Below are 72089 nucleotides of genomic sequence, written 5' to 3' on the forward strand. Positions count from 1 at the left end.
ACTAAATATCTTTATAAGCATAACTGTTATTGGCCAAGTCATTTCTGAAAACCAAGAAGTTTACAGTGCCTAAATCTCTGTATAATTGACTTAGAAATTTCATAGACTCAGAATCCCCGCCTGGCAATAATAATTTCCAGAGGTTACATACCATATCACCAGAATTAAAAAAACAGACTTGTACTTCTACTAGTCCTTTTTTTTTTTTTTTTATTATGCAACGTTTCTTGGGAGACAAAAGAAAACCCAAAGATACACACACCACCTCTAAACAATTCTCTGATACTCTCAGGTTTTCCATTAAAATAAATCTTGACTTTTTAAATATAAAAAAGTATTATCCCTTACATTTACTGAAAAACTTTACCTAGAATGATAGCTGAAAGAATAGACTCCCCTATTTAAAGAGCAATTTTAATAAAAATAGCAGAAATGGTTTATAATAGAAGGGAAAATGGTCTAATTTGAACTGTGGAAAATGAAAGCAGTTTTAATGCTAGAAGATTTTTTTTTTTTACAGTTGAATTTATTTTTTTAAAAAAAGGTTTTAATTGCTTTTAACTGTTACTGAAGTAAATGAGATTATACGGTCACTAAAGAACACATTATATGAAAAAAAGTTGGGGTATAGGGTAGCTTGTATAGTATCTTTTGGCTACCTTTTACTAAAAATATTGACATCCTCATTTAGAAGATAGGATTTTAAACACCATACATATGTGTTCATTTGTCCAGCCCTGCAGCATATAAAGATTCACATCTCTTTACATCCGTAGGTATAGATGCATGTGCTTCTGTATTCTCATGCATGCATTTATGTATGTGCAGGTTTGGATTTTTTTTGTTTGTTTTGTTTTATAGATCCACACCAATGTAGTTAAGTTTTCAAGGAGCTTTCCCAGCTTGGACTCTATTAAATGAGGCCAAGGGAAAATGAACAAATGCACAACTTACTCTTTTGCCAGGTCCTGGCTTGCCCATGGAGTGCCACTACATCTGCTCTCTGGCTCAGGACTGAGCCACTCAGCTGTATCTGAAATGTTTGCAGCAACACTAACATCTACATTTGGTGGTGGGGAACTTGATATTCCTTGAGAAAGCCCAGCATCTTACAGAATCGGGCCTTAAGATGACTGAAAGTAACTTGGTCACTTGAGAAACAAGACGACTGGTTCATTGCCCAGTTTCCCTTTTCCAGCTACTCTGCTTGAGCTGCTCTGCACTTTATTGTTGTACTTGGTAATAATGTTATTCCTGGAAACTAACATGTAGGAAAGCAGAAGGATTATTTGTATCTGTTAGCTTGGCTAGAGAAAAATACGCCCCTGTGGGCTTTCCCCTCCTTCCTACTGCATTCTTCATAAAGCAAACGAAGTACATTAGTACTTCAGAGACATCTCATACAAAGGCCATTTCATTTGAGGTGATTAAAACATGGGCAGAGGAGCCCATGTGTTCACTCGTGCCTCCCCTCCTGCCACACTAAACAAAGCAGCTTTCCTTGCAGGGGGAGAGGAAAGGAAAGAAAGGAGAAAAGAGAATTGCTTTGCCAGTATTTCACTGCAAAAGATAAAGCAATGTAAAGGGAACACAGCTAATGAGTCCATCGTTACACATCTCATCATGCAGAAACACTCTCAAGTAATCACAGATCATGCAAACAGCCAGCATGAGGCAAAAGGGCTGTTGTCAACTACAGTTGAGGAAGAATTGCACTTACACTAATTTTGATATAAATGGCCTTATAAAATTGATCAGAGTTCTAGCTATTGTCTGATCTCACATATTCTTCTTTCTGTGAGAGCAATATCATTCCAAGATTGCTTTCTCTTCACCAAATGCTACTTCTCTTAAAGTCTTCCAAAAGAAGTGGTGAAGCACCATATGCAAACTGTCATTTATTCTTCCTTTTTTGTCCCCTCCTTCCATCAAAAAAATAACCAGCTACCTATTTTACGATGCACTGCCTGGAAAAACAGCACGTGTTGCATGTGTAACCTCACCTCTACTTTGCTATGGTTTATTACCTCATACTATGAGTCTTTGATTTTAATCTGTTAAAAGGATCTCCATGCAGAAACTCCAGGATGACTGCAGAAGGGTATAGGGGGAAAAGAGATTCAGCTGCACAATTAACTGTCTTGAGTTAATTCTTATCAACAGCACTGCAGTAAATAATTATTTTTTTTTTTTTTCTTAACTGTGGGATTGATTCAACTCCTGTCAGAAACTTTCAAGTCTGACAGGAAATTCTGCATACTCTTGAGAAGCTCTGTCAAGGCAATATGTCACACAGACACAAGCAGGATGCAGAAAGCCTCCCTTGGTTCAGCTTCTCCACTTCTTACCATTAGAATGACTGTGACTGAAATTTTTTCAGCCTCACACTGAGACCAAGCAGCATAAGTGAAATGGACAGGATTTGAGTCTTCAGTATTGTTCCCAATCAGGAAAGGACAGAAGACTTTAGAAAAACCAGAGAGAAAATTAATATGAAAAAGAATATTTGTGATCCTTTTAAAGTCATTTCCCTAATTTTCTTCCTTGTATACAGGGTTGATTAAATATTTAACCTTTTTAGACACAAAATCAGACCTCTCTCTATTTAGCTTTGGAGAGCATGCTCCAATTTCTACAAACAGGAAACACCAATCAATCTTTCATGCAGTTTTGGCATTTTCTTTTGAGCAATTGGAATTTTTAAAAATTTTTTTGGAAGAATCAGCAGAAGGTGTGCCTTATGTTTAACTATTTTTGTTTTTTCTTGTCTACGTACTTTTTCTTTGTCACAGTGGCAACAGTGTTTAACCTCAGCATATGATAATCCTCCTTATGGCATGAACAGGTATATGCTGCATTTCTAACATCTCAGACAAATATAGAGCACCTAAGTCCTAGCAGCTTTCTAAAACCCTTGGAGATTCAAGCTACTATTTTTCCATGCTTCAGCTAGAGTTATGCTAGAGTATGTTGGGTCTACGTAGCCAGCCTTATGAGATGGAGGTGAAAGAGGTGCACGAAAATGACATTTATTGTTGATACATATATTGTTGGAAAAGTATTGATAAGCCTAAAAGTTACAGTAAAAGGACAGGAGATTGGGGGATGGAGCTTAATGAGGAGAGTTTTATTTTTCCTTACCTCATAGCAGCTTCTCAACTGGTATAAATTAACGTAACACCACTGAAATCAATAGACATATATCAATTCATATAATTTCAGAATTTGGCCAGTTCTTTATGGTTGTTGTAAATGAGCCTGTAAAATAAATCAGGCATGTTGGTCTCATACTTTCCCTCTATCCTGTCCCAGTATCTGTAGAGCTACATGTTCAGCTACTTTACCTCTACTTTATATAGTCCAGCACTAGTGTAAAAGTGATGAATTAAAGGGTTCCAGAGAAAACCACAAATAAATGTAGGGAGTTTGAAACATCTACAGCAGAAACCAGGTGTGCACGTGGATCTTAGTTTGTGGGATAACAGGTGTCTTGAGCTGCAGAAGTAAACTGTGACTGCCAGGTTCTTGTGCAGAGAATGAGGCACTGTGATTGTTGTCAGTGTTTCCTGTGCAGGGCGGTCTTTTCCAAATAAAAAAATTAGCAAAACATGAATGTTTAAAAAAAAAATTATAAGAAGAAAAGAAGGAAGAAAGAAAGCCTAGGGGAGCAAGAGGAAGAAGAAATTGCATTGTCCATCAGATGAAATATTCCCGTTTGCACTCGCTCACTGTGTTCTGCAAGTCAATGTCAGCTTTAAAAGAGCTCTCGAGGTTTTCTGGGTATTCCTTCTCCTTTGTCTGGTTGCTTCGATGTGCTTGTTTGTGCTGATAGAGGAATCTGCTCATGATAGCAATGATGCAAAAGATGATGAATATCACAACTGCTATTACACCTGAAAAGGGGTAAAAAAGGAAGGACAGAAAGAGTAAAAAGCAAAACCAAACTAAGAAGCCCAATTGCCCCAACAATACATTACCAATGTACAACAGCTAGTGGATATGATAGGCCAGTTCATGTCAGTCTGCACATAAACATCTGCCTTGTGTTTTTTATTTCTATTTTGCTACCTTAAGTAAACTTCAAAGTTGCAAGCACTGATGTAACTGGCCTTCTAACTTCAGTAAAATTCTACTTTCACTGGGAGTAAAGTTGGGTTAGTGTGTTTGTTTTTTAAAAAAAACTCAATCTGTATGTTCATTCAAATTCTTGCTCTGTCGTATTTTCTTCTGTGCTATCTCTGGAAACCTTGCATGAGCCTTCTACGCTTTGGTTTATAGCTTCTAGATATTATCAAAGGCAGCTCCCTACAGGGCATCCTATAAAATAAACAGAGATAAATTGCCTTCCAGATTGCTAAAGGAAGATGAAAACCATACACGAAGCTATGAGGACAACTTTCCCAAGTATGTAAACGCTGCCATATGACCTATGGAGTTCTACTACACCACCAGCTTGCAAAGAAGGAGCTCAGGAAATACAGGATATCCGAATAATGTGTTGAGGCTCTCGCCAGAGTGGTGTGTAAAACAGTTACTAATTCACTGTGTCTCAGATCACAGAATCACACAATCAGAGAACAGCTGAGGTTGGAAACGACTCCTGGAGGTCGTCTTGTCCAAATCCCCTGCTGAAGCAGGCACATAGACTTTGGTTATATTTTAGAAGATTTGACAATCCATAATGCCTTTTGTCAGGTGGTATTCAACATCATGTGCCACTACTATTGGCTTCATCCATAATGCATGTGCCTATTTAGGTAGGTTGATACAGATATTTGCTAACAAATACAGCAAATACTAGACCTGCATTAGATTACAAAAATCTTGAACTGGATTTTATGGGCCCCAGATTTAAAGTACCCTAGATGTACGCCTTGACAGAATTATTCCTGAACTGTAATCTTTAAAAATGAAGTTACCTCCAATCACAGCTGAATCACTTCTGACTGCATTGGTGAGACGCTCTCTTTCATCTGTCTTCCCAAATGGATCTGCAGTTGGTTAAACAAAAGAGAACTTATTTTCTGTATCAACTGTATTAATTTTCTCTGTGGCTTAGACACAAGCGTCCTTTTACCCTCATGAATTCTAATCTGTTTTCAAAAGATCTGATTTGGGGGATTGGAGAATCGAACCAGAAAGCTGTCTGAAAAATAAAGTGAGCTTGCAGGACAATTTTTTTCTACATTTTCAGGAGCAAAGACTGTTAAGTATATAGTTAAAAGGAAACAAAAAGGCTCACGCTAACATCTGAAATTTTTGCCTCAGTTTATTGGTAGAAGAATCAGAAACACATTTGAATGAAATAGCCCAATGGAACCTTTCTCAGAGCTTTTTATTTTTTTTTAATACCTATGTAAGAAGCAGTATCAGAAAGAAGCAAGAAGAAAGGAAGGCTAGGCAGATTTACACCCGACCTATGTTTTTAAGTGCAGTTATACAAGTTGAATTCAATCTCATAAAATGAAGCTGTCTCTGCTTTGGATGGCTTCTCAGAAGGGATGGCTTTTTCTCTCCATTGTAGAAATTTAGCGGTCCAATTAATTTGTATATTAAATGTTGCTTGATGTCAGAGCTCTATTGTATCCTATCTATAAATGACTACTGTTGAAATACTGGGCTAAGAAGTCTACATGTTGGCAGTTTCAAATTCAGATCCAAATCTGAGAGGTCAAGCTCTCCTTGAAGGCAAGAGTTAAGGCTTTAGCCCTACATGTTTAAGAAAACGCTGTGTTTTCTGCTGCTAGCTGAATCCAGCTTTTCTGCACCTTCACTTTTTGTTTTCCTCTCAGCTTACCCTCTCCTTTGAGATTCTTATCTGTGTTTCTCTCCTTTACAAGCCTCTAAGCTATCATACAGAGGACGAACGTGGGAGTTACGGATGATTGTCTCTGCCATATGTTATAATGCTTTGCCAAACTGTTCTTTCTGATGCAAGAGGTAGAAGCCTAGCTGAGAAATTTGGTGTTGCACGGTTTACTGTAGTTGAACATCCTTGCCTTACTGGCTGACTCAGCTGTGTTTTGGTATCTCACTGCCCAAGAAAGTGTCTTCTATTGAAACAAGCAACAATTTTGTATTTGTCTATCAAGAGGTGTTGAGTTTGTGATGATGGTGGCTTTGAGCTTTTTAGGTTCTTAAAGGGGGCACTTTTTCCTTATTCTCTACATCACTGATTACCAGCCCCAAAGATGTGCAGAGGGCATCAGCCTCAGGGAGGCTTTTGTATTTCAAAAGATGCAACTCTGTTGTTAGTTTTAGGGATGGAACAATTTCTCATCAAACACACACATACTGAAAAGTCGGGGTTCCCCATATCTGCAATTCACCGACTGAGCTATAGGCACAGAAGGGACTTCTGGGGCCAACTGAACAACTCCAGTACATGCATTATCAACATGAATGGTGATTGCTAATGACAGATTTAAACACTCAGGTTGAGACATTCACAAGAGACCCCCTGCTTAGATCCTGAGTAGCTATAACGATTTTGCCAAAAAAACGAGTCATGGCAAGGCTTCATCTCACTTGCTACATTTGTGGGACTGGAATGGGGATAAAAGCTGCTGTTTTACACATAAATACAGAAAGCATTATAGAAAAGGTTAAGTTGGAAAGGAAATCTGGAGGATTTTTAGCTTAATCTCAACCCTTTAAGCCTAAGTTCAAAGCGGGGCCAAATTTAAACTTAGATCAAGGTTGCTCATAATTTTGTACATCATGGGTACGTGTATTAGCTATACAAATGAAAACTAGTAATTTAGTCTATTTTCATTTAGTCAAGTGGAGGAAAAGAACCTGCAGATACTTTGCACCCTAAGAATGCTGTCAAAAATGGACAGTCCAATTTGCCTATTTCTTTCCATAAACTAGAAGATGGGAGTAATCGTTATTTTAGACTCAAGGTAATTTAATTTTCAGATCCTGGAAGTTTGGTGAGATATTTTCTATCTCAGCCTACAGCTGGTGCCAGTGAAGTCAGCTACAATAAAAACTCACATCTGTTAAACATCAGTCCTCCTGTACTAGATAAAAATCTCCAGCTGGTATCTGGTGCATGGTATGAGTCAGAGTCATGAAAGACAATTAATTGTGTATGAAAAAAGCATCAAATCAAATTTCTACCTTAAAAATTATATAAGACATTATTCACGCCTAAAAGATTATGTAAGATCTGACATGAAATGCTATTAAAGCTCCACTCTTTTTTTTTTTGCGATTGTTACCAGGATTTGAACACTGAGAGTAAACCAGAAGAAATGTTGGAGATCAGTTTCAGAATGGAGACCAACAGACTTAAGAGTTATGTTTTGCCTTGGAGATAAAATCAGGATACAAGGAGAGGAGGGTTTGTTACAGCAGAGCAGATGGCATGTGACAGCAGAATCGTCTCCAGTGGGAATACAATGAACTCTGAAGCCAAGGAAAAGCTATACTGTGTCTCATACGAGACCTTAACAGGACATCTTCCTCATTTTAGATAAAACTGATGACACTACTGTGAATCACCGAGAGGAAGCACTACTGAGGTCATCTAGTCTAACCCTTACTGAAATCGGGGTCTATCATGAGAAGTTTCTCAAGGCTGTATCTGCTTGGGTTTTGAGTATGTTCAAGGTTGAAGACTTCACAACCTCTCTGGGACTCCTGCCAATTTTACTAAATTGGTGGCTCATGAGGATAGACCAATCTCGGTCTTGGAGAAGGTGATCCTGGCACCAGCACTCCTGGACCCCTCTTCTCAACAGGGCTGTATCTCGTGGGATTCTTCCAAGCAGATACATGACCAGGTTGGAGGTTGTTCTGAAATCTAGGGTTGCTGTCATGCTTTCTTCTTTATTTCCCTCCTCTCAGGATCCTGAACCCCACCATCCCATAGTTACTGCAGTCAAAGCTGTCCTGGCACATCTCTGGCCAGTTCCTCCTTGTTTGGAAATATCAGGACCAGTACAACTATCACAGTGAGGCAGGGACTCACACTGTTTAAGCTGCCTTTAAGAATAATTTTTTTTCCTGTGTTGTTTCTGACTTACAAAAGTGTTTGGCATTTTTTCTTTTAAAGGCATGAAGACCTGCTCTTCAGCTGGGCTAGACAGACAGCTCAAGTCTCCACCATTCACAAAGCTGAATCGGTTCTGACATTTACAGTATTTTAATATAAAAAAATACATAGTAGAAGTCCATTATCTCTATGCCATCAGCATAGAGTTCATAATATCAAAACCTCTGCATGTGCCTCAGCAAGGAGGAAGGTGATTTGCAGATCTTTGTTAAGTATCAAAATCACAGTAAGTCACTTTTTATTTTGTGTTTCCTAATCAGAAAGTGTGTATGGATAACTGAGTTGTGAGTGAATGGATTTTATTCCATATCTGTCTGCTAGGAAGCTTTCTTGAAGACAAGTAATCCTCTCTGAAAGACCTTCAATTGTTTTCACGTTATAAATATAGAAAGCTTTTTTCACACATTTAAAGAGATTTCCTAGAGGGCTTTTTTGTTGTATCTGTACATTAGAAAATTGACAGAGACATGTACAGTCAACTTTGAAGTTCTATTTTTCTTCTCAGACACTCAATAATGAGAAATTGGGAAGTGATGAATTGAGATATGAGCAGTAAATATGAAAGTTAATTCTTAACTCTGTCTTCTTTTTATTTCTTAAAATGTGTCCTTTCCATGTATAAATGTAATTCTCAAAAACATCTATATAAAGTATAATTTGATACAAATGGGATTTTTTTCTTTTCAAACAAGAATCTACTGCCCAGTTCTCTTACTATAGCATATAGACATGAAGTCTTCAGAACTAACTTGTTCTAAAGATCTTATTCAGGCTTTAATCAAATCCAGCATGAATAGTGAGGCAGTGATGTCAGTTAATTCATCGCATTGAGAGGAAATCATATTTTAAAGCACAGAGTGGCAAAGACAGGGATGAGCTTTTATAATAATTCTGCATTTCTGATGTAACAGCGCTTAACCTTGACAATAGAGTGCAACCGATTGTAAGCTTTAAATATTTAAATCCAAAGATGCTACATTCTGCTTATTGTTCTGTCCTGCAGTTCTGAGCCTCAGGTTTTACTGCTTTTCACACTCTTTAGAAAAATTACATCATTGAGGTGACAGATCATAGGGCAAGAAGTTCATATTTTCAGTAACATTGCCCATTCGGTATTTACAAGACGCTTCTATGCGTCAGTGCAGATACCTCAGACAGCGCTGGGTAGTGAGAAAAAAGTTGAGGGGTGGGGAGAAGCACGCACACATTTGCAGCAGCTCTCCACAGAGTAATCAGCAGCCTTTTTCCCCATGCAGAATGCTAATAGCATCATTTGTGTTCTGCTGAACATCTTAGTCAGTAGCTGCAGGAAATGGAGATTTGATGCAAGCACAAATGTCAAAAGAAACATATTATGATCTAAAAGAGAGTTTTATTAGTTATCAGAAAAGAGAATGTGGCTTCATGGGTGAAGGGGCAAAAAACAGCCCTTAATTTGGACACCCTTCTGATCATTAAGAATTCTGCCACATCTACTGGTGACTAAAGCAGCAACTTGATTGCCCCTGTTCCTGGTGACAACACTTCCAGCTGCTCTGAGTTTCCTTTTCTGCATACAAATTCACATATGCAGAATACTTAAGATTCCCAAAGGACAGTTTCAGGATTGCAAAAGATAAAGTAACTATTGGGATTATCTATTGGGTACTGCTCAAGTAGTGTTCCTTCTCTTCAGCCTGAGAGAGTAAAGTACAAGCATTCAATGCAAAGCATGCACACATGTCGAGGGGTTTGTACAAGGAGTTTTTGTTCATTCCTGAGAGGGTGGGAACAAATTTGACTTGGTGGTTGTATGACTCCTATTGCTTCATCACCACTGGGATATAGAATCTGTGTAACATTTATATTCTCCTTTGAGATCTGCAGCACTGGAGCGATCTAGAGTAGACATGAATGGCAAATCAAGTGCACAACTCTACTTCTAGTGCTGTTTCTGCTGCGGCTTTGGGACTTTTTTGCTTATTCTAGGCATGTTTCAGACAATCCAGAAACTTTGGTTTAGTACAATGACTTTTAAAGGAGCCTAATGTCCATCCTCGATATTTATAATATAACAATTGGATTACAGAAAAAGAAGGAAGGAAACCTCACACTACAGTATCCTTTAAATTCCCCATTCCCCTCTTGGCAGAACATACCTGACGAGGAATATATTGTAGTTACTGTGTTAACATCAGCTTCCATTATGGATGCACAGCTGGATTCAGTCAAGGAGCCTTTGACAGCCACAGGAGCAATGCTGGGATGGCGTAAGGCAGCTTTCAGGGGAGCAACATGATTGTACTGAACAGAGGACAGGCAGCCAGTGAAACCGTAGACATTTGCCTTTGAGACTTCAGGGTCCAGTGACAAAGTATCTGCAATACACGACAAAACCACTCCAGGAATTATCTGCTTTAGGAAGGCATTAAAAACAAACAAATCCTTTTTTGCCCTACCTACCTCTTTCACTTCTCTTCATGCAATCTCAACTGTTCAGGTTCTCTTTCTGCAGCCTACAAGTTGTTGCTGGCCTAGCCATGAGTTTCCTAACCCCAGTCCTTCCTTTATGTTGCTGCTTACATTGAATTAAGTTAGCTCAAACATAAAAGCCAACTTGATTTAATTGTGTTTCTTTCACCATCCATTTTCTCTACTGTCTGGACAACATCTAATACATCATCATAGGTGCTAACCATGGCAATAACAATAACAATAATAAACAGTAAAAATAGCAACGCTGAATATCACAGGATCCTGGGTGTGATGACCTTGAACATTTTTTGTATCTGTTAACAACATCAATTTCATAGATTTGGACCATATCTGCAAGGCCTCCTCCATTCTTTTAATGAAGGAAGCTGCTCTTATATTGTCTATTAAGCAATGTTTTGTGTGGCCTAATATTGAATGACTTGCTAATATAGGTTTCCATTCTTCTTCACGAGTTTATTTTTCAACTTTTCTGAAGCATTTAATTATTTTACTACATTTTTATAAGAAGAGTTCCTAGGAATCCTTCCAGTTATGAGCTGGGCTCTTACCCTGCTAGATCCATTCCACAAATAAAATAAAACCCAAAACTATACTCTTCTTCTCTAAGTTGATACCAGCATTTCCACGCTCTTTTCCAGCTTCAAGATGAGACAGCATAACTAATTTATCTGTTGGTTTGTGTTCATTTAAATTTCATAAAGAAAAAGCCAATTCAATGGTAAATGTTTTTATTTAGTTAGTTAGTTATCTGCAGAAGTTTTAATATCAAAGATTGTTTGGGAAGGTCAGTGAAGGACAGTGAAGCTGCCTCTTTTCTCCAAGCTCTCATTTATTTACTTTGCAGAAATTGAAATTCGTGCTGTTCAGAGGTCTGTCTGTAACACAGTGTGACTTACATCGAGGTCAATCAAACAAGAAAAAAAACCAAACAGAAATACACACATATATAGCATCAAAACTAACTCAAATTCTTAAAAATTACCTGCTAATGAACAAAACTTACAGCATTGAAAGTTTTGGAAATACTTCCAATGATGTTGGAAAAGAATTCCCAGCTTTTCAAGCTTATTTTCAAAGCTTTCACTGGTACCTGAATTACACAAACTTCTTTTACATATAAAAAAACCACAAAGAAATCTCAAAACTAGCCCATATCATACAGCAAATCAAGGTATGGTGTGAGCTTGCTCTCCGAAGGGTATTACAGGGGACATGCTCAATCTGCAGTGCTGCCATGGGGACAGCCTGTGGGCTATGAGTAACTGCAAGAAAGAGAGATGGGAAGAGAAACTGTGAGGCTTTAGATGGGAAGAGAAACCGTGAGGTTTTGCCACTGGAAAAACTAGCCTTACAGAGGTTCACATTTGCTCTTTCAGTGTGTAGGAATTGGCTGCATTCAGGTTTTTAATGAGATTTTGGCAGGGGTGTGATAAAACAGAAAAGCAATTGTTTCCAAGTTCCTGCAAAAAGGCTTATGTAAAACTAAAAGACTGTTTTACAGTATTTGTCGTCTTTGTTGAATTTAGAAAACTCTTTCTACTACTAACCATTCCTCCTCTCAGCCTTTCCTGTTTTCTTAGCTCTGGCACAAAAGGTGGATTTGTTGGTATCTTTTAGACATTGGGCAATCTAAATTGCTCTGTTCTGCCCCAATGTGCAAAAGGTAAAGCCTAAGAAAGAATGAATTCCTTTTCATGGTACAGTAGTTTGAAAAGTCTAAGACACAGTACTTTTGAAGGCTTTTTTTTAAAAAGTCAAATTAAGGGCCGGTTGCAGGAATCTTTTGTCAAAGTAAGCTTTGCATGAATGAGAACCAGGAGATTTGTTGTTGAAAAGCTTTTCAATTTGAAAATAAATAAAAAAAAGAAAGAATTCAGAGAACAGACTAAAAACAACCTCAGAGCATCTGGTAAAAATCCCACATGCACAGATACAGTTTGCATTATTATACAGTTTTAGGTGCATGCCTTATGTCTCTCAGAAAGTGGGGCCTTCACTGTTCTCAGCAAGAGAACTGTACAGCTCGGATGTGAACGATTGGTGCTGCCCTCTGAATTCTTGAGTGGATAACCTAAATCTGTGATTATGACATAGTCGCTTTTGTAAAAGGCTTATTAAAGGCCACTCTGTCACTTGAAGTCTTTAAATCCTGATAAAATGTTTTTCCAAAAGATATTTCCACTGCAGGACACGGTGCTCATTAAGGGAAGCAACTCAGTGAAGTTCCAAGGTTTGTGCTGAAGCAAGGTCATATGAAATGTCAGTGGCTTTCCTCTGACCTGGTTACGCTGTGAATCTTTCCATGCATTTGACTGGTCTGGAAAATCACACTGAGCTGCTGCTGATAGCTTGCTTTGATCTTCTGACATTTTACTATTGGGTTTCTGTTCTCAGTACTGGAGACTGAGGTACTTTTGGATGATTTCTACATGGGGAGTGAGAAAGAAATCTTTTTTGGCTTTTGCGTATCTTAACTGTTCAGTCCCCACAGCTTAAGTTTACCCATATTTTTTTGGAAGTAATTTTTAAGCTTTGTCTACTGAGTTGTCCATGAGTAGTTCTGGCTTCTTGCTGGGTCCCCTAGTTGCCTCCAGAAGGTGCCTGCAATGCCACAGCTCAGTGAGTTTTGTGTTGGTCGTGGTTTCCCATTTCCCATGATTTCCATGATAATGAGGACTAAGTCTAACAAGCAGTTGTATTTTTTAAACTTTACTGATTGTATCAACACAATTTCTTTGCTGATGCATTCCTATTCACCAAACCGACACTCTCTTCCACAGCTGTTTCTTTGTGTACCTCTGCTACATCCAACATGCTTGTTTTAAGATCTTAAATAAAGCAATTTTAAGCCTTAATATCTTAATGGGGAATTAATTTTCATCATAAATAGAATTTGACTAGAGTTAAGCTTCTCAGTAATATATCAGAAAATAACTGTTATTTGCGTGCAGGGAGAGTGTCTCAAAAAGACCTTCTTTCTAAAGATATCACTGTGGAAAATGGGATAACAAATCCAATATATTTTTGTTCATTCTTTATAAATATTAATTTCATGTCACTCAGAAACTTCAATCAGCTTCTCAATAATATATCAGAAAATTGACATAATAAATGATAACTAATAGGACAGGTAATTGGAAATAAAGAGAAATCAAAACTGTTATTTGCGTGCAGGGAGAGTGTCTCAAAAAGACCTTCTTTCTAAAGATATCACTGTGGAAAATGGGATAACAAATCCAATATCTTTTTGTTCATTCTTTATAAATATTAATTTCATGTCACTCAGAAACTTCAATCTAAGCCCAAAGTTTACTTATGTGCTCACCTACATCCAGGAAGGCCCATCACAGATTTCCTTAATCAAAATTTATTTTTAACATCAGTGAGAGCAGACATAGCCTGTTTTAAATATGTATGCCCTAATTAATTAATCTAAGTGAATCGCTGGTAGAAACGCAAGTGGCAATTTACTGTGCATGCTGAAGTACTGGTTGGCCTTTTTTTGTGTGTGTCTGAGAAACAGAAAGATGATTTTTGCAGCAGTTAGAGTGTATGTATCGTCTCATTTTGCCAAGGTGCTGAACAGCACTGGCAAGATGGCTTCTTGGACATTGCAACTAGAATTGATTCCATGACCTTGAAGTAAAAAACTCTTGTGGTCTCCACACTGCACCTGTCTCGGAAGAGTTGACTAGCAGGCATTTTGTGGTTACTTCCAAAAATACGCTGCTGTATCCTTCAACAACATTCGCAATCATTGCTGATACTAATAATTGAATCAGAAAGGGCAGAAAACATGTCTTGGATTAGACTGGAGCTCACAAAAAGGCATCTTTAGAATAATCTAATTTCCTGTTGTGAGCCTGCCACAAAAGCAGCAGAGTGAACCACACTACAATTTTTCCTAGTTAGAACTATTGATCTCAATCAGTTTGGCTCTTGCTTAAGAAAAGGGTGAGTTTGAAGAGGAGACAGGCTCCAGGCATTCTATATTCCTTCAAGATACTTCTGAAGAAGTGAAGGATAGCAAGAAAAAAGTAAAGGTACTTTTTTCTCACAAGTTTTCCCAGCAATGAGTGGAACATGCCAGGGTTTGCTTGCTGGCAATTGAACATTTCAGGCCATGTGGAACATTTTTTGGAAACAATTTTTGTTTCATTAGAGTTAGTGGAGACAATTTCAGGCATGCATTTACTATGTTTTCTTAAAGGCAGTTTGCTGTTGAAAATGAAGCACTGCTTGGAGTTGCTATGTGAAATTTGTTACACGTCACAGTTTTTGACATTTGAATTCTAATCTGTCACAACATAGCCAGCACTATGTGATTTTGCATGGGTTCAAAATATAGTCTATAAAAAGAAGAAAATATGCAACAAGAAGGAGAGATGATATACAAAATACATGCTTTTCTCAGGAGAAGTCAGATAAAATCAACTTCAGTATCAAGTACTCAGACTAAAAATAAAATTTCTAGATAGAAGCAGATGACCTTGGATGCTTATTTAGGCAGTATTATCAGCAAGAAAATGGAGATTTAAGCATGGTGTTATGATCATATGGTAAATGCTATTGTTGGGGGAAAAGCCTGTATAGATTTGGTCTCTTTTTGGTATAGACATGATGGCTTTACTAGCTTAGACCTTGAATTGTTTGAAGTGCCTGGGGTAGCCAAACTTTGCGTATTTTAACTGTTGCCATCTTGGTCTCAAATGTCTCTCCTCTTTTACCCTAAGTAGTCACTCCATTTTCCTTAATGCTTTACTAGGCTACTAGGAGGAAAAAAATGACTTTTAAAGGTGCCTTATAAAGCACTCAAGGGATCTTTTTCTGAGGTATTGTTTTTATAAGAAATAGGTATTAAGGGCAAGAAGAGTCTGCAGTAAAGATCTTTGCAGTGACCAGAAAAGTCCAGCCAATATCTCTTGCAAACACTGTTGTATTGTTTAAAATGCGAGCGCACAATATGCCAAGGCTGTGACTTTAAATTTCTCAAACAAATTGTGATCTTGTGAGCTTAAGAAAGGGAATGAGTTTCTGCCAAAAAAAAAAGAGAGACATAAGTCTGTTCCATAGAAACTCTTTGAAAGGATATACTTCTTTAGGGAAGATTTTGTATCTCAGAACTAATGCCAACTTGCCCCTTCTGATTTAATTATCCTGTTATCATCTCACCCAATATAATATCACTCTTGGATGAATTGCTCTGTGATCTCCATTTTTGGCCATTTTCTTCTTGTGAACTTTTAATAACAAAAGCTATTGCAGAAATCATAAGAATTGTACTGCCCCTACATAATGATTTTGATCAAATTACTGTCTAGATAAACTTTCTTCTTTGTATACTTCATATCAACGCTGAATGATTAAGTGGAGAGACTCCTACAACTTGAGTGGAATTTAGCTCAGACTTTTATAGATAAAAGATATCATGACTACCCAGTTCTTTACATTTCTAGTGTGGGAAGATCTGCTAATTGATCACTCTGAAGACACAAGTAGATTAAGTCAACATTAATAGGTGTGAAAGAAATCTTGGCAAACTTTTTCTTCAGAATACTCTCAATGCTACCCTTATACCTTAATATCACTACATAGCTTGTATTTTAAATTGCTCAGAAGTAAATATGCAGACAATGAGATTCACTTCTCTTCAGTGATTATTTTTCAGGGACCATAATGGTGAAAGATTTAGACAAGTTGGGACACAGGAAGAAGTTTTCAAAGATTCATTAAGGTCAACCCCAAAACAAATAAATTATATTTTCCATTGGGATAGCAGCTTTTACTAGAAAAGACCTAAACATATGCTAACGTGTCTCCGATCAGAGAATTACAGAATAATTTAAGTTGAAAGACACCTCTGAAGGTCATGCAGTTCAGTCCCTTGTTCAAAGTGAAGCCAGCTTCACGGTTAAGTCAGATTGCCAACAGAGCTCTTGTGGGTAAATACAGCAGTATGATGTCTGCAAGGAGTACTTAAAGTAAATGAACTGGGACTCTGGTTAAGATTTCACTGAGGCTTTGCCATAAACTCTATGATTCACTTGGGGCCCGAATCCAGTACTCACTAAAGTCCATGTAAAAACTCCCGTTGATACTGATGAGCTTTGGATAGGTTCTTTTGCATCTTGCCTCTAGATTTGTGAAGTAAAAATGGTAATAAACTACAGGATAGTATTTTTCTATTGCTGTTGGATACTGTGAGGAAGAATTCAACAAACGTCTGTTGGCTACTTGAACATTGCTTCTTTTTACTCCCTTGTTTTCAAAGCCACACGTTTGGATTGATCTTTCTAAGGTAGCTATATGGCCCCATTACTGTGGATCTGAATAGCTAAGAGACTTTAATGCTTTTATCCTCCTAGCACCCCTCTTATGTAGGGATGTTCTATTATCCATGCTTTACTGATAGAGAACAGAGATAGTAAAGCTCAGACTGGTTCCAGTGGGTATAAAATGCCTGCTTACCTTTATATCGGCACATAAATGGCTTGCCCAAGGTCATTCAAGCAGTCTGTGCCAGAGTGAGTGTCCCTATGTTCTGAATTCCAGGTGAGCCCTCTCTGTCTTAAACAGAGGGTTTTTTTCCTGGAATTCAGAGCTGGGTGTAGGACAGCCACTGGAAAATATAGCAGACTTGAAAAGCAGTAAAAAATATCAGAATTTAAGCAGGTTTTGACTAAAGGAAGTGCAATAGGTCTGGGGTGGTAGAGGTAGCACTATTATTTAAAACCTGTTCATCGTCTAAAAGTGCACTTTGCTTTAAAGGTTATCATAAGAAAATCTGGTGAGGAAGAGGTTTCAAGCTTTTATGATATCCTATTGGAAGCTCTCTTTGAGTTTTCTCAGCCAGTGGGAAATGAATGGTGGAGTCAAGAAAGGAGGTGGCATGATCATCTGGTTAAGCAGCCAGAATCAGGTTGTTAGATCAGGCAAATGACTAGTGGTGTGACAGGAAAGGACAAGATAAACACACTTCCAGAACATAGCATGGATCTGTAGGACACATAGAACAGAGGGGTTTTTATATGGTTATATTTCAGTGGACACTTAAATGTTCCTAATGAGTGCCTTTAGGCACCTAAATCCCAGAGGCATGCAAAACAAATACTTCAAGAAGTCTAGGTCTACTATGAAGCATCACATGTCTCTGGAAGTTTACATTTTGCTGACAGGATGAACGAGGACAATAAAGAATTTGAAGATATTGGTTTAGATCACCAGAATTCACCTTCTGGTGAGCCATCATTAAAAGAAGCTATAGCTGACATTTCATCCCTGTAATAGTATAAATATCTAAACCCTACATTCCTGTAATGACAAGGTCTAGCTCTCCTCTTGATACAAGGCAATACTCTTGACTTCATAGCAGTAGGAATTTTTGTAGGGATTTTTTGCCAGCTTGGGCCAGTGTGTAATCTGAGTAATTTTGAAGATGATACAAAATTGGGAAGAGCAGTTGGCAGACCAGATGCATGTGCCACCAGTGGGACACTGACAAACTGGAGAAATAGGAAAACAGGAACCTCATGAAGTTCAACAAATGAAATGTAAAGACCTGCATTTGGGTTAGGAATAACCCCATCCACCAACACCAGTTGCGGCTGACCAGCTGGAAAGCAGCTTCAGGGAGAAAGACATGGAGGTCCTGGTCGACAACAAGCTGACCATGAGCCAGAAATGTGCCTCTGAAGCAAAGGTGGCCAATGACATCCTGGCATCCAGGGTTGCCTTGGGGAGTGCATGGCCAGCAGACAGAAGGTGATCCTTCCCCAACACTCCGCATGAGTGTAACGCTACCGGAGTGCTGGGTCCAGTTCTGGGCTCTCAGGTGGAAGATGGACACGGACTTACTGGAGTGAGCCCAGTGAAGGGCTGCAAAGATGATTAAGGGGCTGGAGCATCTTTCATTTGAGGAGAGGCTATTAAGCCTGGGACTAAAGAGCTGGGATTGTTCATCCTGAAGGAGAAGTCTCAGGAGGATTTGTGATTCTGTGACAGCACAAGGAGTCTATTCAGCACAGCTACAGCTATAGAAAAAATCCTGGAAAATTAAATCCTGATAGAGAAGGAAAAGTTTACAAAAATTGACTTAACCTGGGACAGAGAAACCAGAATTAGGATTAGGCTGGAATGAAAGTAACTTGCACTGTGTGATTCCTGGTACAGTAGTAAGATCTCCCACCACCTGGATGGCCAAGTTTATGGCTTTAGTGTCATAACAGAATATGAACTATTGCCATTATTACTACTATTACTAAAACAAAATCCCAATAAACTCTGGGGCAAGAGAGAAATGACAGAAGGATACAGCCATTAAAACTGTCTGGAGGCAAGTCGGTGGTATTCAGTAGGACTGAATGCTGGACCTCTGGAGATACATCTGGGCTTTTTTGCTTTGCAACAACCTTGTCCTTGTAAAGTTAATCATGTTTTTGCTACTCCATACTCTCCATAGTGCTGAGCTGCACCTTGTCAGCTTGCTGGCTACATGTTTGAAAATCTTTGTGGTGTTCCATCTTGCTGGTTAGAAAAGCCTTGGTTTATTGATTTGCTATCTATAGCTAGAGCTTCAAGTAGAGGTCACAATGAGCAATGCTCTTTCAGATTTTCAGTACTACAGCTGACCATTGACAAATTGAGATTTTTGGCTTAGCTCTGACTTGGGCTGAAAAGTTTCAGATGCCCAAATCTGTCCACAAAGGCTTGGAGTATTGCTGCATTCTGAACAAACATTAAACGTAACTAAGGGCAAAATCAGTTCCTGTCCTTAATTTACTTAGCAAAAGATGATGCAGAGAGCACTAATGTCATTATATGCAATTCTATTGCACAAGCAGACACTAGAGGATATCTATAGTTTCTCTCTACCTACCAGTCCCTCAGGCCTTGGGTGCTATTAATAAAACAAATAAAATTTTAATAGTGAAAGAGATGTCAGGCTTCCTATGGATGTCCAATTCTAATAACAGACTAAAATGTCTATAAACAAGGGAGCATTTAGAACCTTACTGAAAATGTGTAAGACTCTTGCATAAAGTAACATAACATACTTGACAACAAAATAAGAGTTCTTCTTTCCAAATTTCAGGGTTCAGGAAAAGCTTTCCTAGTTTTTTAATGGCTTTGTAGTGTGAAGGGTTAAAGATCAAGAAGGTCCATACACAGAGCATGCAGAATTGTGGTCCCAGTGCTATATGTAATATAAATATACCTTGCAGAATTCAAAAGGAAAAAGACTGGGAGTCAGAAGAGGGTAGAGAGTATGAAGGCTCACTGTGCTGCTGTTCTTATCATTAGGAAACACATATGTCTTGAGAGGAGCAAGCTGTAGTCAGCAAAATGGTATCATTAGGCTAAGATGCCACCCTGTGCGGCCACACAGGCAGTATGAATCACTTTATTGGAGGGAGCAATGAGAGAAGATAAAATTGCTATCAGTGCAAACAAGTAAAGCTGCCAAACTTTTGCACTGATGAGCTATACAAACAGGATCATCAGAATTCTCAGGCCAACTCTCACTGCTAATTCAGCCAAACAAAATCCCAATCCTACTAAAACCCCAACCCACAGCATAGGTTAACTCCAGCTTTATAACTGATGAATCAGGAATATTTGTAGTATAACCTACCTGTGACCTTGCCCAAGGTAAGTGATTTGATGGCCTTAAAGTCAATCTCAGAAAAGTTGTGTTTGAGTTTGAGAACTTGATCAACCTGGAAGAGGTGAACAAAATTAGTTCATTACAACAGCATGTAGACATCCCTATCTCTCTCTATACTGCAAACTTCTGGGAATGCTCTCAGCTGCAAATCAGTTTATTCTGCCCTGAAGCGTGATTCAGTTTCTAAAGATAGGAAAGTGAATGTGCTTTGATTTTAGCATGAGAAGCTGAAAGGTACACCAGAATAGTCATACAAAGGGCTTTGAAGAAACTTCCCCTGCAGAATAGCTCAAAATGTTTGACACTGAAATCCCTTTGCTTCCCAAAACCCATGTCTAGTCACTTCAGAATACACTCAAAGAAAACCTCTCTAGAAACATATTGTGAAGAATTAGTTCTGCATAGAAGAAAAGCACAGTGCAACAGACAATGGAAGACTGGTGCTTGGAGGTAAACCCTGGCTTTTAGCAAAAGTCTCCTTCCTAGATAATCAGGCCTATCCACCCTAGTTACGTGCTGTGTTATCACGGAAACTGTAAAGGAAATTAAAACTGTAACACTCCCTGTGTTCTGTCTCCTTCTCATTCTGTCCCTTACCACATGGCTTCTCTGCAGACTCTGCCACCCTTCTCTATTAAGTGACTGCTGCCCAGATCTAGCCAATTTGTTTTGTAATATGAACTGCTATAATCAACCTCAGAAGGAAAGCAGAAGGAGCTGTAAAATGGTCCTCTTCTTCCTGCCTTGGAAAAAACAGGTGATGCAGGAAAACAAGGCAGAGGGTTTCTTGTCTCTCGTGAGGTTGTCACATCCAGCATGTCTTGCTTCTAGCAGAGACAGGGCTTTGTCATGCATGTGGTGGCTGCACCCTCAGTTTTTCCTTTTCTGTGAGAGTATAAGGCAGCTGGGGTCATGTTCTGTCTTGGGCCACATACCCAAAATGAAATTACACTCCCAGGTTCTCATTCCTCAGTTGTTTTTCTCCCATCAGTAGCTCTATAATGATCCATACTGTGTGCTTCGTCTGGGACTACAAGTCACAGAGATCCCTAGGCCCCAGAACCACTCCAATGGTCCAGGTTAACTTCTGGACAGAGGTGTTTCCTAACTCACAGACTGCCAGAAACAAGGGAAGGATGACTCGGAAAACACCATGCTTGGACACTCTGAAGCAGGGTCTGGATGGAGCCTTGGTCTAACCTACAGGGATGTTCTGCTGCTTGACCAGTTTGGTTGCACCAGATCAGCGTGAAACCTTTGCCTCCTGTTGGTGATCAGCCATCAAAATCAGTGGGTCTGTTTGTGCCATGAAGTATTATTTAACACTCAACATAAGACATGGCATACCTGAATTATGAGCTCTCTGCCTTCTCTGTTAATCTTCACATGGTGCAGCTCTCTGTTGGCAAAATTTCCAGAGTCAATGGTGAAAATGAGAAGCCCATCCTTACTCAGCTTGTACCGGACCTGTAAACTTCCTTAAAAGAAGAACAAAATTCTGTATATAAATCCTGTGCCAATAATGAGATAATGTTCAATACCTTTACACAATACATAACTCATTTTCTTTTTATTACTGTGCAGTAACAAGGTTAAAAAGTCAAGAAAGAGGTTTAAAAGAAATGGAAGAGTTCAAGCTGTAATGAAAAGTGTGAAAAAATTAATGCCCTGAAAGAGTTTTCCTTCCTTTTAGCTAACAAACTCTGCTTTGGAGAAACATAACTTAATTGAGTAACTAAGTATATCAAAGGAGAGTGTGTCTGTCTGCAGGTCAGACATTTAGCACCACCACAAAGGCTGATCTACATTAGTCTGTTAAGGATTGCTTCCACCAGAGGGCACGCAGGTCTTGCATTGATCTATTAAACTAATATTGGTGGATTTTACTATTCTTTTTCATCTAGATGAAACAGACAATGCAGAAGACAGTGACAACTGTGAGAATTATAACTTAATTTCCAACATTTAAAGGCCTAGACTCATTATAACTTATAAGCAATACAAGAAAAGATGTATTGTAAATGATTATACAGAAAAAATATTTTTACTTTGGTGTTCTAATGTATTTGAAGAAATAAATATAATTCATATAAAAATAAATGACAACCATCTTTCAGTATTTGTATCCAAAAAAAGAACTGTGATTTCTGATGAATAATAGTACCATAACAAATCAAAATGCATAAAAAGAGAAGGAACCCAATATGAATTTTAATCCTTCCACAAGTAACTACAGTGGAAAAAAAAAGCCAAACCCATATATATATATACACACACACACACACATATATATATAATTTTGAAGGAAAGAAAACTATTCTGATAAAATCCTTTCAAGCTTACTATTCTAGGAATTAATTCCTTTTTGAGGAATTTTTATGCATTTGCAATGAAAATATATGGAATAACAATAGTACAATAGAGTTAAAAAACTTTTCTAGGGATACTTTGTTACTATCTCCAGGAGAAAACAAACACTGACAGCACCATAACCCTGAACAAAGGATCCTTCGTTTATTTCCTGTTTTGAAAATTATCATAAAAACTCTCCTGTCTTGTTCCATTTCAGCACTTCTGTTAGCACAAGCTTAAACTATTCCAAGTACCACTCGCTTTTGCAGAAGGCTACAGGCAAACATTCCCTATGCTGAATAATAGAGACCGATGGTCAACAAAGGATGCGCTCACACTGCTTTAGCTCTGGGACTGGTTTCAGTGTTTGCACAGGCCATGCCTGCACGCACATCGTGGTGTAACCCCCCTGTCGGAGAAGCCCACAGCACCCCTGCACGAGCCTCTGGACGTGTGCGGTGCACTGCAACGTTATCCAGAGGCACCTCTGATCCCAGAAGCAGTCTTGTCTGTTTAAGGAAGTGAACGAGCAGCCCTTCCTGGCTCCTCTGTTCAGATGTATGAATGTTGCAAGACTCCTTGGAGGTCTAGAGTTAGGAAAAAAACATGGGGCAACTCTCCCTCACTACATAGTGTGGATGTACCTGCTCCCTTCAGCCTTCAACATCCTCCCTAAATAAGGTCAGGTCTGTTATCCTACAAGCTACTCTAAAAACACTTTAAAAAACACTAAAAACAGTCTAAACTCACTAAAACTAGTTTAAAACAATGGATAAATTTCCTGCAGAGGGTGAATTTTGCCATTTTTACACAGCTCACAGTGAAGTTGGCAGTCCTTCCACACAGGACTGAGTTCAGTTAAGATCATCCCTCCTTCTTTTCCCTCACACCAGGATGTTTGGTTTCTCAGGCTCCTAAGAGTTTGTAACATTCAGTATATTCCAGATGAGCACCACTGCTCTCTGAGCTTCAGAGGATAGAAACAAAGCTTCCAAAAACAAGAAGTAAAATGAGAATGAACTACTAGGATGAAGGCTTTTTAGATGACTGAGAGAGCTGCTAGATCAGGTGAGCTTTTAAAGTGAAAATTAAAAAAAAAAAAGATCTAAAAGGCATTTACCTTCTCACACATAGTCACGGATGTTAGAAGGGAATTTGTGAAGAGATCAAGGTCAGTAACAACTGCTAAATTATTCAGTGTGATGTTATAAGTCCTGAGTCAGTTGTTCCAAATCATACTGCAAAGCTTCCATCCCCTCACTGCAGAGCCAGGACAAGGAGCTACTGTATATCACGATGAATGTCACACTTAAAGATCCTAACTTAAAGCAGATCACCTTTTTCTGGTACTGAAGGAAAGATGCATCAACAGGGAATAATAGTGTAACCATCCAACAACCACTTTACTCTAGAAAGACGTGAGAAAATAAGCCCAAGTGCAATGAAGGTAAGGGACCTTCTTCAAAACTCCTAGTTAGTGCAGTGGGAGTCACTTAAAAATGGGAAGCCTACCTGACCCTGCATACCACAGCTGAGATGACCACACAGAAAAAGCTGAAACTAAGATGTGATAGTGTTACAGATTGACACAAACTAAAAATCACATCCTAGCAGAAGTACTTTATCAGCTGCCTTTTACCAAGAGCCTTGATAGGGGTGTAATGCAACAAACGGAACAGAGCCTAGATTTGGTCTGTGACCTTGAAGTAGTTGCTTAGTTTGTAGATGTGAAAAAACTTCTCTGCTCTTTTTGAATGCTGTGTGCATACTGGTATAAAAAATACAAACAGTACTACTTTATCCAGGTGATCAACATAGCAACCAGCACATTTGTGTTCAAAGACAGCCAGCAAGATAAACAATCTATCCAGGCTCTCAGCTGCTGCAAACAAGGATTCACCCATTGACTCCATCAGAGAAGCACTGATTTTAAGCCAAAAACCATCTGTTCAATTTGTTGGGAGACAATGGAGAAGGCTCTTGACATCCATCAAGAACAGATCTTACTTTCTATAGGGGTACAATTTTACCTTAAATAGTTAAAAGAGATCAGTGAACAGCATTTTATTTTATCAAATTGCTTTGAATTTCAATGGCAAATTTTTTTTTTTGATATCTGCTCTCCAAAACCATTAAACTCAAGTTGGCATTTTGCCTGGGGTCAAATTTGCATTATTACAAACCAGAATTACACAGGCTAAACTCTCCAAAAGTGTTTTAGAATTTACAGTAGTGTAGATGAGAGCTGATTTTAGCTTGCATTCCGTACCAAAACTTCTTCTGTTTTTAAAGTACAGAATAATTTGTCTGGCAGATTACATTGCCATTTTGCTACTTGACAGGCAAAATAAATGTATTATTAATTAGGATTATTATTAAGAATTTGGTTTTGTCCTTTGAATTTTGATTATCTGGTCCACTGACTTTCTTCATCACATCAGCCCAGTTTCACTAACTGCAAATAAAACTGTGCATAAACCAGCCCTATTCTCCAGCCTCTCTCTATTTTGCATCATTTTTGCCTCACAATAGGGATTCACACTAATCATGAGCAGTGTAATTTCTGGCAATCTTCTTGCAGTCATGCCTGTCATCCTCTTTTCAGCTCCCTGTGTCTGAGCATGCACACCTGGAGTGCCATAATGTTCAAGCAATGCACTGCCTGTTGTGTTTTCTTCCTTCTTTAATGTATGTGGAATTGCTGGAGGCAATTTCTATTAAGTCCATAAAAAAGGGAGGGAAGGAAAGAGAGAGGCATCATGTTCTTGGCCTTGGGATGGAAAATACCTGACATATTACCCCAGAAGTTTTAGGTAAGAGTAGATTCACACTTGAATATAAGTCATCCCTTTTACCTGCAAAGCCTGCAGGGTGCAGATCAGTGTGGAGATAGGCTGTGCAAGCTCCAGAAGAGCTCAACAGTGGAGCAGGCACAGTTTAGCCACAGCGTTACCGGCCTCTTCTTGTCACTTCTGGAGGAAATGAGTCCATGTGGGCTGCCACGCTGCTGTGATGAGACCACTACTAGCATCAAACTGTGGTCTGCAGTAGTATAATCCGTGACTGTAGGGTGAATGACATCTATCTGCTGATGTCAAACAGGTACAGAGCCATTTTAACAGCATTCCTAGAGGTTCCCTTGTGCAGAATGAAGTTCTGGGAAATAGAGACCAAAGGACAGTTTTTATGCCATCCCGTGCTGGTGACTAGGTTTTGGGATGGTTTTTCTGAAACAAAACACTCCCAGAAGACTCCTTCAGTTGTGATGGAGGCCAGGGTTAATACTTGCTAGCAGTACACTAATGATCGGTGTCAGCATAACCAACCTTCGGGCAGATACAGAAGCAGCATGGTGCCTTCCAACTGCTTCTCTTTTTGCTGAGGACAAGAAAGATGTAGTAGTAGTAGCTCTTAGGTCTAATGGTAATAAGGACATTAAACTAGTTAGAGATTTCCAAGTGTTCAGCCTGAAGAAGAGGAAAATATTCCTGACCTGCACAGCGTGAAGAAATAGCTTGGCCATGATGTTACATATTCTATGTCCAAAACTTTTTCTCATTGAACTTGTCAACAGGAGAGTTGTCTTTTGTGTGTGTCTACAGCAGTGCCTGAGTGCAATGTCCCAAGCATCTGGTGGATTTGTAGCCTATGCCCACTGACTTTACATTCATTCTGGACTGCCAAGGCTTGGGTTGAAAATCAAATAATGATTTTTTAATCACCAGCTGGAAAAGGGAGCACGTGAAAATAAGACTTCTTAGCTTGAAAGATCTCACCCAGTGCTAGATATTTGGCAAAAAGATTAAAGCAGCTCTGCAGAAAACAAAAACCTGAATGTCAGGAATTTGGTCTATGAATCCACCACTCAAAGCAATGTTCTTGTCACACATGCCACCTGGACCACAGGTCTTGAGTCATTTAGTCTTGAAGAACAAAACAGCAAGGAATGGAATGACATGCCTTTGGAGTCTGGGACTTCTCTGCAGGACCTTTATTTACAGAAACTGGTTTTAAATGATCCCAGATTAAACCCAACATCTCTGCCAACTTCAACAGCACTTTTTAATGACTTACACTGACTGAAGCAGCTGGCAGGACATCTTGTACTGCTTGGAGAATGGATGTTAGTTCAGAGAGCACATGTGGGTGGCATAAGTACAGCATACAGCTTTATCACCATCACATAACCTCAGGAAAAATCATTTACATCAGGGCAGCTGACAACTCTGATTTGGGAGAAAGCATATGCATGTATAAAATAATGAAACACTGCATTAGGAAAAGGGCCTTGGTCTACGCCCGCGTGTCCCATTGCCTTAGAAGCACCTAGAAACAAAGGAGTTTAGGACCAACAGAACCTCTTACAGCTATCTGAAACTAGCAGTCACTCTTGTCAGACTGTAAGACATAAACTAAACCACTGCATCCACCAAACTATAGCTAGAAGAGAAAATAATTAAGGAAGGCAACAATTAAACAAAGGGTGGAATATATCAGTGAGGCTATTGATGTTGTTATTATGAAAAAAATAATTTTAAAATGTAAGTATTTAGCTCAGAAAGCCACTTGAAGCTTTTAACATGGAATATTTGTTCATTCCTGATTGCACAACAGCCCATGGAAGTTTTCAGTCACCTATACTGCAAAATATCTCTCCGACAAATTATACAGGTTCATCCTGAGTGTCCCTCTTCATAGCCTAGATATATGAAAATGAACCACCATTTCCTCAGTCAGGAGCAGCTGGCTAAGAAACCTGCTCCTTAATTAGCAGCCTCTCCCCAGGGATATTTACTCAGTAAACTTACTCTTCAGTGGAAGTGCCGCTGGTGATTCAAAAAAACAGGGCCCATCTCTTCAGCACCAGTGGCATTTAACCAGGAAAGTACTTGCACGTTTTCGGAGGTGACTCTTGTTATTTGTTTTGCATGGAAAAAACAGAGAGGTGAAACTGTGGGACATGTTTGCTGATATGATTACTCAGCTGTTGCATTTGCGTAGATGACACTGTGTCATAGGGTTTAAAATAAAATCCACCCCCCAATTTTTTGTAATTTCATATGGTAGTGAGAAAAATAGATGCTTATTTGAATGCCTCCCACTCAATGCTTGAGACATTCAATACTTAAGGATTATATTCAGGCCATCCTATATTAAAAAAAACCCAATACTTTCATGTTGAATTTCTTCAACTTAGAAAAAAAACATACTCCCCCAAAAAACCGTAAAGGAGACTATCTGGAGGCTCACAACTTCAGTTCACTTTGCAATCCTGCTAGGCAGCTGGAGCCAGATTGAGAATGTCACTTAAACATCAATAAATGTAGCTAGTTTCCTTATGTGACTGACAAATGTGTTTAACCTTCATAGACATCTCATTCCCACCCGTCACCAGTTGGTTTAACACAGCCTGACCAGCAATTAAAAAAGCGACTGGCAGATGCTTCTTGCTCCAAAGCTAGAAAATATTGCAAGTCTAAAAGATGACCTAGAGCACCACAGTCATAGAGCCCATTATGCACACACTGAGTGGCTTAAACATAGACCTTATGCCAATGATTTTAAGGGGAACACTTGTCTAAACAAAACAGCTCATGTCCATGGTGATGTGGCTGGGCCTGAAATGGGAACAGGGCTAACCCATGGATGTGGGATAGGACTAAACACTGTCTCTCCAGCTCAGCTCACAGGTAAGCGTACACAGAGGTGTATTTATGTACCCTAGAAGTCATGGACAGAGGACCACCACATTTTGGGATGTACTAGCTTGGTAACTGCTGACAAATTGTCTTCCTTCTCTGCATCACAGTTTATTCATTGCTGAAATATATGAATGTTAACATCCTTTGGAAAATTACATGAAACCTCTGGGTGAGCAGCAATTTGAAAAAAACACTATTAGCTATTATCATTATCTTTACATTCCTAGATACTTCTTTCTGGAGAGAGAACTGGCTGCTGTTTCTTGTAAAAAGTGATTCTACATTAATTATCTTTTTTTCCCTGAAAGTGACTGAATATAGAGATGAAGGAAAGAGCTGAGGGCATTAGATGCAGTTAAATCGCCTTGAAATTACTTGCTCCCTGATGATAAGGTTTATTCTGGTAAATTTTAACATATAGCTTTTCTAAATATTCTTATGAATTTTAAAAGTCTCCTTAAAACATTTCATTAACAAAAGCTATCTGTGTGATACTATTGGATCTGATGCTCAGATCTCTCCTCCTGTCTTTAAACACACACTGGATGCCATTAGTCTTCTTATGGTCAGACAATCAGCAGGCCCTACAGTTTACTCACCTTTCTATGTAGAAAAACCTGGCCAGGCTTTCATCTCACATTATACTTTTCATTTAAGACTAGCATAGCAGCCAGGTTGGCAGGATGAGCTTTTATTCTTTACCCAGTGAATGAAATAAAAAGGAATGTCCTATGAATTTTATTCCAAAAGTTCAATCTGGCTTTGCAAATTATGCATCATCATTAACTCTGTGCGAACAGTTCACAGGCAAAAAAGACTGAGATACTCTTTTTTGATACCCTGAGGATTTCATACCAACCGGCTCCTAGTTTCCATTCTTTTCCTAATATCTTTCAACCATTTCTCTTTCAGTTTTGCTGGTACAGATATCTATTCAAGCAAGGACTTGTCTCATGCTGACCTAACAAATAACCATAATGTTCAACAACGACAAGATGGTCTGAACAGAAAAAAAAGAAACAATCAATTTGAGCAATACATGTCACCTCTGGAGCAGGAAAGTGAGCAATAATCTTTTAAATAAAACTACAGAAAAATAATCATATGCCTCACTTCTCAAACCTCCTTTTCATTCTTAACTTGTAATAAAGACAGCACAGAACTTTGTGAATTAATGGTTTCCTGAGGTTATCGATCCTTGTTTGTGTTGACCTCTGTAGACTGTGCCTGGCTGGTCACAAATCTCTAGGAAGCATTCTACTCCTCTGACCAGTAAGTCCATGCAAGCACTGCCTATTTCATAGGTTATGCCAGCCTCTGTGGCTGGAGAAGTTGGACCCTTTAATTAGGATCCTTCTTCTGATGACAGCAAACTCTCAAGGGAAATATTTGAGTTTAATAACAAGCCACAATCATTGGCATACAAAGAACTGACTCAAGGTCTTCAGTCACCTAATGGAGAAAACTAGAAGGAGGATGAAACATTTACTTCTTAACAGTCCTAGTACACAAATCATGTGATGGTAGCATTATGATGACTTTTCTGTAGCAAAATCCACGCTTACACACATATATTTTCACTACATTACCTTGAAATGCATACTTTTGTAGGCTTTCACAGAATCATAGAATGGTTGAGGTTGGAAGGGACCTCTGGAGGTCCTGTTATCCAACTCTACCCTGCTCAAGCAGGGACACTTTAAAGTCAGTTGCCCAGGGCCATGTCCAGAAGGCTTTTGAGTATCTCCAAGGCTTGAGACTCCACAATTCTCTAGGCAAGATGTGTCAGTGCTCAGTCACCCTCACAGCAAAAATGCCTCCTGATGTTGAGGTGAAACTTCATGTGTTTCCATTTGTGCCCGCTGCCTCTTGAGTGACCTTTACATACGCTCAGTTTGCTTAAGCATTCCCTGATCTCATACTCTTCCATCAAGCATACGTCTCCTTTGATCCAGAATTTTCCCCTGGGCCTGACCTAGGATTTCTGAAAACTAGTCTCACTCATAAAGATGTAATTTCACAAACACCCGTCATCGGACAAGGAAGATGAAGTAATCTTTTCATTATCTAGCCAGCAGAACTGATATATTATGAGAAAAATTAACATTCTAATAGGGATACTACAAGCAAGATGGAGAAGGAGGTTTGCTTGGACCCATGCTAGGTCTTCCAAGTATTATTAGGTTTGGGTCTATGTTATGGGGAAACAGCTACACTGCTCCAAGGAAGCACTTAAGCCAGTGGTTCTACTTGGGCTAAAGCTCTCACTACAAAGTTCTCCAAGTCCACAACACAAGTAATTCACAACTTAAGAAAATGACTACTAGTTCTCCTCAGGGCTAAAGGTTCTGGTAAAATGGTTTCTGAAAATATCCTAATTTCAGAATTAGTGAAGAGCGTATAGATATCTAGAGTATCTATTAAAACATAGGAGCTCCCGTCCTTCTCACCCTTTTCAGGCCAGCTCCACAGAAATCCAACAATAAAAATTACTTTTAAACTGCAAAATGTGAGCTAGGAATTTACATCTTCTAGGAGATAAACACCTCCTCCTAGCCAATGTGAATATATGTTTTCTTCCTAGCTGATTATCTGCAGTCAGTGGTCTGGGGTTTTATGCCAGATATCAGTAAATTCAAAGTCAGTCTGTATACATGCAGAGCACAGATCAATTATTAACTGCATGCTCAGCCTTTCCTGCTCGATGTAATCCAATTACAGTTCCCTTGTTTTTCCCTTGTGGGTCTCCGGAACATCTCTTGACCCATCAGTATGGCAAAATGATCTTCATGAATACAAACATGTCCCTGAATTCAGCTAACGAGACCGATCCTTCACTTCTCTGCTCTTAAAAAGCAGATAAAGAAATCTGCCAGAGTTCTTGGCTAAAAGGTGTGTACGTTTCTCTTTTCAAGTTAGTTTTGCATACTTACAGATTCACAGTTATGCATTCTAATATAAACAAACAAAAAAATTCGGTTTGGGTGCCAAATCGAACTCTTCCCTCAATGACTTTTTAGAGCTGAATTTGAACTGAAATTTCTAATCAGCATGCCTATCTTCTGTGAACTATACTTAGAGCAGAGAATCATCCATGGGACCAGAGATGCTTCTAACCACAGGAGTTTCTCTACTTACATAAAGAATCTGGTTGGAAGATCTCCTGCCACCTCAACCCTTTCTACTCATGATGCCACAGCCAGCCTCCCATTTATAGGCAACTGGGGAAAATTTCTTTTACATTCACCATACCAAATCAAACTCTCACTGGACCCTCACCTTATAAATAACATAAGATTTCAAGGCCAACTACAACAATTACTTGTAATTATATTTAGAAGATATATAGTCCTATCTGCCATATCAAATCATCTAAGGGCCATAAAGCAGAGCTAGACTGGGAACAATTCTTAGTCACTCACAGACAGTTGCTTGAAAACTAATCTCAACATAACTGTCTCCCAACATGACTCACTTTCTTGCTCCTGATCTGTTCAAAGTAACTACACCTGAACCTTGGCACCATTTTCCACTTCAGTCACACAAACTGTGCAGGTTGTTCAATGGGTGTTGAAAGTCTGTAAACTAGAAGGTGTTCTCAAAAGATAATTGCACTAGCATAGCCTAGAGGGTCTTTCTGCAGCTGTTAGTTATGTCCTGTCATACTCATATCTCAAAACTAAAACCCACAAGGTGCTAAAGCAAAAGAACCAGCAAAGCCCATCCCAGTGCTTCAGTAAGTCCCATTTTTCCTAATTATTTTAGCTTTGACCCACTGAACTCTAGAGTGCACAGTGTGAACAGAATCAAAAGATTTTTTTGCCTCAAAGATTGAGCTAGATTTTTTGCCTTTCTTTACCACTGAATGACAAAAGCTTTGGTTTTGTTTGAGAAAAGTTGTCGGACATGCAGCAAAACAAACCTGCAAGGCAAAAACAGTAAGGAGAATTTACATGCCTTCAACAGAAAGGCTGCTTCTGACTTAGAGACAGAAGGGGATTATAGTAGATTTCTAGTTTATTAAAAAGAAGAAAATTAGTAATTTCTGCTTCTTTTTTCTTGTGTTAATTCAGCTCATCTCTATTACAGGTCTTGGTTTCTCTTCTTAGCTCCTTCAAATATCAGCTGATTTCAAGACCTTATAGGACAGGGCAACAGAGATAATCTAGGACCTGCTATTATATTCTGAGTATCAGAGACCTAAGAGAAGCATTACTCAAGCTGTTTACATTTGTACTTGTATTATTAACTGTGTCTTTTTTCTTGTCTTTAATCTTTCCTATGCTATTTCAGAGTCTTGCTTTTCAACAGAAATTGAGCTCACTGTGATGGCAATAGGTACTGAATAGAAACAAAGGAAAAAAAAAAGACTCGAATTGCTTATTTTCTTATGAGACCAGATAATAAATACAGATAAATTTTCAATCACTCTACGATAGTTTGAGATTCTATCTCTTTTCTTTGATGCTGGCTATCTGCTGGTTTTCTAGATTAGAAATCATATAGTTTCCATGGAGAAAGCCGAGAACAGTGAGAATCAAAGACTTGGGAAAACATTTTCTAGACAATGTACTTCATCATATTCATATCACATTCGATTACTTGCAGGGGGGAAGGAAGAATGGAGAAAGGAGAAGCCCTAACAGTTTCTTAACATTTTTTCTCCCTCATCAATTATTGTCTTTAGGGATGAAAGCAAAGATAATAGTACTAAATAATACCAGTAGTACTGGTACCATGGTGAAATCATGTAAATGCAAAAACGTATAGTGAAAATTTAGTCTTGGAAAGGAATTTTTTTTTTCTTAGCAGTAGCTTCCTGTGATGCGAATAACTTTTGTGGACTGACACACTGAAAAAGCCAATTAAAGATGTTTACCCATTTTCTGTAGCTTAGTAATAGGCATTATAATTTGAAATTTCTACAGCACTGCCAATTATTACAGTACCGCTTCTCTTTTGGATGTGGCATCAATGACATTATGGGAGCTTTACATGCATACCCATCTATACACACATATACATATCCATCTACATACAATACATACCCATCTACATGTATGTATGCAATTTAAAAATCCACCTCCAATTACAGCATGTAAGACTGGGGAGGAGAGGACAATGCTAGGTTATTGCATGCAGTTTTCAAAGGCATATCTATGATTTAGGAGCATAAGCATTAACTCATGGCAGAACGACTCCCTAAGTCATATTTAATAACATCAAACTTGAACACTTACCCCCAAGATGCCAGGACATTAACCCACTGATCAAGTGTAAGAACAACCTTGTGAAATTGATAAATTATTTGGGTGAGAACTTTTTCCAGAAATATTAGCGGCTAGACATTTGTGAGCATCTGCTTTTATAGAAGGGGTCATATGTACAGGTCTAGAATTATAGCTTCTACAGTGACATACAGTGGTACCCAACATCTGCCATAACTTTACCTCCTTCATGAATCACCCACCCTCTAAAGCTCCAAGCACTGAAAGGGATTTCTGTATGGGCAATGTTGAACTGAGTGGGTGAAGCCACAAGTGGATGTGAAGAGATCTTATTTTCTCTCTCAGACCTGACACTGGCCTGTTGGGTAACTCTAAATGAGTCACTTAATTACCGCAATTCTAATGTCTCAATTAATATGTACTGTATCTTCCAGTGATATGACCTTTATAGACTAACAGTGCAAAGTTTGTTTGGGTTAAATGCAATTATTTATTAAGTTTATTGAAGCCAATTGGTTTTATAAGAAAGATTTCACACATGGCTGGATTAAACCATAGTTGCCTATACAAGCTCATTTTCATATAAGCCCTTTTCAATATAGTCTAACTATGAATAAGCCTTGCAGACACTTTCACTTCTTTTATGGTAAATATTTAACAGGGTTAGTCTGAATTACCAGAAACATTCTTCTTGCTGTCATTTTTATTAACTAATATTTTGTCTAGATATTTTGTGGATAATAGAAAAGAGGAATAACAGGATACATGAGTAGTAGCTTGAAAAATTCTTACAGAAGGTGAAGTATTAAAATATACACATACCGTTTCAATGTAGTTTTGTAACAAGTGGAGAGGGTCTTGGGATTATGGCAAAGAATACTACTTCTCACCTTTTAAGTGAGAATTCCCATTCCCATTTCACCCTGTGCCTAACCTTTATTTAACCAATCAGTTATCCAGCAGGGACCTGTTTAGGTCCTACTATACACTGTCAGACTCATCAAGATTCCTCGAAAAAGAGCCAATAAGAGAGAAGGAATTGCGCTCGCATTTAATGGTACAAAGGACATTGTTATTCATAGTCCAGTAGCTTTATGGCAAGAATAAACCTCTTGGAGGAAGAAAGAGTAACATATCTGAACGTTATTTTCATTGGAAAAATTTCAGTTTCAACAAGACTAAAAAACAGGAGGTTATGAGATTTTAAAAAACTACTACATTTGGGACAAAAGGCAAAGAATACATATACATGACTGAAATGACTATCTTGAAAAAATGACACAGAAGCATCCACAGAGTAACCCTGACAGAGACTTTCAGGAGTTAGCCAAGGTCAGCTAGTCATCTTAATAATTCTTTGCATATAATGTTACATTTTATAGTCCAGGGTTTTGGAGCCTGACATCTTACCAACCTTCTAAGCTACTGTTATCTTCACTTTACAAGTGAATAAATAGAGGCATAGGTCTGTTTAAATTGCCTGAGCATGCCGAGATCTGCTCCACCTGATTTCCAGAAGTAACAACAGCTTCCATCTTCACCTGAACAAAGTCAGGTTCTGAACCATTACCAAAGAGATCTGCAGATGATGCAGCTGCCAAAATGCAATGCTTATCTCTGCTCCTGCCAAGCTGCTACCAGAGATCTCAGTGTCCTGATCCCAACCCCTCCCACAATCACCATTAGAGTCCCCTCTTCCAGAACTTCACAATCACATCTTGCTTATGGTTGTATTTCATCAATAAAACCAAATTGACTCATGTTTCTAAGGTTATTTTACTCTACTCTGGCAGCAGTAAAGGTGATTTAAATGGATAGTATATTTTCATTCATTTTAAGTCTATTTTCAATTGCCTGAGTGGTATCAAGAGACTTGAGTGTAACTGAGAAGCAGATTCCGAGGCTTCATCTTAGCAGGGGCTAACCTCTGCCGCCCTGGAGGTAAGCACTAGAATATTCATATATCTGGAAATCATAAACACTTGCCTCCAAAAGCAAATAAGAGATGGATAAAAGAGGAGACAGGAGAGAGGGTTTCCTCAGTAGTCCCACCATCCTGATGCAACTTTGCTTAGGGGAGATGGATCCAGGTTCATACTGTCCCAGCCCCCCTTCACAGGGATTTGGCTACTTAACCCACGCCACCCCAAATGCTAGCTGCGTGATGTAACCAGGAGAGGAACTACTGCAAAGTCCATATAGACAATAAAACCTTTTTTTTTTTTTTCCCCCTCCTGATATTATTATTTGAATGGTACTTGAAAGCTGAGCTATTCTGGAACTTGCAAGGCTTCAGAGTGGTCTGGGTCATCGGTCAAATGTACATATTCAACCACATAGCATTAACTTTCTATTGCTCTGCCACAGGCTAGTGACTCACCAATACGCTTACTCATCATTTCCAGTGCTCCAGTGCCTGATAACTCTTAAATAATTCAAACATCCCCATTTGTCTGGGATGATGTTTGTCTGGACTGAGTTTTCTGAAAGCTCTGCAAGGACATAGGAGCCAGAGTTTTACTGAGGAGACACAGGGCCTATGTCTCTAAAATCCTAACATGTTTTCAGAAAGTCTCCACATCAAGTACCTTTTAATAGAAAATGGATTCACCTCATGTTTTGGTCAGTGAACCTAGGAAACATTTTCTAGGCTTTAAGATTCAGATGTACTGGATATGTTCTACTGAAATCATCCACTTATGAGCAATGCATGTGCCAAGACAGAATGCAAGAGAGAAAATGATAATATATTTCTGCACCAAGTGTTCTTGTACATTCATGGTATTTCTCATTCCCTTATCTTGGAGGTCTAATGGATCTCAGTGTGGAATAAATAGCAAGGAATTTCTATTGTGCGGTCTTGCCAAATGAAAGTCAAAGAACATTTTAAGCCCCAACAACATGATTATTCAAAGAATGAATAGGCAAGTGTAGCACTGAATGCCAAATAAAGGGACATAAACAAGAGGGATGGCTATTTGCATGAACTGAATAGCATGAGGTTGATATACTTGCAGACATAGAAATAGACTTAAATCAGTGCAGAATCTATACTATTCTCACAAAAAAAATCTTAACACAATTACACTGGTCTCCTTTTGGTAGCAAATTAAGAGTACTTACCATTCTTGGAGAGAATCACAGCCAAATATTCATGAAAGTAGGTGTTGATGTACAGCAGAAGGCTTGGAGTATGTGCTGTGAGAAAGCTAAATGCAATATTTTCCTTTGACATGACAGCATCCACATAAATGGCAGAGCTTGAGGTGCTTGCATTTTTTGTCACAGGATAAGGTTCTTGGAAAATATAGGTAATGGAAGTGCCAGCTTCAAATAATGCAGAAACCTCTGAAAGCATATATAAATCAAGGGAGCAATTTCAGCTACTGCATTTTCAGATCTCTGAACATGCACGGACATGAGATGACTTTGCAGAACACTGCAAATCTGACCCAGCTGACATCACCATTCCTTAATTTGGACGATCAGTGTGTCCCTCCTTTTGATCTGTTTGTCTGGCACAGAGAAGGACAATGTATGGAGATATGCCTCTAAATTTGACTGGTTTAGTGCTGGAATCATATTTCCACATGACGGAACAGGCCAAAATGTCTGTCAGCTAAACAAATATTCGACTCACCAACTTCTGACACGTTAGGCAATATTCTCTGTCTTCCCCCTAACTGTAAAAATAATATACTTGTCCTTTCTGGTCTCATTTTAAACAAATTCTTTATTAAAGCAACACATTGACCCAAATAGCCAGAAAGAGAAGCTGTCTTTGATAGCTCCAAAAGACGATAAATGTCTATCTGTGCATGCTCAAATCCTAAGAAGTTATGCTTGTGTTTTCAATAAACACAACATAGCCTGGCCAAGAAATACGCAGATGCGATAACAGCATTTTCTTCTAATGTGAGGCCCAGTAAAGTCAGGGTGGTGATATCTTCAGCTCCAGATTGGCTGCAAGTACTTTCCCCAATAAAGCAGCTCCACCTCTACAGCAGCATCTCCCAACAGGACGCTATGGGGTTATTGATGCACCTCTTATGGCATTGGTGCCAAAACCTCAGCTCACATAAGTGAGCATGGTTTCCACGGACTGCAGTACAGCTAAGCTGATTTACAGCACCAGATAATGGGGCCCACTTAGTTAACTTGTCATGTTTGTGAGGTGAGGGGCAGCCCTAGAAATTCATACACTTGCACTGCACCTTGCTGTTATTGAGCAGGAGTTTTGCTAGCTCCTTCCTCTCCCAAAGAGCACGCTATTTACAGTGGACGTTCTTTATTTGCCCTGCTCCTTTTTCTGCCGTTGGCAACATCTCGTACAAGCCACCAGAAAGGTTCAGTGAGGACACATTTGCCGTGCAAATCAGTTTTCTCCTGAATGCTTCACACTTATTTTTAAAATCTCTTAATGTTTGGATAGGTTGTCACATGAACGGCAAAGAAACATAAAAAGGCCACTTCTTATTGTCACACCATTGCTCCAAAACTCTAAAGAAAAGCTCTCAATATTTTTTTAAGGTGGACAAAGCTGGATGAGGTTTAAAAGCAAGGACATGGGCAGACAACCATTAAGAAAAATTTCAGCCCCATTTGTTAATGTCTGGGCCAAGTTATATGCAGCCGAGTACAGGAATCATAGAATGGCCTAGGCTGGAAGGGACCTTAGAGATCATCTAGTCCAACCTCCTTGTTTTGGGCAGGGACGCCACCTCTCGACTAGACCTGGCAACACATGGGGACCGAGCGGGAATCGAACCCGCGACCTCGGTGTTGGTCCATCGTGAGGTAGAGCTGGTAATGTTAATAGTAAAAATAACACTACTGTGATTTCTCAGGCCATGACTGAAGTCAATAAAAGGAAGTGTTACAGCCTGCTTAAGATAAATATTTAGTAATGCTGAAGGGACAGCTGATACGGTAACGTGACACCAAACTGACATGGCTGAAAATGTGCTGTAATTCAGAGACCACTAAGGACTTAGGACCAAAGGTGGCTGCCTACCTTCTTTGCAGAAAGGTCCTTCATAGGCTGAGTTGGTACAATCACAGGCGTAACCGTTATACTTCTCCACACATTTTCCTCCATTGTGGCACAGGTTACCATAACTGCTACAATGTCCTGGACATCCAGGTTTAACACCAGGTGTCATTTTAGCTCGCTCTTCAAGGTCAAGTTTCTGTCCATTTAGACGCAGAGATCGGATGCATCCCAGAAAGCCGTTTTGTCTAGAAGCTGTTCCCCCTGAAAAAGAAAGAAAAAAAGGATATGCATTCATTGGTGAATCTGCACGGTAATAAAGCCCCAAAGTCCAATCCAGAGGTACAAATATGAATCCAGGAATTTCAGAAAATATTATCTATTATATATCAATGAATACGGTGGCAAAAGAGAACAGATGGACAGCCCTGGAAACTAAAGGTCTCAATTTATCTTTATGAAAGGACTGAAAAGCTTTATGTGACACTTTCTTGTTGCTATTCTTCTGTTTTCTGCCTTATCTGCTGCCCTGTCTGGCATTTAAACTGCAAATTCATTTGGGAAAAAGATTAGCTTCTTTATCGTACGTCTGCATATCACCTAATACATGAGAAAACCAAACCTAAAATGTTTTTTTTCTTCTATTTGTTGCCATAGTACAGAGTATAAATAACACCCTAATCCCAACTGCAGGTGAGTTACACATGCTGATGAGTCCAGATAGCAGCGATGAATCACGTTCAGCACCAGGCCTGCTGGCTGAAGGGAAATGACTTGAGTCAGAATTTATGCATGACTGCCCAACCTGATGTTGCATGTGAATGGTTGTTGCAGGCAAGAAACATGAGTTCAGGTCACAGTTATGTTATTTATTACAACTGTTAAACATAATTGCGCTTCTTCCGAAAAAAGAGAGCTGTATGGATCTATGCAAGAGGGCCTTCAGTATCTACAAGCTAACTAGCTTCTTATCTGCCCAATAAAATTGCTAACAGTGTTACAGTGAAGACACTTTTCCATAAGAGATTATCTCTGAGAATGATAATAATGATGATTGTTAGCGTACTTTATGAAAATATCATGATTTTTCTTATTGTAGGCTTTGTTTGGCAATTGCCAATGTTTTGCTTTTGAAAATACTGCAATTCTGCCTGCTGCTAAGAAATCTAATTCTGGTTCAGTAGTTTTCAGCATCTGTAGGCTCTGAAATGCCAGCTTTATTGGTGATTCTCCTGCAAAAGCAGTATGAAAGAAGTTATCTTTCCAAATTATTCTTCTGTAGAAGTTGGTTCTATATCAAAGTGAATAAGAGATTACATCTTTTGATAAATTCTGGCAGAATAGCATCTGTTTTTTCATAAATCGTTTAATTAAAGCAAGTCTTCTGCAAACTAACAGAATGAAGCAGTGGTTGAAAAGGCAATCTTGCCAAAACCCTATTGTTCTGTTAAACCATTCTAGCATGGTTTTATTTTCTGGTATACTAATAGTGGAAATACTAGATTTGAATTAGAATAACTGAACTATAGATAGTATGTGTGAGACAGGTTTATTTCATGCTAATCTTACGATGCCCTTCTTGGATAAATACTTTTTTTCATATTCTTCTTTAGTGAGCTATTCTTTTCCCGTGAGCAAATGTTAGCTCACGTATTTCGAAGGCCCTCTGAGCACAAGAATTGGGCCTTCTGCATTTACTGCACTGTGCACACACTCTCTTTTTTTTTTTCTTTTCTTGAGATTTTGCTCCAAACCCAAACATACAATACAGAATTTTCAGTAATGTCTCCCTGTAGGATTGCTTGTTACTGTGTTTTCTTTTGCATGGATGTTAACCACAAATATTACAAAAATAAATTACAAACTATTGGTAACTATTCCACAGACGTCATGTTTATTGCACTACCCATATTCTTACTGCTCTCTAAGGCACTTTGGAAAACCATGTAAAGTAAGTTTCTCACTCTTTTCCTCTTCTAAAGTCTGGAGAGTATAGAGCTTAACAGAAAACATCTATATGATCCAAGATCCACATAGTATTAAGCAAATCTGTTTATTATTTGGGCAGTTCTCGTCAATTGACTAGACTTAATCTTCAAACACGTTTCTGCAAAGCAGAAAAAACCTGAAAACAACAAACAAAACTCCTCTCAAAATTAGTCTTTGCAGATTCCTCCTGCTCCAGCAGGCCTGTTAGACTGGACAGCTTCATGGCTGCAACCTCAATGTTTTGCTCAGGAAAACAGATTTTAGGATGAGCCTCAGGGCAATAAACACCAAGGTTAAGGGTGTTCTTTGCTGAGTGGAGGTGACAGTCAAATGAGCCATGCTGCTTTCAACAAGGTATTTATGCTGCTGAATTTCACTGAGAAGCCTTGGGGAAAGGAAGAGAAAGTCTGAGAGGAGGGGGCGAGAAGCTCTCAACTGAGCACTCGAAGTGTAACTTGGTGACACAGCTAGATAAATAATTAACATTCTATCACTGAATTGAGGATTTGCTTTAAAGAGCAAAGAACTTTTTTTGGTAAGAACAGGATTAGGGGGGCTGAAGTGGCATGAATAAGTATTAGGAATATTCTTTTTTAATGTAACTGATACAAAGAAAAGGAAAAGGAATGAAAGTATAAGAATCATTATTATTACTCAGGAGCAGGAGAATGTGCTATGATATTTCTCAGAAGACATCCAAGTAACACTTGTTAGTCTCAAACTGAAAGCTCTACAACGCAGTCAGGATATACAAGGAATTAAGCATTAATTCCTCCTCCTGGCCTCCAAAATATTTCAAAGTGTCTACAGATTCCTTTAAAACCGAGAGTAAATAAAGTACATCTCTTCTCTGCTTTTCTCTGTCTCCCAAGAAAGCTTCTCAGATGTTGACCTGCTCCGGAATATGTCACATTTGGACTGCCTAGAACAGACACAGGAGATGCACTGAAGGATTCCTGAACTCCCTTGCTTTCAGGACAAAACCAGAAACCCAGCACTTAAGTTTGCAGGTCAACATATCAAAAGAACAGCACAAAAACTTCTGATAAAGGCTTTATGCATCAAATCAGCTTCTTAGCATTTGTATTTTCTTCTTGATGTTACCAGTTCGAGTGCAAATCCTGTTCTCAAAGAGGTCTTCAAGGACTATGTTTCTCCTTCTCCCCCCATACTGGAGCGTTATGGTTATGCCTCTTCCATTCGATAAGACAGGAGTTTCAGGTCAGACTACACCATGAGAGGAAATGATGACACACCTCCTCCAGGTCCATAGGGATATATCAGGACACAGCTGCACTATCCAGAAGGATATCACTCATTTGAATGCTGATTTGAAATCGACTGTCCGTTGAAAGGAATGATTTTTGCCTGTCCTTTTGGATGTAACTAATGTGCCAAATTTGCCTGTTGCTGGGCAGTTTGGTGCAGCTGATATTATCTAGCCTGTACATTTGTTTGGGGATTGCTTCTTCTACTATTTTTTTTTAAATTAACAGAAAAAACATAACCAGGTGCAAGGATACCCATGCTCTGATTACAAAGGATGATGTGAGGATGATAAAGCAGCCAAAAGCACTTAGGTACCCAAGACCCACTAAAAGAAAGCGAGAAATTGTTTTCTAACTCCTTTAGGTTGCTTTAAGAACAAATTTTGTTTGAGTGTACTGTGAATTAAAAGTCATTTCTCCCTTCCACTTTGCACATACAGAAAGATATCTCAGAAGTCTGCCACATATCCATGTGTGCCAATGTCAGCCTTAACCAGACTTTCTGTCTTTATTGCAATAAGTGTAGCCATAGGAAAACTCTTTCTAGTACAACACAGATAAATACACAGATTCCCTGTGAGTCAATTACACATTTAACACACTAGCTAATCATTACTTAACGTACAATTCTGCCTCTAACTGACTATGCAGAACTACTTCTCTGTAACAAAAACAAACCATAATTGGATACAGATATTTATAGGAAGTGGTTGGAATAAAACAAACTCAAATCCTACCACATTGTGTTGCTATGGATAAGGAGGATAAAACATAAGTGCTTAGACTTGAACACCTCCATTTTGACTTCTCTCCTTTTGTTTTTATTTTCAGGCAGATATAGTAAGAAGGCAGCTGTTTCCCATAGTGTATTTTTAATAGCATGTGTAAGAAACCATCACTGCCATGGAATCCTGGGAACATCAGGCAATGATAATTTCTTACACATGCTAGGTTGTGTGCTGGCCAGAGCAAATGCTTAGGTTCTGCTCTCTCAAGGGGAACATCTCCCAAAGACAGATCTGCAGGGCCGACATCACATCAGCAAGGTGCAAGAACAGCCAAGGCCATTGAATCAAACACAAAACAGGGCAACGAAAGCTGGTTGGGCAGAACTGAATGGAGAACAGACAGTATGGAAAGAAACGACACTCAAATTCCAGCCTTTTGGTTAATACAATGAATAGTATGAGCACATGGGAAGATAGACCTGGTTCTCAACCATACCAATTCGTTTTATGCTGTATCAATGTATAAAAGAGACTTTGGGGTAAACATAAATCACAATCCAAGTACATCTTTCCAGAATATGTAAAACTTATGTACTTCTCTATCTGCAGCTCCAAAACAGAAATATTTTTGTGTGCATTACAGTGCAGATAATGAATTAGAGCTACTCTGCTTGTGAAGGCCAGAAGTGAGTGAAGAAGCTTTCCCACAGACGGTACTATTAATCCAAGTGATACAGTGTGAGCTCAAGCCCAGTAAAACAAGCCTAACATTCAGATATACTCCACAAAAATGTAGTTTTAGACAATTAAATACACTCAAGGTTACAGGTAAGTACTTAGATCAAGTTGAAGATTGATTTTTATCCTAGCAATAACCCAGAACAGCTTAAGTTCAATAACATGCACAACTCAAAATTAGCATAGGGACAATGTAAGTCATGGCGAGATACCCAGGTTCTGCTGTAGTCTCTGAACATCTGGATTTCTCTGCTGGAATAAGCAGCCATGACATCCAAATACTGAATTTGCTGTCATTATATACCAGTTAGTATTCCTCTGAAACAACTCAAGTTCCCATTTTTCACAGTCTTCAGGACACAGTTTTGTGTTAGTTCACTGTCAGTGTTTTCTCCTTCTAAAAATATTAGACAATTGTTGTGATTTGTGATTTTTTGGTTTGTTTTCTTATGGAAGAGAGTATTTGCTTACCTATGTGGTTATTTCTATCTCTAAATCCAGTCTTTTTTAATTCCTTGCCCAGACTTAAGTGAGAGAACATTATGTTCTTCCATATTTCAAGAAAACTGGCAGTAGGGCAAATAAGAGAGAAACAGCATCAAGGGCTCCACTCACAAAGATAGAAGTCCCTTATTGGACATAAAAGAACCTACACACATAAAAGATAAATCCTTCTCTGTGCTTAGTCATTGGGAAATCTTCAGTAAAAGCCTAAATCTCCTAAAATACCTAAATCAGTCAATCTGAAGATAAACTTCCAAGGAAAGTCAGGCCTTCTTAACTCCCATGTAAGGATGTGAAGTATTAAAAAGGCTGATTAACCTCCTCACAATGTGAAAGTATTGCCACATTGGAAGTAAATGAAGCACAGCTCCATGACTGCCTAGAACTGACTGTTACCATTGCTAGCGAAGGCTTCTGTTCAACTTTCCTCACTATAAAACATAGAAAGTAAAGTCAGTTTAACAGGTCAACTTTTACAAAAACCCTCCAACAAACTAACATAAAAACCCAAGAGCTATATTCTTCTGTTACATACAATCCCAAATGTATCTGAGTTTTGGGTTAAGAAAAAATTTGGCCAAAACAGAAGTAAATAATCAATTCAACAAACAAGTAGAGACAAGCAATTAATTGGTCCAAATTAGCAGAACTCCTTTAAAACTCTGTTACATGCCAACTGCCCCGTAGCCAAATTTTACATATGTCTAAATTTATTTTATATATGTGTTCTACTGTATATAATTCCCTAAAAAGAAAAGGCAAAACCACCTCACATATACTTCATATAGGCTGACATCTCTGAAGCAACAGGAAAATAATAGTAGTTTGAAAGCTACAGATCTCCATTCAATCATCATCATAATGCTACATGATACTAATATAGTTCCTTCATCCCAAAGGATCAATAAATCCTTCCAGAAGATAAATAAACTAAATTAAATGTTGACATTGACCCTTATTTATGAGATTTACAAAATACTTGAATTGATTCTGGAGAAGAATCAAGAAAAAAAAAAGATACGTCTTAATGACCAGCTACCTCCAGTATGGAAACAAGGTCCATGTTTAAATGCAACGAAATAGAAAGATTCAATCAAAAAATATTTGGAACATTTTTAAAATAGCAAATCATGTCAGTTATATAGATTATTAATTAAGAATGTGCATACTAACTGTGGAAAACCCTTAATCACCGTATGCAGAATGGTGCAGAAACCAATATGTTGTGGATTATAGTGAGAGTAGGGAGTAATACTATGTTCTACTGCTTCTTTGCTTTTTACATTGTTGTTTATGCATTTATTTTGCAGATGGGATAAAATTCACTCCACATGGTTGAGGTGTTAAATCAGTTGCTTCCTATTAGAGATTGGAATGAGACCTTCAGCAGAGACAAATTATGCCACATCTGTGTATTTTTGGACTTCTGCCACCTTTCCCTCGAGCACCTGGGGATAGTGTCAGAATCAGCAGGCTGCCCAGGTTTCCATCTTTTCTGACTTCCCTTAGGAAAATTCAGGAAGTCACAAACAGTTTTGACCTTCAATATGGTAGAGCTAAGGGCTGAAAAATCACTCCTAAAAAAATTAGATTTTTCCATCCCTTTTGTTCAGGGTTCAGTAAAAGGGTGGATGGGCAACTGAATGCAATATGTATACTGCACAGTGAGAACTTTTTATCTCTGGACTGAGATAAAGTAACTATGTCCTAGAGTTTACTGTAAATATTAAGTACAATCAGAGAAAACATTAGGTTGGAAGCCACTGGTGGAGATGAACTGCTCCGACCTGTTCAGATGAGATAGAGATTCATTTCAGCACCAAAACCAACGTGACCATTTCTGCACAGCTGCTACCCATCCACTCAATCCCCAGCTTGTATGGATACATGACGCTATTCTACCCCAGTTGCAGGGCTTTGCATTTGTCTTTGCTGACAAGGGTTCCTGTTGGCACATTTCTCTGTTAAGGTCCTTAACTACCACGGATTTCCATGATGCAATTCATTGATTATGTCACTTTAAAACCACCATGAAATTCGTTCAGGTAACTTGTTTATTTCACTGAGGCAGAAAAGCAAGTTTATAGGCAGATACTGCTTTTCAGATGTGAAATGGTAAGCAGTTGATATATGACATATCTGATGGATGACTTCAGATAAATCCTTAATTTTTACTCCTCTGACAAGACACAACCGAAATTTGGCAGAAGTCTATCCAATCATTAAATTCTCTAAGTTTTCTAACTGGAAACTACCTTGAATAGATTTCTCTGATGTATCTATGGTGTCAAGCAGCCCAACCCTACTGCCTTCAGGCCTGACCTCCTGCAGAACATGTTCTTAGGATCGTTTTAGCATTTGAGAAACAAATGATAGCAGCATGCTTCATACCAGAAAGCAAAAATCTTGCACTGTGGCAGTCTTAAGCCTCCCTTCTGTGAGCACTTCAGTGACCTTTCTTCCAGCTGAGTCTCTCAGAGACCATTTCAGACATAAATTGACAGCTATGAGGAAGGACTCCTGGCTGTTGATGCAGCTATATCTATTTTTTAATAGATTCATTCCTTACATTCAGAGTGCAGTAATTACTGCACATGTATACTATAAAAAGCTGAAATAAATACCCCAAAATCTTCTTAAATCAAAGGGTGTGAATACATGTGTAAACTTCATTAAAAGGAATTGAGAGATTGAGTTTTGCTATAGAATTTCAACTAAGTAAGAGAACCCAGTTCAAGGAAAGAATCAGTAGTTACCCGAGTAGCCTGAATAAGAAGCAGGTTACAATCCCTTCCATCACCAAGCAGATTACCCAGAAAGATAGTGTTTGATTTATAGAAAAGGGAGAAGTCTTTCTGTAATCCCTGATAATATTATCAAATACAAGGTGGTCCCAATCTAGATTTCATTTGCAAGGGAGATAGGGAAACAAACTATATGTAAACAGATTTTTTTTCTTCCCCTTGAAAGATCACCTTTAGTTAAAATAACTGTGTTTGCTTTGGCTGTGTACATAGCTCTCTCACACATGTGTTCTATGGCCAAATAATGGTTTGGTGTGGCATGCCAGAAGGAACAAACTTTTAAGACCATGCTGTCATCAGGCTTTGCCCCAGAAACTTATGTGACAAATTTGTACCTTTTAAATTGCATCTAAGGAGAGAACTCACATTCCCTACAGCAAATTACGGAGCCAGTGCAACACAAGAAGTACTACTATGAATTCTTTGGCAATAAATATGTTTCAAGCAACCTCAGACCCTAAAAACACTGTCTAGTATGGTATGCTTAAACCACAGCTAGTCCTCTGAGTGTAGAGGCAGTAATTTGGGTTTATTTTATGTTTCCCATGCAGGAATGGAAGACGAGAAAGCAGAATTAGGTGAATGGTGAAAGCTCAACGGTGGAACAACAACACTACCAAGGTATGGACATAGAAATATTGTACATATCTACAGAAACCCATAAATGGTCCCTACCTACAAATAACTGGCTGTTAAGCTGCAGTCGGAAGTGCCCCTCAGCAGGTGCCTCCAGGACCTTCTTGGGGAGGCTGTCCACCTGGAGAGAGGTTTGCTTGAGGTTCCTCTCTGCTCGGACATAGTGCCACTGGTTGTCATTCAGGGGTGTGGGAGACTGCACGGTGGCTTCTGTGGGGCCATTCCCAACATCTATGGAGAAGGTGATCTCTTTGGGAGCTGGAATAGATTAATAGATGTGAAGAGGAGGTGAAGGTCTGAATTAAATCATGGTTTTGACATCAAGAAATCTTGCATAAATATAGGGTCCATTAACTTTTATGTCAGCAAATAGTATAGTATCATTTACCTCCCATCTCCTACAAAGCAGCTTATACATAAATCTAAGCCTGCAGCCTCATTGTTTGATCTCTGCTGTGATTATGCTTGGCTGTGGGTACCCATCTCTTTTTGCTATAACAGTTCTCCTTCTGTAGCAAGAGTGCCAAATGCTGTACAAAAGTCACATAACAGTAGTGAAAGATTTTGGTCAAATAATGCTAAGATGGGAGAGAGCAGCTTTTTCTGACTAAATGCGTGTACTTAACAATAACAGAACTTGGCTGTGTATGGTAGGAGAGGATCCTACAAGCATTCATTTGCCTGAATAAGTCTGACTCTAGAAGCCAGGAAAAACAGCTGAGCAAAACTAGTTCTTTGGTGATCCTAAACTAAAGAGGCATACACAACACATGTCCAGAGATAGTAAGGCTGCTAGAAAGATGATATCGAAAAACAACTGCCATACAAAGGAATCCATCTCACTCTTCTGGAACCCTGAAAGGGGACAGAACTTTTTAACAAAAATAACAAGAACCAAGTCCAGAGACTACATAACCAGAAGCCTGTGGATTGAAAATTCATAAACACCTGTTATTTCATGCCCAACAAATTGGATAAGTCTGGTTTTGGAAGCTGGTTCTTAGATAGTTAAGATAGGAAATACTCCATAGGGATAGACAAAGATCTATTCTGAGCTCCTGCATCTGCTAAAAGGCCATTTCCCTTCGAAGCAGCTGGTCTGTGGAGCTTCCTCGACACCAGGCCTTTAGGCTGCAAATTCCATCTGGCAGTGAGAAATACACCACCAAACTGTTAATGAGAAGCCTAAATTTAAAAGACAAGACTTTCTCCAAACTTTTAAATAACTAATTTAACTAAGAGTACAAACTTAACACACATACAAAAGCTTTCACTAGACAATCTTCTTGGCAGTTCAGAGTATTTGTTACATCTGATATCAAAGTGCCATTGTTACTTCCATATCCCTGAGAATGAAATGCAGTACACTGAAGTACAACCAAATTGGACTTTGATGTGCAATTAACAGTAAATCATACCTCATTACCTTGTGATAATGCACCATGACATCTACCATTGGTTTAATGAATCGAAGGGCCTTGGAGCCCTGTTTTATTAAATTTTATGTTGGGGTTATTATAAGTATATTATAAAATGCATAACGCTCAGTTTGTTTTTCCTAAGCTTGACAGAATTTGTAAGACAGAAGTCATATTTCATGTCAAAGCCACAGTACTCTTTTGTCACTAATAAATATTTGAAGTCATGAGGTCAGGAATGAGGCAAAACCTCACTAATTAAGTTCCCCGCTACTCTCCTTTATATACTAAGTAACTGTTACACTGTAGTCACTTAGTAGGTTTTGAAGTATTTAAGGCCCATTACAACTGTGACTGACGTATCTTGCATTAGCATCCTGTCCTTCATAGACTTTCACCTTGTAGATCTACCACACATACTGAGTTCCTCTGAAACACGGGCTGCATCAGACTGGGTGTGTAGCAAGTAATCATCAGAGCGGTTGTATTAAATTTTTCATTTTTCAACTAAAATTAAAGTCTACGGGTACATCTAACTAGTAGCTTTTTCTCTAAAGAGAGTGTTGAAAATGTAAGTTCAGTCATCTGTTTGTTTAAGAAACACAAATCTAACCATAACAAAATCAAGTACAATGACCAAGACTATTCAAGGACACTCTGACAGAACAAGTAGATAAGTCTAGGTTAATGAGTCTTTATGTCTCCATCTCATCCTCTTCAGGTATCACCAACCATCTCACGACAGAAGAAAATATGTCCTTCCCACTTCCCCGCACATGTCAAATTGGGCAAACACTAAAGATTTCTCAGTGGTGAAACTTACAGCTTATTTCAACTCGTATGAAGTCTTTCATTCCAAGATTTTCCAAGAATACCCCAGAGACAGCTGTAGTTTTGAAGAAGAAGGAGATGTCTGCGCTGACCTCGGCATGGAAGGTGGGAAAGTGCAGGTAGGAGGCCTCTGTATTGAAGGAAGCAGCGTTCCAGAACTGCCCTGCAAACACAACCCCCTTCTCTATAGTTAATTGGAACAGGACAGCAGCTGTGAGACACACGTGCAAAGTCACCTTTCATCGGATAAATACGGGTGTGGGGGTTTTTTTTAAAAAAAGACACACAAAAACAAAAAGAAAGAGGGAACATTCTGTACCTATGGAAATTGAGAAGAGCTAGTACTCACTGTCTCCATAGCAACGCAAAGGGCCGATTTTCCAAGCAGCCTCAGAATTTGATCTGTTTGTGTCAGTGATCACTATCTGAGTTACAGGCAAATGGTCTTTGAAAGCAAGGAGGCCGGTATCATTTGTCCTGGATTATAATAAACAAACAGAAAGAGACAGATTAACCACAGACAAAATACCCAGCGTTCCTCATGCAAGCCAATATTTGAAAACACTTATTAAAGATAAAAGGTCTTTTGCAGAATTATCTAAAGGAAGTGTTACTGGTATGCACTAGTTAGGATAGGCACCTGCACATGTACGCTCTACGCTTATACCTAATTCTGATCACTGAAGAGACTGTATTTGGGCACAGGCTTCAGCTGTGGTTCAGAAGTGCAGAACGACTGTGAAACCGAGGCAGAGTGCTGTCATTCTGCCCGATGGCACTAGTCTAAAGTGGGCATCTACCAGGCTCAGCAGGATGAGTGTGATGTGGATCAGGCATTAATGCAAGTTTGCATTTCTGTTAAGGCAGCTGAAGACAGATAACAGCATTTATACTTGCTTTATATTTTATAAGTCCAGGAAGAGGCCCCTGATACCTGATCCAGCCAGACAATACCTGATCCACCTTCAAGACGGCTGGTACACAACCAGCTCGGCACACCGTGAAGATGGTTGAATTGGCAGAATGAGTTTGGACTGAATCAGCCCTTTGCATTACAGGCCTGTGGAAATTCTGGTTCAGAAGCTGACATAGGCGAGGCTGATTTACTGCACTGCCCAACTATAGTCTCTTCTTTGTATCAGCTGGGTTTGCTCTTCAGCTGCGACTCACACACAGCTGCTAGAAAGGAAGAGAAAAGAAAGAAAGAACGATTCCTTGGTTTGTACTTTGAGTGTGCTGGGCAAACCGTTGTTCTCAAAATGCAGCACAGTATTTCATGGCAGCCCTCTGGTGTCTAAGCTGATTGAGTGGCTTTGACTCAGGCAGGGTACACAGATGTGCATTCATCCCACTGCACTTCATGAACTGAACCAAGTCCCTCAGGCATCCAACCCTGACCTTACCAGAGCCAAACTGCCCTCTTGAGGTATTTCTCTATCGATTCATTACAGAGAGGTGAGTGCTACTGTGTCTTATCTCCACAGTGAAGAGTTTTTTCTTCTCCTAGCTCTTTTTCTCAGGGTTGAGGTCTGCTGTGCACCTGGGCACATAAACCTGGCAGAGCATCTTTCAAGAGGCTGAATCTCAGTAGTTTTGGAGAAAAGGATTCCCACTTCCACATGACCAGCAATCTCCATACAGGGTCTGGACTCAACTCACCTGCCTGCTCAGAGGTGGAAGACTACAATACTGCACATGGGGATGGCAACAATGACTGGATCCAAAATGCCAGTAATCCCAAATTTACACCCACTGCTCTTTCAGGGAGGTATGACACAAAGCCTCAAGAAACAGGTATCCCTTTTTGAGCGATAGCACTGCCAAAGAGTCTGACATTCCAGGCAGGATCCCAGACTACCTATATGCTGCTCGTAACACTACCTTCCACGAAGACACCTCTCATTATAGTTCCAGATATGGGAAGGGACACAGGACTTCTTCAGCAAAGAAGTAATAATCAAGATAAACACTGCAGCTGACACAAAACCTTGGATGTTTGCTTGGCTAAGTGCTCTACTCTAGTGTTAGAAAAACTACGAGTATTTTGATCTTTTTGATAAAGGCTGCATACAATTCATTTATTTTTCATTGTTTCTAATTGCACACAGCACAGTTAATTGTCTCATAATTCCAAGCGGAAAAGGAAAGGTACCTCTCCGACCCTAACACTTTTTTCTTGCTTCAGTGGGTATGTGACATGCAGATAATTACAAAGTCCAGCAAGATGAAATTCCTAGGCACGAGGCAGAGTGATGGCTTCAATACAAACTCAGAAGGAAAAATAACATGTATGAATCAAAACTACTTGGTCCCCAAATCTCTTAATGGAGGTATCTCAGCAGCATACTCATATAGCTTACCATATCAATCTTTGAAAGTTAGTGGAAGTGTTCTCAACAGATTATGAAACAGTTGGAACAAAAGCTGAACTATCTGAGTATTTCTTAGGAAGATAATTAAATAAGGTGTTTCAGTAGGTGGGAGGAAGAGGAGTAGGCAGAAAAATAAAAGGGAAGCAGAAAGATACACAGAAAGAGGATATAATTAAGCAATATACACACGAATAACTAAGGTGGCATTTACTTTTATAAAAATAAAAGTCACAAAATATTTAGAGACTGAAAATTTATTTTTATTCTAAAAATAGTGCAGTCTTTTGACTATGATCACCATTAAACTAAAAATCAGTATCTTCCTACAGCTACCACTCAAGATATTTACCAAAAAAATGAAATGGTGACATTTTAAAGCTGTCTATTCCACATCTCTGAAAACTGCATTGCTTATTAGATATTCTGTTATATTGCATGAAGTTATTTTATATCAAATTTTATGGCTTTGAGTTTTTACTAGTTATATGCCAGTGTCACAGAGAACTTGAGTAGCATAGCTCAAGTGTGAGAAAGAAAAATATTCCAGATCCAATAAAAATCTTCATTTTTATGTTAATGCCTTGAAAACTCAATCGAGTTTCTCTTGAAGCTCAAACAGCAGCTTTTATGTATTTTATTCTCTCATACGTGTTAAAAAAGACTTGTGTAAGGATCTGTATTCTCATACAATGAAATAAAACCTATCAGAAAAACATCCTGCCATTCTAAGAATGTGTTAATGACAGGGAAACCATCCCTATTGTTGCAGTTTATTATTTTTATTCATGGTTGGGAATGAAGTTTTTGGTGAAGAGTCAACACCTAAGATGTTTCAGGTAAGAAAGAGATTTGAAGACACTATAAAGGCCCTCATGGGATCTAAAGTTTGAGTGTCTTAAATTCCTGGTATTCTTTGAGTTGAGCTAATTTCAGGCTCCACTTCTTACAAAGCACTCGATTACTCTTCTCTTTACATGGTACACCATGACAGCCCCTCAAATATAGTGTATTATGCCTCAGAGAGGAGCAAGAGAGCTTCATGTACCTGTACAATAATTTCCTGGAGGCACTACTGTAGCACTACAAAACACAAATATTCCAGGCTTTGGACAAAACATTTGGAATTTTGCCTGAAGGGAGCTTGGGGATCACTTTTAATGTACTACAGTTTTCAAATAAAAAGTGCTATATTCTGATAGAAAGCATCTGCACTCCAATGTGCACATATATGATTTTGTCTTTTGAACAAAAGTAAAACCTTGTTAAACTCTACAACAGGGTTAGAGCACTGATGGATAAGGGAAGAGCAACTCATGACATCTACCTGGACTTGAGGAAAGCATTTGACACTGTCTCATGTGACATCCTTGTCTCTAAATTGGAGAGACATGGATGTCCTTATATGCTTGATGTATAAGGAATTGGCTGGACGGTCACATGCAAAAAGCTGTGGTCAGTGGCTCAATATCCAAGTGGAGACCAGTGACGAGAGCTGTTCCTCAGGGTTCCATATTGGGACCGGTGCTGTTTTAACATCTTTGTCGATGACATGGACAGTGGGATTGAGTATATCCCCAGCAAGTTGGCTGACAAGACCAAGCTGTGTGGTGCAGCTGACACACTGGAGGGAAGGGATGCCATCCAGAAGGACCTTGATTATGATTATTTCTGTGTTTATTCTCAGAGCTAGTTTTTACTTATATGTATTTTAATTTAGCAGTTCACATACACTTCAAACCAGATTATATTTTATTTTCCACATCTGCTTCTCAGGTTAGCCAAAATCACTACTCTATTTCTATTAGCAGGTTTCACATAGCTCTCTGTGATCACTTCCACTGAGCAAGCGTTTTGCATCATTCTATGCCCCACTTTTCAGTATTGAGAACTATGGCTGATCCTGGGGGGTGATGCTTCTTGGCCAGGTATGTAAGTTAAATACTGATTTCACAAAAATACAAGCATTTTTTTTCCCTTTCCTGAAAGAAGTGCTCTACACACAGAAATTGGTACAAATAAATTAATAAACCTGGGATGCACACCTACTGCTTACCTGACCTGGTTCACATATCGGCACCAATCCAGACGAAAATCTACATGTTTTTCAGAGAGTGGAAAAAACCCTCAATGAACAGATGCCTCTCTGAGCTCTTTGCATAAAGGATAGTATCAATTTGTAGTTCCCACAGGCAAAACCAAACCAAACCAAATCCAATAATGCCCTTTAAATTAAATCACTGAAATATTTTTAGTTATGGGTATTAAATACAGTAGGCTGTCATCTATTTATTCATGTCTGAAGATTAATGTCTGCATCTACCCAAAGGACTTCCTCAATAAGCTGAGGCATGTTGCACATCAAACAAATGCTCTATATATGGGGGGAGGGGGATGAAGGAAAAAAAAGAAGAAATAAATTTTGGTGCAAGTGCAGCAATAAAGGTGATAGTGCAGCAACCAGATACTTTAAGATGTAGCACTGGTAGTCTTACCTGTAAATGACAAGTAACTATTTTGATGGTAGATGAGACTATTTTTCTTCTTCCTGGCTACTAATAAAAGCATGTTCAGAGAAATCGCACTCTGTGGTATCCTAACAGTGTAAACCATCATAAATTGGTAATCTCTAGGTAGCTGTTTCCATATTATTTGTAACAGATGGTAGAGCAGTGGTGTCATTAAATATAATTTCTTCTCATATGATCCCCTATTGGTATGTTTTCTTCTTTTACATTAATGAAAACTCTGGTGGGGGTCTGAGCCTTAGTAGCTCAGATATTCAATACAGATATTCAGGATTCTATGAATACAGTACACTTGGGGAAAAGAGTACCACCAGCAGCAGATGTCAGTGCACTGTATGAGGAATGGACCAGTGAAACACACTTCCATCCGGAAAAGTTTTGAGCCCTGTGCAGGACATATTAATAATCCAAAAGAATACATTTTAATTTATATCTTACCCACCAGCTCAATCCAAAAATGCTTTACTGTGTACAGTAGTGTAGAGTCATGATAAAGAAAAAAACAACACAGAAAGGGCGACAGCCAGGAGTTGCAGGCACGATGTAGTGCCTGTATTTTGGTGAATTAGAGAAGAGGTACAGAGAAAGAGTTTGGTAATGATACTAATGAATTGATTCCTGACACCTCAGGGGCCTGCTACAGTCAGCTCTCTACAGGCAGCTCTTCTAGTTTGTTGACAAATGCAGTCATGAAGGCAGATAACCAAGACAGCTCTATACAGGCCAGGTCACCTCCGGCAGGGTTTATTTATGAGCTCACAGGCTCTGTGGACTTTGCCTGCATTGCTTCTGGGGAAACGGATTCAGTGCAGAATAGTGGCTGAGCAAACAAAACCTGTCAAATCCGGGCTTGTCAGCAGCTGGGTTTCTCTGCTCTCCTCAACCCTTCCAGTTTTAGCATCCTGGCTCTAGCACAGCTTTGCACAAATATACTTCAACCAAAGAGGGCTTCATTTGCTTCCACGTGGCTTTACTCCTTGAAAGAAGCTGGATAGACTCAATAAATGTCTGGGAGCCAAAGTAGCCCTTCTTTTCATGTCCTGTGATTTCCTTGTTGCTTGCGGTACCTCAAAGGCACAGTAAAGAGATGAATGTGTGTTACTCTGGAAATGGAAAAACTCAAAGGATTAGATCCCCAGAGAAAAAGGCTGTTCTGGAAGATAAAGAAAAGGATACTCCTATAATTTGAATAGTAAGACTGGAGAAGAGAAATAAGAGATGTCCAGTTAGCTACTGGGTGGAATCAACACTATCCACCACACTCTGCTGAGATGTCTGAGGTTCCTGTAGAAAATCACTTCCACAGATTAAAAAAAAAAAAAAAGCTGTATAGTTCTCCAAATTCATAAGGTTTCCAGGTGAATTCAGTCAATGAGAAATACGTTGGGTTTGATCACTGGCTTCAAGCAAGTTTGGCTTAAAAATGGGTTCCAGAGACAGAGACCAAAGTGCAAACGGAATTCAGGATAGTCATGCACCACACCATGGCATGAAACAGGTTCCTCCCATTTAAAATGAAAGATTTGGCGAGCAGCAAGGCTTTCATTGCCAAGGGAAGAGAATTTTACTTGTGATGAAAGACAATGTGAGAGAGGTAGTTAAGGATCTAAAGGATCTCTAGAATGGATTTAGGGTCACAGAATCATCTAGGTTGAAAAAGACCATTAATCTAGCAATGCCAGGTCCACCACTAAACCATAACCCTAAGATAAAACAACCCTGTCTGCACTTCAGAAATGCCTTACTCTTTAGATCAGTTAAATACCTTTTCCCAATAATGCTTGAATCATTACATGCCTTCTGTTTGAAACAAGGAATATCTTTGAAAGACAATCGCAAATCCATCTCATTTATTCATAACTTGTCCCAACAGTTAGCTATTCTCAGTGTTCGAGAAGGGCAAGAGCAAGAAAGAAATCTTCTGAACTAGGTTTAGCTTCAGCTTTCAGCCATTGGATTTCTGTGAATATTCTCAACCCCTAGCAAGAGCTTTCAACATTGAGGCATCTCTCTCTTTTTACAGGCATGCATAAACTACAGACAAGTTATATTTAGCACCTTTCCAGATCCCTTGCATGGGTCAGGGTGATAACTCAAGCCTCTGCTCCCTCAGCAGAGGATTTCTCCCATTCTCCAGCAAATATCATGAAGATGCTCCACTACTGTGCAGTGACAGAACTAGCTGTCAACACACGGACTGCAGAGTTTGCAAGCATAGTGAGGATCTGGATAGGAAAATATATTATTCACTAGAATGCCCTAATAAAAAGGTGAAAAATACAAAGGTCTGCCTCATAGAGCATGCAACCAGTTGTATTCCTGTTCATTTGGCCAGCATAACTCTAGGGGGACTAACTTGGTGTCAAGTAAGAGTTCAGAAATAGCAGCTGGATCAGGTGTCTGCTTAGATGTCATTTAAAAGTCAGCATGCCTAAAAGTGCATATTGTGAGCTTCCAAACACCTGGTTCAGGACTTTATTGCAGGTCTGTTCTCTCTTGTTTTCCATTTCTTTTGTTGCTCTGGGAAATTAGTAGCTGCTTCTGCACCCAAGACTTGGTCTAGGGAAACCAAATAAAAGCAAAATCCTAAGCCTGTCTCCTCTTCAGAAGGACACTCCAGCTGTTCTGGTGAGTTCCTACCTTGGAGCTGCAGTGAGCAGCGTAATTTATCTGAAAGGACTAAAAATGATTTTCTGGTTTTCCACTCTGCAGCACCCATTTTATTTCATGCTAAGGCAAATAAATGCATCTACTGCTGTCTTGCTCCTTCCACTGTAATGTATAGGAGGTTAAAGTCACAGTTCAGATCTCAGCAGGTTTAAGATTCAAATGCTCATTATGTATCAGGGGGTCAGTGTTCTAGCAGAGAAACACAAAAGCAATCTTCAAGAGGCATGAAATTTCTTATGTTTAGAAACTCTTTGTAAAGGTCAAGGGTTTTTTAGCTTTTAAAAAGGCAACCTGCAATTCAGAATACTACCAAAGTCCAAATTTCAAGTGGATTAAAAAAACAAAACACCTGAACCTCCAATCCAACAAAGAGTAGGCAGTTTAGATGAGAAAACTTCTATGCATATCCTGTTATTATAATGAAATTAGGAGAAACAAGTAGCTTTCAGAGCTGCCAAGCTAATGAAGCATGATTTCCAACCTCTCTCTCCCGTGAGGATTTTTCTAAAAATCTAATAAGAGTGTATGCTTCCTAACTTCCTTCTTGTGGATTTTAATTGGCTTTTTCCCCTCACCCTGACATAAATTTTCATGGAATGTGTAATTTCTAATACTTTTGAGATTTCTCCTTCTCTGTTAAAGATGTTTGAAATGTGTCTGCTTGCTGAAAGTCATTGGGTGTGGGGGGAAAATGGAAATAAACACCCACAGCATAACTCACTTAGGTCTCATTTCCTTAGGAGACTCAGCTGAAACATTACAAAACCGCATTTAGCTTTCATCTTTCATTGGTTTGTACAATCTAGTGGTGTACAGACCTGCAACCTCAGACTACAACCCCAGTGGTATGCCAGCATAACACACTCTACTCCTCTTGAGTAGCAGCTCACCATAAAGCAAAAAGTGGCCTATCCAAAGAGCAGTAGTAAAAAGCACCAGTAAAAACAAATGCTGTTGATGCTCATGTACAAACCTCACCAAGTATATCTGATAACGAAACAGTAAGGAAAAGATAGAATAACATGTGCAGCCAGGCCCTTCTATATAAATCAATTCATAAACCAACATTTACATGAATATCTTCCTGGAGAAATCTCAGCTATGATTTTTGAAAGTGAATAGTGACCCTAGGGATATAAAGAGTCCAAGTGAATAGTCATGATAACTGTAAATTGAGCAACCAAAAAAAGCCCAACACATACAGTGACAAGTCATTTCTGCATTAGATTTCTTTTCTTTCAAGATCCTCTACAGTTCCTTTCTACTCATTCTCCTTCCAGTGAAGGTTTCACAGTGATAATTCGAACATTATTTCAAACACAGTAGCCTATTACAGCAAGACATTTCTTGTCTACTTCCATTATTTGTCATTTCTGAACTAGTCGAGATTAAAATAGGGGTTTTTTTTAGAGAAAGGGCAGCAGCTCTTATCAATGAGTTTTCTGGAAGAGAGAGAGGGTGAAGCAGAGTTCTCATACGTATTTTCACAGTGTTTCAGACTGTACTTTCAACAACACTCATCTGGCATTTCTGTCCCCTCCAACACAAGTATGGAATTAACTGGAAAATTCACCAACTAGCTCTCAGCTGCTGGAGAGTTTCTTAAGCTGCAGAGAATGGGAGAAGGTTGTGAGGTGGGTTTTGCAAATTCATGCGACCTCAAGGGCACAACAGAGGTGCGAACCCAAGGAAGCCTTTGAATGTTCATGACATAAATCTAAAACTTCCTATGAAGACTGAACGAAAACCTACAGAAGCTAAAGGAAATCCTTCCATTGACTTCCAAAAGCTTGAGACTTGATGCAAAAGAAAGTTAAGGCACATATAGGTATACTGTTTCATAAGAAAAGGACAATTTTTTTTGATAGCACAGATTTCTTGTTCTCTAGCTGTCTTTACCTGAATTTTGCTGTCTACGTCTGAATTTTCTGCTCTGATACATACCCATCCACCAAAGTCCTAGAGGTTTTATTCATGCAATGATCCAGTTGTATCGATGGAAATTTTAAAACAAATAAAGCAACTGGATTTGGCAGTCAGCAACAAAGATTTTTTGAAGACAATCCATCTCAGCAACCTGCTTCAGCCAGATATCTTGTCTTTAGTTCAAATGAGAAATTTAACATTAAATCACAAGTCCAAATTCTAGTTTAACTCTTATTCTCATTTAATCATACTCAAGCCATTCAAGCTTCCTGAGCTGTCAATCAGGACAAGATTTAACTCTTCTTGCCTTACTTCCTATCCCCAGTTCTCACACAGACACTACTATACACATTAAAATTATTACCATTCTTCTCTATCTGCATCACAGTTGCAAAAATATCTCATATCCAGACAACTTTCTTCCAGTCCACATGCACACTGTTGAATGCCCGGAAGAGATCCTCCCCAGTAAAGATGCTTTTCATTGGCACGGCCAACCCACCAAGCAAATGGCGTTCCATCTGGATGAAAGGGAAAAAGAGGGGAAAAGAAAGAGAAAAGATAAAAACAGAGAGAAAGAGAACTTGTAAGCAAACTGGATTCTCCTGAGAATGAAAAAAAAAGAATGGAGGTGGACATGTTAAATAATACTGAAAGAAAAGATGCAAGCTACAGAAGTAAAAACCCATAAACTTTGCCCAAGTTCATTTGATGGAACTCGCATTGAGTTTACAGCTCTATGGTAATTCCATTTGGTTTGAGAAGCAGATGTTTTCCCCACAAGGCTCATACACCAATCATTCATGAGAACCTTGGCATATTTCACCTGCAATGACTTTTGATGCGTGAACACACCCCCTCTGTCCCAACCAGCTGTGCCCAGTGTTTTTGTGTGATGCTAGAGAGGGCATCTGGTCACTGAAAGAGATTGAAAACAATTATCCTGCCACAACTCACACCGTACAGCTGTCTTGAACCACCAAGTATTGGTTAAGGACCTCTTCCAGAGTTTACCTGTTAAGAAGGAGACTCTAGCTCTTAGATTGGGATTTTTTTTTTTTTTTTTACCTTATGACACATATATAAATAGCAAAAATCTTCACAAATAACTCATGAACCAACCTATTACTACGGGCTTAATATAGTTCCTCTCAAAACTAAGACAAATTTTGCATTGGTTTCTAAGGGAGCAGGACCAGGTAGTTTAATGTGTTTTCCAAGAGTGGAATTTGCAAATGCAAAGTCCATAAGATATTAAAACTTCCTAGGTTAAGCCTTCAGGTAGGACATAAGTGGGGGAAAAGATTTCCCTCCTTGGGAATTAATTTGTCTCTGTGAAGTTATTGTCTATCTACAGGAGCTCTAAGATCTATGTATTTATATAAACCAAGATAGCTTTGTTTAAATTTCATAATCCATTATACATCAAGCATTAAATATTAATAGTCAGATACAGTAAGCGGATTCAGATGTAATGAAAATCACGGATTAACATTTTGCTAAGATTGACTTTGTCTTCCAGCTCAGATAACTTTTTCATTGACTTCTTAATCCTTAAATCAAGAAATGTGATCAGTTACACATATAGGTAGATGGCAGAATTTAGCAAAATTGACATATTGAGACTTTTTGATCAAAGGAGCTTGGAAAAATAAACCTCACTGCTAATGTAGAGAAATGTATCAAATTATTCTTCTGTTTTACAAACATTATTAGTAGGCAGTATTCCTCATTATAGTAAGCAAGAAAGTCTAAAATACAAAATGCAATCAAGGTTAACTGTAGAGTGTAAGGGACTAATTAAAATGAGTTTTAGAATCACTAGGCAAAATAAATTCATATTTGTTTTCCTTCTAAGCTTAGACTGCTGAACTGTAAATTCAGGAACAAAGGAAAATAAAAATAGGAAGAGTAATTCCATTCTCATGATACCAACAATTAAGACATGACGAGTTTGACCAATACCCAGTGGTACTCATTAGAAAAACTCAATTTAAGAACACCTAAAGATTCATCTTACAAAAATGTGAACACTAATTTTAGGTCTCATATTATTGTTGACATATTTATGTTTTCTTTCTTCTCTTTTCAGCTGATTTTCTTGCAGAAGCTGATTGCTGTGGCCACTGAAACAGATCTATACTAAATTATTGTGAAATTACTTGGTAAAGCTTGAAATAGTAATGTTAATTGATTAAAAGGGTGATTTGTCTAGGACTTGAAATAGATATTATACAGAAGTGCTTAATCTAATTTTAAAAGTGCCCATTTTGGAAAGAAATATTTAGATAAATATAAATCCTTTAGGCCATCAGCAAACAATGGTATTCATTAATCAAATTCAACCTATGTCAGAATTTTTTGGCAGAAATCATTACATACTTAAACATAGGAGTAAAATAAGCATTCATTCATAGGAATTAAGAATGAGTAGCTTTCTGATGTCTTTTTCATATTGTTGTTTGTTTTATTGAGCAATACCAAGGAAACACATACACATCCAGATTTATGATATAGACTGGGGAAGTGGTAGAAGCACCACAGTTTGAGTCATTTACAATTAAATTAAATACAGTGCTAAAAAATAGAGCATTCAACATTATGAGGAACAATCTTAGATTGTCAAGGGAACAGCCTAGCAAAAAAATGTGTCTTTTCAAAAATTCTATTGATTAGGGAATGTTCTGCCACCCTTTCCTCAAGATGAGTACATTTTTTTTCCCTGACTAGACCTTTAGAAGTCAACTGTAGTATTAAGGAAAATTATATCTAATTCTTCAAAATTTTTTCACGTGTTTAATTTTTAACACACAAAAAATGACTTGAGGTATTCAACAAAGCTCTTACAACTAAGATGCTTCAGCAATGTCTGAAGTGTTTAGAATTTACTGAAACATATTGTATGTCCTATACCTGTAATGCTGAAGAATATTTCACTAGTAATGCAAATGAATCTATCCCTGGGTTCTTTGCAGAAAGTTTACACCATTATACCTTAGTAGAGCTGGAGGGTGCCTTGCACTGAGATTGAGTTTGGCCAACAAATGTTGATTAATATTTTTTCTTCTACGCCTTTAGACTTGTTGCAGTATGTTCACTTCTGTAATCGTGGTATTATCGTTTTTTCAAAGTGCTATCAATCTCCACCACCTAAAAATGAATAATTTCCTTTCTCTGATGAAGTGACAGACTGTCAATGACGTTAACATGGCCCCATAAGCTAATGGTTACATAGGTCAGTAGAATTCTACTTTAAAATTTCTAAGCTAAAAAGTCCATTTAATAAGAAGTGCTACTAATTCTTCATTCTATGCTTACATTGTACTTAATAACACATTCTTTAGTGAAAAGAAAGTCAGAAGTCTACTAAACAAATAAAAGTATTACTTTTCATGCATTTTTGTCTATTTAAAACTGAATAAAATTCCACTATAACAAAGTTAAGATTGTCTTTGAACTCCATTCCATGGTTCTGAAGGAGTATGTGTGAAAAAAATTCCAAACCAAGCAAAGCAAAAAAGCCCCAACTGACTGAATTCATCAGTAAAAGAAGAGAGACCAGTTTCTTTCAAGTGATTTCCTCCTGTACTGCTCAAGCTGTCTTTGGAAATTTTTAATTTTGATAACAAACCCCTCAAAAAAGACATTTTTTATTCATTTTCTGCAGAGGACAATAACCCTTTCTGTGATGACACTCTCTGGAAGCCTCTACAAACAACTGTGATATTTACATCACTGGTTTTACCATAATTTAATAAGGTATCAAAAAAAAAGAAGTAAGCAGGGAGACAGTATTTTGTATCAAACCAAGTACTGCCACTTGTTCATGCTGCCAGAGACAGGCTGCAGAAAGTAAGGTTGGTATGGGTCTTCTGAAAGGAAAAAATAAAGGGTCTCATTTTCAGTTGATCATTTTGATGCTTCCCTCTACTCATGTCCATAGGCTGGTCCCTTGCAGTTTGCTGGTCTATTCAACAGCCACCGCACTTATGTATCTGAATCACCAAGACAGACTTTGGGAACCCTGACATACACATTACTGAAACAGTCAGTTTTTCTCCATTCAGCGAGGAATAGAAAACAAGCTCCTTTCAGATGACAGAGCAGACCTCCAGTACCTGCCCTATCAACGCATTTAACAAAACTGATCATTGTTAGTTCTCTGCATGAAACCTATTAGAGCAGAAGCAAGGCTGGCACAGACTGCACAGTTCACAAGCACAGAGGCTGAGGACTACGAAGAGAAAAGCGAATGTATGGAGGTTGTTTCCCATGATCCTTAGAAGGAGATGCAGATTGAGATCAAATTCACCTGCAATGCGTATCTGGCTCTTCTAGTGACAAGATTGGCTCAGTGCGTATTCGGCATCCCTCTACAAGCTGACAAGAAAATGCCTGTCATCTTAGATCTCCCTTGTACTGACAGTTCTCTTATTCTTTGTATTAGAAGGCAGTGACACTGCTAGCAATACAAGTTATTTATAAAAGTTTTAGGTTTGCTGATGTTTTAAATGGCAGAGATGTTTTTCAAAAAATATTTGTATAGGCACTTGGAAGCTGAAGGAGGGGGAGAAGCAACATAGTCCAGCAGCATTTAGGACTAAATTACTATGTATATAAATTCGAAGCAACTTCTGTGGATTGAGTTTACCTATATATAGACAGAAAGTCTTATCATTGGCTTTTATTGTTTATATAGCATTAGTTAAAACAAAGCCATGCATTTTTAACAGCATTACATTTACAACATTTGTCAAGATTTGTCTGCATCCTTTGCCAGCTGATTCTTGCTATTGCAACAAACAAAAATCTAACAATGGAAATACAACAAAATAAACTAGATCCCTTGTTAAACTCCTGTGCTGTATAAACCTGAAGTCTGACTCAGTAATTACATACCCCTAATACAGGTAAAGCTTTGGGAGTACCCAAGTTACTAAAACAGAGCAGTTAAAGGTCTTTACCATGACCACAGCAAGTCACTATTTGTATCCATCTGTTGAAACTCTGAAACCATATTGCATTGAAACAACATTCTTTTGGCAGTCTTAGTTTTTTCTCCAAAATGAAGGTGAGTTAAGCAGAACTGAATTTCTTGAATCTTACAGCTATACATCTTACTGATGAAAAGGTAGATTAATTTACATCTATGCTGTTTTCCTCTTTAAATGAATGATTCATATATCAAGAGACAGTGAAATCAAGGCAAATATTTATTGTAGAATTGCATAAAGCACTAAAAGCCAATTCTTTGCTACTGCACTCATAAACATAAAATATATTTGCACTAACCACTTCAACAATATCAAATACTGCAGATGGCTCACCTGATACATTGAACATTATCCGAAACAAGAAGTTAGCAGCTTGTTTTTATAGGTATATCTGTATCTAAACACACGAGACAATTTCAAATTGGATAACTGAACCCAGAGGTCAATCCAGAGTACAAATTATGATCTCAGCTAATCCATTTTTAAAACGCTCAAGAAAAAAACGGAGAAAGGGGTAAGAAAGTTAGAACAAGGGAAAGCTGTGACTCATTTATTGTAAGAGTTTATCAAGGTCTTCTTTTCCCATGCTTAATTTTTTTCCATTGCAACATTTTCTAACCTCTTCCCCTTCAGCCGTTTCAATAGGGAAAAAAATACTGTTTTGATAAATCAAAGAAAAAGTGTTTATGATAATTCTAAACAAAATCATGAAAAAATGGAAGAAATATTCTATATTTAGTGGATAACATGAAATTAATATATTCCTAGAGGCTGTCTGTTCAGTGAAGAGGTCTATGGTGTTAATGACTCAGAATCTGTTTTGGTTTAAATGACAGCTCACATCTCTGGGAGAATATGCTAGCGGGTTCACAAAGTGAGGTGAACTCAGGCTGTGCTGCATTAACAAGTATGCATTACCCATTTGAAATAAATGATTTAAGAGCTAGAAAGGTTGCTCTTTGGTTTCCAGCCCCCGGCAAGGGTCTCATGACTGCCACAGCCAGAGGGAAGCAACATCTGCCCTCTGAGGTGACAGGCTCTCTATGCTTCACAAACAAAACCCTGACTTAACTCAAGATCAGTTTATCATGGAAAAAATGAATATATGTAACATGGACAAGGGTAAAAATAAGAATCCCCAGTGACATGGTTCCTTTGAACATTATTCAATGAGTGAGCCACCAAGTCATCCAGTTGTTTTTGCACCATACTGCTCTGCTTCCATGTGGCTCGTCTCTTTTCAGTACTGCCATAATGACCATCAACACTTCCTCCCTTTTACTCAAAACCTTCCCATGGCAGTTCTGCAATTCAGTTTTATTGTCCTTTTTCTGTCTTAAACCTGTAACCCCCATACCACTGCCCTAATTTTCAGAATTGACAAACACGACAGAACCAAGACAGGTGCCACTCTGTAACAAGTAGCAGTAGTGCTGGCCAGTGTTGTTAAGATTTACACACAAGTTGTTTTCAGTTTCTGGTCCGATCCCACTCAGAGCACCTATCCAAAAGTGAAGTAGTCCTGATAATGCCAGTGGACCTACTTCCCGGACAAATGCTACCTAATCACAAAACCTGTCCATCATTTTGAAATCATTTTGTTAAGTGCGGTTAGCAAAAGGGGAAGGGCAGAACTTTACTGACATTTTATTTCTCATTATTCAGCTTTGCTGCCAAGGCGCACTGCTTTCATACAGAGTTCCAAGCTGAAATAATTGCTTTAAAAAGAAAAGAAAAAACAACATGCAGCAGCATTTGTCTGCATCTCTTAAGCAGAGAAACTGCATCTCTGGAACAGCTGTTATTATGGTGTGCTCTATTCTTCCTGGAGTTTTTAAGATATAAACACAGATGAGAATGGGCAGAAAGAAGGTAAATAAAAATGGACCTTTGCTGCTTCTAGATTTAACAGGAGGCTCATGAGCGGAACCACTGAGCTGCAATGACAAGAGTTGTGCCATCACACACAAACAGCGCTTCAGTGAAAGCAAAACAATCATCAACCCTTTGAGAGACTGATTTGAGGATGGCCATAAGGATTTCTGACTCAAACACTTTTATATGCTGAGGGAGATTGAATCTACACCCAAACTAAAACTTTATGCCTCGTGAATGTCTCTGCTGAAGGCCAGAGAAGGCTGAAAATATTATGAGTACTTGCATTCTCCTCTGCCAGCTCAGGCTGGGTTGTTTTCTCAATAAATTTCTGGCCAAGTGACAAGTTTACTGAAAGATGCAAGTGGGATTCCAGCCAGCAACAGAAACTACGGGAACAGCTGAAGGCATGCAGGTTAGGAAGAAAAAGCAAAAACATCAACAAACCAACCCAAACTCCAGAGAAGATTGCAGCTTTTAGGGACAAATGAAAAAAACAGGGAAAATATAAGCTTTGAATCCTCAGGAGTTTTGCTGAAGATGGACTAGATATCCTACTGCAGTGAAAGAAAAAATTATCTTATTTCCTTTATATCCTGCATTCTAGCTCAGCTTCATTTCAAACCTGTCTCTCTTGCTTTCAACTTATTTTCCTCTTCCTCACTCCCCTTTTCCTTTCCCACTTTCTCTGTTTATTCTAATTCCTCTAGGTAAATTCAGATAAACAAGCCCTGCACTGCCTTAAGAGACAGGCCTATGACATTGATGTATGTCCTGCCACATCGTTACTCCATGCTGGGACCAGAAACCCATCAGTGATCTGGATTCAACTGCACGTGAACAATGACGATAGATAAGCCACACTGGGCTCCAGAATGACCCTGCCTGGGCAGAGGAGCAGGTTCTGCTCAACAGATGTCTGGACTTTTTTTGCTATGTCATAAATACAGCCATTAAGAATGATGGCAAGAAGATGATGCCATCATTTGTTGCCCTCACACTCCTCATTCAGCTCCTACGTGTTTATTCTCACCCTCTTTCACCACTACCATCTCACCCATTTCTACTGGAAGGCCATCTCCTGCGGTGGCTCAATACAGGGCCCAGAACAATGGTCTTTCATTCTGAATCAGTTCATTTTCCTAAGTATAAAAATAGTTAGTGAGAGTAAACAGTAGCAAATGATGAATTAATGGATTAACAAATAGAAGATAAACCAGATCATGTCACTCAAGTTCTTGTGAAAATGCCATGGGGTACTGAAGGATCCTATATGATTAAGACTAATGCTTCTCAGTGGCTCCTTAGGGCCTGAGAAAGACAGCAGGAGTGACATTCGCACCCACTCTGCACGTATGAGCTCACCTGTTCAGGTGGCGTGGTTTTAGATCACATGGACTGAAGGACAGCATGGAAAAGATGAGTGAGTTTGTAAGTTTAAACAGAGCATATGCTCTTCTTCAGAGCTTGTTTTTCAAAGAGTTTTATAACGGATGTGAAAGGGCTACAGGGCAGAGAGAGACTAATGAACTAATGCACCTTTCTAAACTACTGTAAGGCAAGAGAAGTAGTTCATCACAGCAGTTTTTGTTCTTAAATGCTATTTAAGCTTTCATAGAGGAAAGCAATTTCAGAGCCTACAAATAACACTGCAGAGGACAAAGTGGAATAGTTGAAGCATCAAAGATTATGAATAGTGCATCAAAACATAAACCAAACATTTCACAACAAGAAAACTTAGTATTCAACTATTATTCATGGAAATGTTGAAGTGAGACAACTACTTTTACAGAACTGTAAAAACAAGCAACTGTCCAAGGAAAGACAGTTAGTAAGAAACACTTTGCTGTTCATTCATTCACTATTATTCTTCAGAGATAAAAAAGGCCAGATCCAGCAACTGGTATAAATGCATCTGGCTCCAGCAAAATCAGAGTATAGTTGTGATGTGCACTCCATGAGCATCACGCTGCTCACAGGAGGACATAATGGCTGAGGCTGGAGGGGACCTCTGGAGACCATCTAGTTCAGCCCTCCACTTCATGCTGCTCTAAACCAGATTTCAATTGTAAGAATTTCTTAGACAAGCTCTGTGGCTGTCACTGGGACAAGTGAAAGCATCATCAGCAGGTATGACTGAAATGAAGGCCTGAAGGAACTATTTTCAAGGGGATAAAAAGAAAAAATTAATTATATTTGATCCATTTACTCTTGAAAGACACATTGCAGCAGCTCAAGCTTCTGAGATAAGGCATGGATGAAGAATACAGAGGGACTCTACCTGCAGCACTTAGCACCTTGTGCACCTAGTGTGGTGCAACAGCTGAGCTGTACAGCAAAGTCCCCAGATCTGCACAGCTCCTAGGCTCATGTGCTCTCACCTGCCTACCAGCTTGAGCCCTTTCTTCATCAAGGAAGTCCACGAAATCCCAGGTCTTCAGCCTGGACCAGTGGTAGCGTGGAAGCCAAGATATAACTCAGAGTAGGTTGCTCAAGTTAATGGACAAAAGTCAATTGGAGTAAAGTCAAGTGGAATTAACACAGGTTTAATTCAATTCTTGCAGGAACCCATGGAAGGTTTTCTGGATCATGCCCATAGCAAAATGCAACTTGGTAGAAAAAAAAAATAGACAAAATGGGGACATTTGGGACATTTAATAGGAGACTGGATACGTTACAGAAAAACATGCTGTGGAAAGCAATCTTTGCTTGGTCCTTTGGGAGAAACTACATACACTAATAACAGTTCTTCTCCTTCCCTTTATTTTGAATTGTGTCTGGGTAAAAATGGAATTACCTTACTCAACAGAACTATTTCCTGTATATGCAGTTTTAACTACCAGCATAAATAATGAACAAAGTATCCTTATTATTACTTTTTTTTGTTCTGCTTACATTGCACCAATACAGTCACTAGTGACTGAAATGGACTGTCATGATCTGTCAATGCTTTGACAAACCTCCACAAAAGACAGATTAATTTTGTTCCCATTGTACCTGCGATGGCAGCTTCTAGGAATACTAAAAACTAGATCTGAGAATAGAGAATCTTTATTAGCAATATTGATTCATGAAGCAACAAAAACACACCTTGTCTTTCAGCTCCCAGGTTAATACAGCATGGCTGACAGAGAATAACACCTATTTACACCGAGTGAATCCGATCACAAAGTCATTCGGACAATGTCATTTCCACAGAATGCCTACTTGAAGCGTAACCACTCACAGGCTCCAGTAAGTGGCTGATAAAAAATACTGAATTCCTTGGCTTAGGTTGATCTTATAGAAATCAGAAAATGCCATCAGTAAATATGCTGAATTTCTGAACAGGAATAAAAATAGAAAAACAATCTTAATCGAATATGAATTAGAAGAGTTAATAACATATCATTAATCACTTTGAAGCTGCAATCCCTAATTAAATAAATGAGGGGATTTTCTAAAAACTGGTAATAGCATTAACAGACATTATTGAGATAGGGATTCTGTTTTGGAAAGAATCCTTTGGAAAATGAGATGTGAACATCTCGAGTTCCCTGTAAAATTAATTGAGAAAATGAGCATCTTTGGTAAGAGAGAAACTCATTATCATTTCCCATGCAGCTTTATATAAAAAGCCAGAGGATTTTGGGGGGTTTTGGTTTGATTTTTTTGGTGTTTTGTTGTGGTGATTTTTTTATTATTTCTTTTTTTTAGAAATGACAAAACACAGTATATTTAAACTTATGCTAAAGAGCTGAAAAAGTCCCTGTGCAGAGCATGGAATATATTTGCTATACCCTAAAATACAAGCTTGTAAACACTTGAAAAATGAAACCAACACCTGGAACAGAGTTTAGAGAATAATCCAGGCACATTTATGAGTCTTACAGTAATTATGAACCAACAAGGCAGCTTGGACAAACAGAGTAAAAACCTTTCTCTTAGCCTCTCCTACTACTCTTTTGTCAAATCCCTGCCGAATTGAAATCTCATGGGGCTAGCTGAACTGCATTGTTTATTTTTTGCTCCCATAATGTGTTAGTCAGAAAAAGACAACACTTGGTTGTATTTACTATGATCTCAGCAGTGGAGAAAATTCAGTTTTAAGTGCTTTACCAGAAAAAACACCCAAGCTCACCAAACTGCATAACAGTATCTCCAAGAGGCTACAAGCATTACTGCAACTCATTAAACTTCTTTATATTCTGATGTGTTACATTACAGAGCAATGATAACTAAATAACTGCTGATTTGACACTGCTTTCTACCACTGAGCGATTCTGCTTTCCTCAGTGTTACAATGAATGGCAGCAGTTAATGCCTGAACTGGTGGAACTGGAAACTTGAGTACAATAAACAAATGCAGTCAAGTTTCAACTTAAGGATAGACCGAAACTGCAGCACGGTGTTGGTTCAGCTGTCCCCATCTCAGGCTGCAATTACAGTTCTGTTGGTCAGAGCAGCAAGGGCATCATTTGTCATCCTAAGAAAGGCTGGAGTACTGTGAAATTGGGCACTTTGGAAAAATGCAGCTGTAGCAGAACATATGTATAGGCAAGACCATGAAATGAACTGGCTCCAAGCCAGCATGTAAGGAGAAAAACAAGAGAATATAAATGAAAAAATTCATAGAATACTATACTCAGAAGACACTGCTATTGATATATCCTGACCAGCTTTAAAGGTCAGGATGACAACAATCTGTCTTCTCTGTGGAACAGTTTAATCAATTTGCAGCTCTTTTCTCTTCACCCTGTTAGCAATGAGCTTACATCTTTCAAATAGGTCTTCTATTTAGTTTTTGCTATTTAACTGGTCTCAGGTTCCTGTATATCTCTCAATACAGCTGTAGCAAACAGAAGGATATATACATAGGTATGTATATACATTCACGCACAGAATGTACTGGACAGAGCATGAACTGCTCAGCTATGCTCTGTAGCTCTACTATGACTAACAGAGATCATTATTCAGCTCAAGAGACAGTTTTCTGCTCCTGGACCAGAAAGGAGAATTCAATTGTAGCTTTACCACTACAGTGAATACTGGATTGGGCAGAGGCTGCAGAAGAACGACAGCCATGCGACCAAGAGAAGCCACAGTGCTTCCTTTTTCCACACACTGGACAGAACCACATAGAGACACAGACTGCTTCCCCCACCATGCACATGCACACACACACTGCAGTGTGGGGCTGGGAACTTCAGCAGCTCTAGGAAATGCGCTGCTATATGCCCAGTGCCAAAGAGTCAACTATGAAGCTTAACAGTTTTCAGAGACAGCACCTTCTGCCTTCTGGGCAAGTTCAAGGCATCTTATCACAGTCCAGCATTAGTTGATCTGGCTTCATTCACTGATTTCTTGGCAGTACTGGAGCACAGTTATTGACTCTTGAAAGAAATCTAGCTGCCACATTACTTGTGAGGATCACACAGGCTGTAAAGACCTTTTTCTATTCTGTTTCTTTCAATGGAATATATATAGTCAACAAGGTCACAGTCCTTATTTTCAGAGTAATTAATCATGTGTTCTTTTCATCTGATTTTCAGCATTTGAAGTGGCTCCACAGAATCACAGAATGTGTTGGGCTGGAAGGGACCTTTAAAGGTCATCTAGTCCAACTCCCGCAGTGAGCAGGGACATCTTTAACTAGATCAGGTTGCTCAGAGTCCCATCAATCCTGACCTTGAATGTCTCCAGGGCTGAGGCCTCCACCACCTCTCTGGACATCTCCCACCGTTTCACCACCCTCATAATAAAGAACTCCCTAATGCCTAAACTAGATCCACCCTGCTCTGGTTTAAAACCATTGCCCCTGTGTGCCTTCTGTGTTTAACAGCAAGAGAAAGAACCACCATCAGAGCCACCCAGTCAACCTACAAATTTCATGAAGTAAGAATCAAAATCTTTATGCACACAGCAGCTTTCTACTATAGGACCTTCCTCACAGCTGATGAAAGAAAAAGTCCTCTTTTGGCCTGCATCAAGGTTGTGAAACAAAATCCCACAAGATCATCACATACATCATCATCTTTCCTTCCAATAGTAAGGCTCCTTAATTGAATGTACCTTCCTCAAGACAGGCATAATCTACTACAAATCCTGTCTACTCCTGGTTTGGAGACACGTCGGCATCTCTCTCATGTAGTGATGCTCGAGTAGAAATAATACAACCAACATACATAAGCCTCTAAGACTGGGGTAACATTTTAGCAAGGTATACATTAATATATGTCGTTGGAGTCCTCCAACAAGGCATCTCTCTCATGTGGTGATGCTTGAGTAGAAATAATACAACCAACGTACATAAGCCTCTAAGATTGGGGTAACGTTTTAGCAAGGTACACATTAATATA

At 38.8% G+C, this 72089-nt stretch overlaps 1 protein-coding gene across 1 annotated transcript; it reads right to left on the reverse strand.

Annotated features, from left to right (window-relative positions):
* Nucleotides 1–3696: 3696 nt before the first annotated feature.
* LOC104271486 (contactin-associated protein-like 5) lies at nt 3697–59410 on the reverse strand (the record flags this gene model as incomplete). The annotated part of the gene is made up of 11 exons (XM_009866168.1): nt 3697–3893; nt 4920–4991; nt 10201–10419; nt 20169–20253; nt 21549–21679; nt 36607–36831; nt 38498–38737; nt 47180–47398; nt 49382–49552; nt 49739–49866; nt 59247–59410. Coding segments are annotated over 11 exons (1851 nt in total), but the record flags the coding sequence as incomplete, so codon positions are not given.
* Between the last annotated feature and the right edge of the window lie 12679 nt (nt 59411–72089).

This window comes from Apaloderma vittatum, unplaced genomic scaffold (assembly GCF_000703405.1).
Source record: "Apaloderma vittatum isolate BGI_N311 unplaced genomic scaffold, ASM70340v1 scaffold4463, whole genome shotgun sequence".
Taxonomy (NCBI): Eukaryota; Metazoa; Chordata; class Aves; order Trogoniformes; family Trogonidae; genus Apaloderma; species Apaloderma vittatum.